The sequence below is a fragment of the Adiantum capillus-veneris genome, unplaced genomic scaffold (genome assembly GCF_014529385.1).
Source record: "Adiantum capillus-veneris isolate H3 unplaced genomic scaffold, ASM1452938v2 Hic_scaffold_325, whole genome shotgun sequence".
Lineage (NCBI taxonomy): Eukaryota > Viridiplantae > Streptophyta > Polypodiopsida > Polypodiales > Pteridaceae > Adiantum > Adiantum capillus-veneris.
The window spans coordinates 5,784,729-5,856,817 of record NW_028221436.1 but is presented as its reverse complement, the minus strand read 5'-3'; the positions used below and the strand labels follow the sequence as shown (position 1 = coordinate 5,856,817).

The window sequence follows — 72,089 nt, the reverse complement described above, 5'->3', positions numbered from 1 at the left end:
TTGGAAAAGGATTGTCAACACTAGGTCCCACGGTCTTGAAAATGAAATTCTTTTTGTGAAAATCGATGACAGTAATGAAGCTAGACACAAAAGTCTAGGGGCCAACAGCAAGGCAAGGACCAAAACTAGGACAACATTAAATAAAATCTAAATTGTCTTCAAAATATCTGGGATTAATGATGGGAATGGCCTTTGGAATGAGGACACCTTGAGATGAGTTATCTTTTCACATCAATTTTATTCAAAACCATTAATTCTAATGCAATACTAAATTTTACCAATTTTAATTTTTGTCTATTGCCTCGTTTACTTAAATATCGTTACATTGGCCCCTTTACCCTAATTAGAGTGGCCTTGTTAGAGTTCACTTTTGGAGGTCAAGAGAGTGGTTCAAATGGCAAGGGGCCTTACCTTGGAGGCCCTTGCCATGTGGCATAAGGAGAGGGAGTGCAGAGGGGCATGGAGGCCAAGGCAAACAAAGAAAGATAGGGTGGCCCTTATGGGAGTGGATTGGGTGCCAAGAAAAGTCTCTCTCTCTCTCTCTCTCTCTCTCTCTCTCTCCCCACAAGGAGAGCTCCCTCCCTCTCCTCGTCCATAGAACGGGCCACATACTCGTATGTATTTAAAGGCTTGAAAGGCACAAAGCACTTTAAAAAGGGCCTCATCTTATAGCTTCTACAGGCTTGGAGCGTCCTAAACCACTTTCAATTAGCTTCAACGTGGAAGGTGATATGCCTAAACCATTTGTGTGTGAAATGACCTAACTACTTATGCTCAGACAATGTAATGTACGTTGTAGGATATTTTATTGAAATTTTACAAGGAATTCTTGAAACCGGTGAAAAGATTCCTGTGAAAAAAAAACACCAAAGATTCGTTGCCCTAGCAATGGGCCAAATGGGAGTATGTTGCTAGACTCAAGGAGCAAGGGTGTTGGGATCCTCAACCCTGCAATACATGTAGAGGTTCAATGTGCCAAATATATGATCTCTATTGGAAAACAAGACCATGCATGGGCCATTATGACACGGTACATGATTGACAAGGTCAAGTTCTTCTCCCAAGGTTGTCCACGAAAGGAGTTAGGGATTCACGACAAACTATTGGCACCTCAGTGGACAAACCTGAGATTAGGTGGCACCATGGTACGAAAATATACCAGAGAAATAGAGACGCTACAATGGGGGGAGGCAACCAGATATTTCCAAAACTCCGTAACACGCTAGTTCCCTTAGCTCTCTAAAGTGGGAAGTGAATTATTGACTCCATTTTGGAGAGAAAGCCAAAAAGGTCAATAATAAAGATTTTCTTTTGGTCCAATTTTGTGACAACAACAGCATGAGATGGAAAGAAGCAGACCAATTGGCTATCTAGTTTCACCTCAATGGAGCTAAAATACTATCAATCCACGCAATCCAAGCCATCACGATCACAACTTGATATCATTAAAAAAGGAATCTTTTGTATCAATCTAGGGATGTGTAGTTCCTATATGTATCTTGTGGCCCATCAAGGTTCATCCCGTGCTTTAGGGTTATTGTACAGTCCTTTCTAGTGAATTCAATACATCCACTCACATTTGTAAGTATGGCAAAGATTTTTTATTGAAATTTCAAAATCCTAGCTATTATCTCATTGGACCCTAATTGTTAGTTCAAATGAGAGCTATATAGATTTAAATACTGCTATGTCTAAATCTCAATAAAAATTATATTCTTTTTGCAAAAAAAATGGTTTTCAACATAGTTTTCCTTGATTTTTTTCTTTTTAACGTTGTTGATTTGACTGTTTTAAATATTAATATGTGAGATTAAAGCAGCCATCCTCCAATGGATCCCACAATCATGGGTTTATAAAGGAGTTATTGTCGAGATGAAAAATTACCCCAAAAAAATCAAAACTCACAATAGTGAGTATAATAAAAATTACATATCCAATCCATGCTCGAACCAAGCCATGACATCACACAGAGCTGCCATGAGAATTATACATACATTTGTCTAACAAGGTGCCACCCTCGAGTGAGCATATAACATCAAAAGGTAGATCTGACTAGTATGAGAGCCACCCATAGATCATCCAGAGCAAGGAAGAACCGCCACATCAGAAAGCAAAACTAGACACCACCATGGGCTTGGCCATTTGGGTGGGCCACCCACCTACAAAGGGAGGAGAGAGGCCCAAGGCTACCATGAGGGGGGCTGAGCTGTCACCAGCAACCCCAATCTCCACAAACCAAACTCCCGTAGGTAGCTGAAGAAACATGAGCCGCTGTCTCTACTCTGAGTCTACGAGGGGTGGCCTCCACCCGCTCCAACAAAGAGGGTCGGTAATGGAAAGCCACAGGCAGGTAAGGAGGATGCACTTGATAGCCCACCCCAGGGCAAACCACCCTATAGATCCTCCTGTGCCACAGCATCCAACAGCTCCGCCTCGCCTCTGCCGTGCCACAACACCATCTCCTAAGACACTTTTTCATAACTATGCAAGAAATAATGTTGAGAAAAAATGCAAAAGAAGCTTTTACAAGCTTCTCTTTCTCCACCACCATTGCCAACAAAAGCCAATGGTCCTTTTAATGTCATTTCAAACAACAGGACAGAAGCCCATAATGTCTAAAAGTGAAAGTGCACACATAAATTAAGTTCTTCAAATGCTTTCATAGTTGTGGACCACCTACTAAACATTATACATCTTTCCCTGTCAACCCTATAGATAACGTTGAAAAAGAGGATGTGCACTGTGCGCACCTATTTGTGTTGGTTGTATATCGACTATGAGTGTCCATGCTTGACAATGACTTGAGATCTTCTGAGGCTCAAATTGCAAGAGCACAAGTTTGAATTGAAATTGAAGTTTTAGTGCAAGCCAATCATGGTAATGTAAGCCAATCCTATCAATGTGTTGGGAGACAAGTCCTTTTCGCACATGCTTCAAGAACAAACCCTTTGGTTTCCATTAAAGGCGAGGGAAGTTAGAACTTTATGTGAAGAAAAGAGAAATTTATTGATTTGAACTTGGAATTAGGTCTCCCCAATCTCGCAAAAAAAAAAAGTTTCTCAAAATATATTAAGTGCATTAAACAAGGGTGCTTTTAGGCCGTGAAATATGAAAGTGGAAAGTCAAAAGATCTTTTGTGTCCATATAAAGAGGTGGTTTACTTCACATTGTATATTTATGTTTCTTTCCTTCTTTATTTTTTCTTTGATGTTTTCTTATCTTTAAAGTGTTCTCTCTCTCTCTCTCTCTCTCTCTCTCTCTCTCACACACACACACACACGTGTGTGCGCAACGTTGTATGTGATCTTCTTAAATCTAGTTGATACTGTTGCAAATCTATGTGTTTTGTCATTGCCCCTTACTACGTGCTATAGACTAGCGCATCATTTTTTGTTGTTATTGAGAGATTCTTTGAATTAGAAATACCTTTTAATTTTTTTGAAGCCATTAGGAAGAGAGACCAAGAGGTAACACCAAAAAGTGCCTTCAGACATTGCTTGAGCCTTGGGACAAAAACTGATCAGGGACTTTCAACAACAATAATAGTCTTTTGAAATCCGGTCTCCATGTCAAGATTTGAAGTTTGATCTTTGCCTTTTCTGAGGTCAGTACTAAGCAAATAAGGGAATGTAAACCCTGTTCGTTGCACTTTTTTTTTTTTACCAAATACGCGTTTTGAATTTATAAGGGAGAAGCAAAATTACAACTTAACACCCATGTAGGGGGTTTTGAGTTAGAAAACACTAGGGACAGGCCCAAAGGCCAAGTTTTAGACTTTACAAAAAGTGATCTACTAATTTTCGAGGGATACAACTGGCAATAAACAGTTAGAAGTTAATCATTTTCCTTCACAGCCAGTCTATCTCTTCCTGAATCTTGTTGGCAAAGTTCAGGGCTTCCTCATATTTACCAGCTAGCTCAAGCACTTCATCCTTCATCTCCTGTACCCAATTATAGATAACATCTAGAGAGCCATTCTCGGCGAGCAATCCCTGCAGGTCTTCAGCCCTTCTTGCATCCAGAGAGTCTTTGAGGATGGAGACTCTGTGTCTGTAGATGCTCATTTGTTCCAGCTTGAGGTTAGCATCCTGCACAAAGCATCCAACAAATAAGATCTTCAAACTAGGAGCTTGAAAATTGGGAACAAAAAGAAAAGCATTTCTCAGCTTCCAAGGGTTGGTAGTACTAAGGGGGAAAGGATGGGGGTGTTGGTTTGGTAGTTGAGGTAGGCAAAATTACCAGCGGCTTACCTCGAGGATTGACTCCTGTGTTGACAGCAGCCACTCCCGGGCTGTGTCGGTGGAGAACGCTAAGGGTACCATCGGGGGAGGACCAAGGGGAGACCTCATCAGGAGGGCCCGGATGCGGTCCTGCTGGCGCTGCGGGAGTGTCCCTTGGAAAGGCATCACCACTTTTCCAAGCTTCCTATAGTTGCTCTGCGAAACCTTGAGGGAGGTTCTGAAAAAACTGCTGGTTAAATAGACTAGATGGACATGCCTGAAAAGCAGGGCCTAGGTTCTGGCTGATGAGTGGTCTATGAGGTGGTGGGTTGGAGTACTGCCATGCGTTTTCATGAGAGGTAGACGTGGGAGGGAGAAGCAATGGTACCACCCCCTAGATTAGGGGAGGTGATGGGAGGGCACGACATGACAATTAGGTCAGCATGGACTTAAACGTCTCCTTCACATTGGTATTTTGTTGCACCTATTCGCTTGCTATTACACTTTTCTGAGGTCAGTACCAAGCAAATAAGGGAACGCAAACTCTGTTCGATGCACCTATTCGCTTGGTACTGACCTCAACAAATTTAAACGATATCTGCTATTACACTTTTCTGAGGTCAGTACCAAGCGAATAAGGGAAGGCAAACTCTGTTCGATGCACCTGTTCGCTTGGTACTGACCTCAAAAAATATAAACGATGTTTGCTATTACACTTTTCTGAGGTCAGTACCAAGCGAATAAGGGAAGGCAAACTTTTTTCGATGCACCTGTTTGCTTGGTATTGACCTCAAAAAATATAAGTGATGTCTGCTATTACACTTTTCTGAGGTTAGTACCAAGCGAATAAGGGAAGGCAAACTCTGTTCGATGCACCTGTTTGCTTGGTACTGACCTTTTTTGAAATCGTAAGTCCCTTGTACTGACAAATGAAATGTCGTTTTCTGTTATGCTATTTGTAGAGATGCCTCGGTGCAAAGGCCACGCCTAGAAGGGCAACAAGTGACTCTTTGAATGCTCAAGCAAGAGGACGCCAATATGAGGCACACAGAGGTGTACTGCAAGAGCTGCAAAGGATCGAACGACACGTTCAACTGGCTATTCCACGTCTTCCTTCCAGTGAGTAGTACAAGAGATTTGCAAGCAGTGGAGAGTCGGCATGTGATGGGCCAGCAGTGCACTTCTCTGCCTTCAAGAAATTGCAAAAGACTACTTCGTTGAATTCTTCAGTGATGGATATATACTGGCTGCCCATGCACACCGCGTTACTATCATGCCACGGGATTTTGACACTCTTCAGAGGCTACGCTTCCGCTATGATGGGTTGCTTTAGCCAGTACCTATCCGGGATATGAGAACAATGGATATTCTTAACATCCCCCCTCTCCATCCTCGTGCACGACAGACAGAGCCGTCTAGGGCTGAATTAAACAGCAGAAGGACACGATCACGGGTCGAGAGAAACGACATAGATGGGCAGGTTGAGCTAGCCACAAAGGGGCATGAGCAAGCCAGGGTGGACCCCAAGGCAATCATGGAAGAAACAGAGATAGTTATGGAGGAGCCAGCTAGACCCCAAAATGAGCAAGTCATGGAGGTTCGGAGCTAGTAAGGGCTGATGAGGGGCATGAGCAGGCCACGGTGGACCCCGAGGCATTTATGGAGGAACCAATATTGAAGGATAATGAGCAATGCATGGAGGATCCGGAGCCTGTGCCTGTAAGGGAGGACCCTATGTCTATTAGGGAGGACCCTGTGCCTGTTAGGGAGGACCCTGTGCCTATTAGGGAGGAGCCTAAGGCAGCCACGGATAAAGCTCAAGAAAGGCAAGGTAAAGGCTCTCCTTCACAAGGGCCATCCAACGAGGAGCCTTTATCCGATGAGTCAATTATTTTAGAGCAAATGAACGAAGAGAACAAAGAGGAGTTGCAAGTTCTGCTCAGCGCAACGCCTCTGCATGCACAGATACTGCTGCCTGGAAGCTCAAAGGAGGCTTGCATTTTCAACCTTGATCAACAAGACTTCCTATGCATGCGCACTTTCACCAACTCCAACGCAATGGATGGGGTCGTCAACATTGCTTTGTGGTAATTCTCATGCTCTTTAAAAGTCACGGTTGGTTCATTAAATGGCTCACTACCAAGACATGGGTCAATACCAAGCGAGTCGGTGGCTTATGGAATTGGATAGTGATGCTACTCGCTCAGTATTGACCCATGTCTTCGCGACAGTCGTCAAGTTTTTCTTTATAAGTCACGCTTGGTTCATTAGATGGCTCACTACCGCTAAGACATGGGTCAATACCAAGCGAGTCAGTGGCTTATGGAATTCGATAGATGCCCCAGTCGCTCGGTATTGACTCATGGGTTTGTGGCAGTGACAGCCCGCCGAAATATCTTAAGTCTAATCTCTGTCATTGATTCATGTTAGGCACGCTGTCTCACTTCTGTCCCCTGGGGTTCAAAATAAAATATACGTAATAGATCCAGTGATATCGCCTATGCTGCAGAACAGCAGAGTTTCCTTTTTGGCTCTGATGGGCTGTTTTAGCAGAGTCAATTTTGATCTAGCGCGCTTCCTAATCACTGCATACAATCAATCGTGAGTTTTTACTTGCCTTGTAAAAACCATGCTGCATTTAGAATCTTTCTCCTCATCTTTGATGGTTTTGGTGTAGTGATCATTGGAGTCTGTTGTTATTTGCATTGAAGATAAGATTGTTTACTACGCAAACTCTCAGGGTGTTTCACGGTCGTGTAAAAACGTAAGGCACATCTGGGTACATTTGGAAGTAGTGTCTCTTTGTAATGTGTTGCTGACTCAAGTGGTTATGTATGTAGTGCCGCGAAAAAACTCGTATGTTGTGTAGAGCATGTTTTGTTAGAACATGATCTAGGCAATACCATCCGGAACGAATGGGTAACCCTGGCCACGTAAGTTGATGACTATAGATGTGGCTGGCGAACTTGTTTGAATGCCTTGTTGCTCCTCAGTCAAATTTTGGATGTACCGAACGTAAGTAATCATGCTGTTTCATTGTTTGCTACAACGTTTGTATTAAAAGAAGCAACATCTTTACTTACTTTCCTATTATCACGCTTCTACAGGAACTTCAATTACATAACTACCCCCAACGATGTGCGACATTTTTCTGTAATGTTCATCCAGCATATTATAATCTCGATAAACAGACGTACAAGAGAGGAAGGGGCGAGAGTTGAGGAGTTCGAACAGGCTCGCGTTAACAAAATGACGCAACACTACAATCAGACTCTAGAAGATGTTCGAAATATGCAAGAATCAATAAATCAATATTATGTGGAAGCCACAGAAGTAGAGGAATGGGCTACACATCGACAACAAGAGAAAGAACAGAGGGAAGCTTCACAGGTGCAAGATGCATGGGAAGCCATGGAAGAGGCCCATGATTTCGAACGACACAAAAGGATGCTCAAGACCAGCGTCCCCAGAGGTAAAAGTAGCAACAACCGGAGCATAGGACAGGGGAGCGGTGGCAGCAACCGGGGAGAGGGCAAGGGACCAGTGGCAGCAACCAGGGGAGAGGACAGGGGACCAGTGGCACAAATCGGGGAGAGGACAATAGCAAGGAAAGGGAGCAATAACTTGTATAAATCTTGACAGAAACAACACAATTTGTAAAGTTTTGGGACAATGAAAAGTGTACATTTTTGAAACATTGTTTGACCGCCACAAAATGTCTCTGTATTAGTCATTTTGAAGAGTACTTCATGGTTTGCATGGCATCAAAGCTCATTGCATGCACAAGGTATGTGACCTAGCTTCCGATGGAAGCAATTAAGTGAAGTGTATTTGTCAGTGACTACTTGCACAATCTTGCGTCTTGGAATCTGAAAAGAAGAAAAAGTTAGATTATATGTCTTAATGTATCAAAGACAATCAAAATTTATCCATTTAGTAAGCACCTTTCTGTTGTTGAGACTGGATGCATACAATTCCGGCAAAAGTGGAAGTTCTTCACATGTAAGATCTAACTTGAGCTGTGCAAGAGTTGTGCTTGACATTGTCTCCATCACAGTAAGTAGATGTCTCGAAAGTAGAGCTCTATTGATAAAGGTTTGTTCTCGAGGCTAGACTCTGTATCTTGGTCAACTGGAATAAGCTACCCACTAAGAAGATGATATCTAAAATAGTAAAACGACACTATGAAATTTTGAGAGCTTATAATGAACTTGCAAATTATGGACTTCTTTTGCAAAATACAGATTTTTCTCTGTGATTGTTTCCTATCCCAATTATCATCTAAAAAGTCCAAACAGCTCTCAGACTTGCAAATGAACATAGTTGCGGTAGTTCTTATTGGCTCATTGAAGAAAAAATCTACAAACACTTCAAGAGGCATAAATAGTGCGAGCCGAACTATTTTTGTGGCAATTGAATACTTGAGGGACTTTTGTATATCCTGAAACAACTTATTCCTAAAGCTTTCACTAGTTTGCGAAGCTGGGAAAGACCAATCCTTGTTGTCAAAGGATGGAAGTGACAAAAGAGCTACACGACCCCAACCAATGGAAGTTCTCGGTTCCACATATGACATATTATAAAAGAATATTCCATTATCTGCAAGTTCCTTGTGTTGTCTTCCTCGGTACATTTGCTCACCAATAAATGCATGGAAAGCATCAAAAATCCCAACTATGCTCGCAGCTGGTTGCCAATCTGTCATATTCGATGGATAAATATCTGAAACATACCAAAGATGATATCCACCACTTAACCTTCGAATATAATCATGCACTAAGTGAGATGCTCAAAATAACTTACAGTTGGGTCAATGCCTTGGAAAACTTGGAGGAGATGTTTGCAACCTTAAGTTGCATGCTGAAAAGCATGTTGTATGAGGACCTCTTTCACCCGCTTGCTTTGTGCACACACTTTAAACTCTTTAACTTGTCCCTTGAAAGCCTCCACAAAATCATTGCGTTGCCTCCTCTTTCTCCTCCTAGTTTGCAATAGAACCCAACTTCCGATAGTAATGCGAGATGGTATCCATGCTTGATCATCTGTAGTATAACTGTTAAAAATGCTAACAGAGTCAATGGTAGTACTAAGCCTTCGAGAAGTAGTTATGGTGTGCACTAGAATACACAAAAAGGTTAGCGCAAATATGAAAAAGGGAAGAAGCTTTGAGAGGGAAGTAGAGCTACTCAAAGTCATATTTGGGCGAGAACATAAATACTAGATAGAGTCTTCAATGAAAGTTCTGAAATTCCTCGGTACAGAGTTAGTACGACTTATGGCATTTATTCCTTGAAAGCGTGAAATTGTGCAATTTGATGAACAAAAATAATATTTTCTCCCTTTTTTCTAAAAGAGCTTGGCTCCAAAATGTCGATTTTCAACATAACATTAACCTCTTCCTCATTGGCCGAGCGCCACTCTCTCTCTAGAACTGAAAGGCCCAAAAGTGAGTCCAGCTTTCTCCTAATACCTATTTTAGACTCACATGATATCATATGGTAACCCTTAGTGAATACCCCATAAATGAGCATAAGAGACCATATTCATTTTTTGAGCCTCCGGCTAGCTACAAATGATATTACAGTCATTCAAATGAGAAGCAATAAAAGTACCTTCTTTCATCCTAAAATCAAAGGGTTTGCTCATAAGGTAGACCTTATCCATTGCAATTTCTCTCATAAGTACTGCACAACTAAAAGCCCCGATACGCGGACACGCTCCAATTGAAGGACAAACTTTAAGTACAAACAAGGCCACACTTCAAGTCACATTCGAACGAGTGGTGGGACGGTTTACATGGCGTGTTCAAATTTCATTGGCAGGGATGCGGTTTCAACACTCACGCAGCACTGTCCTTTTTCCAACTGAGGGGTCTGTCCAGCTTTCGAGACACAATTTTTTTACACATGCAACTAAAAACCTGTGTCGCGCTAACTGTATGCATTGTCGAAAGTGATAACGTCGATTTCTTCTAATAGCAGGTGTTCTCAGCTACACATTGCGGTTCAAATCAGCAAGATTGATGCAACGTACACAATTTGCGATCGGATATCATTTGAGTGTCCTTAATATGGCGCTTTTACCCTAGTTCTTTTGGACAAGAACATCTTGAGTATTCTCTTTCCATGAAGAAAAGTTGCTACCATTAAGCTAATGTTTATTGTAAAACTCTTTGTCTCACACAAAAACTACCATTATCAAGCAGGATACTATGGTGAGCTTACATCTAGATTTTGATAGATTTTTTATAGTAATTTGAAAATGTGTGAATCAAAACACTTGTGAACCAAAGATGCATAAATTGAGTCAAAACCATGACAAAAGATATCACCAAATTATAGTAGAAGTTCGTAGTATATAGGATGTATACTCAATGCATTAGTATCAAAAGCTAACTAAGCTCTAGTGAGCACCTATAATTGCTATCGTATATGGCATATGACAAGGTGACATATAATGGGGAGCTCCAAACTTGTATCATCAAAACCCTCTCATACAAACGGGAAGCCCCCGCTTAACTCAAAGAAAACCGCATGCAAGGCCCTCAAAAAGGTTACATAGACTTAACGATCAAGGCAATTTTTGTCGTTGCCAAAATTGACCGTCACATAAGCATACCCCAAACTTTGTACGTTAAGTGTCAGAAATAGACCAAAATTTGCCAACAATAATATGTGCAAACAAGCATCAAATTGAGTAAGCAACTCAAAAGAACTTTCAATGAGTCCCACTTAAACAAAATTTGCATCAATCAACATGAAAGGCGTCAGAGTCTTTGCTAGAAATTTGGAGCCAAAAGACCTTAAACAATTGGCAACAAGACCATAAACTGGCATACTCAGCTCAAAGTACTAAGATCGGCATAACCATATATATTGATGGCAACCAAAAATTGGTAACAATTGCCACAAACCTATATTGATGCACAATGCATAAATGACACAAGGAATCATCAAGCAACTCTATGTGCTTAGACCAATGCACCGCATCAGGCATACATCGGGAACTCAATTCCCAAGCAAGAAAGGAGGGCATACATTGGACATACTCTACAATCAATGCTCCTCAAGAGACCATCATGCCTATAGTTTTTTCATGAATACACCACATGAAGTGTACACATCATAAAGCATTCCAAGGAGACGGCAGATTATTGTTGCTTTAATTTGGCACTACCCAATGATGCTTTTTTAGTAGATACAAAACCTGCACAATTTATTTTCCCTACATACCTTTAGCACACATAGTGTGTTAAGAGCTTTTGAGCTCCTCATTTTCTCTCAATTCTACACAGTGACTAAAGCTTTGTAAAAAAATCTTTGTGTGAGCTTTCAAGCTCCCAGGACTTGCAAAGCTCCAAAAAGTCGAGCTCAATCTGTGACAAGTTCTATATATGCACTCTAATACCACTTGAAGCAGGTTTGATGCACTAATACAAGGAGAGTGAGAGCAAGAGAGAAGAAAATACACATACTCTCTATAGGTGGAGATCTTGTATCAAGGAACTTGTAGCTCCCTTATTTCTTGGTTTATATATCAGATAACAAATGAAGATTTGTGAGTAAGGGGTTAGTCGGTGGCTAGACATAGTCCACTGGGCATAATGGCCATTTAGACTTAAAAGGCCTCAGAGGCATGTTACTTGTGGTGCTTGCTTTTTGGCTTCGATCCTCGCACGTCACTAATTTCAGCTATGTGGCTCCCACGCCTCTTCTTTTCACTCAATCCACTTCATCTTTTCCCTACTTCTAGCTGCAAATCAACCTTGTCCTATCTTTTTCTTGAGTTCTTTTCTCCTAGATTTTCGAGAGCTACAAAAATCCATGCCTACTATCCTAAAACTAGGGATTCCCAAAGCCTTCCCATTTTCCTAAGGTCTAAATCATAAAAGCAACATAATAATTTTTACATATGGTGTCTGATTTCCAACTGTTTGTTTTGGACTAAGCCCCAACCATTAACACTTAATTTTTTTCTAAACTTTTAAAAAAGAAAAAATTCTAGAGTGGATGCAAGATTTATTGAAAAAAATAATTTGAGGTACATTACAGAGGGTAACTCATCTTGTCATGGGGCTTCACCTTTGCAACATCCTTCTCCTTTGATTCTCTTCTCTTCTCTCTTCTCTTTTGGCTTGCCCTTCTTCACTACTCTTCTTTCTCAACCCTCTTCTCTTTTGCCTTGCTCTTCCCTCCCATTCTTCTCTTCTTTCTCACCACTCATCACTCTTAGAGCTTATTCACTCTCTCATAACTCAAATAGCCTCATGACATTCAACTCTCAACTCTCTCTCTCTCTCTCTCTCTCTCTCTCTCTCTCTCTCTCTCTCTCTCTCTCGCACGCACACACACACAACTCTGTCAAATCTCACAAGGAGTTGGAAAATTTGAAGGAAGCATTATTCCATAAAATGGGTACCACTAAAGTTTGTGAAAGAGTTCACTCCAAATGGCACGGATTCTTGTGCAAAATGAGTCATAGGAGGGCAAAGATATAATGGTGAAGGAGCTCGCTCCAAATGGCCTTTAATTTGAACCTCCATTCTATTATTTAAAAGTAAACCGCACTTGGAATTAAGGGTGACATGAGGGAGGAAGGGGGGACAGTGGTGAAATGCATTATCTTGGCACGAGTGCTCAAAAAAAAAAAAAAAACTTTTTTCCAAAAACTTGGCAAACCTACATATGTGAAATAACAAAGGTGAATTGACAAAATTTGAAGGTTTTCACACCAAATTACACTAATTTTTTCAAAATTTTGTAGGTTTTCTCACCTTTTAATATAAAATTTAGAGGTAAATTTCAAAATTTGTAGGTGGGAATTCACTAAACCTAGGTTTTTTTCAAGCGCTTCTTGGCACTTTTGTGCCACCCAAAGGATTTGGATGATTGTCTTGTTTTCATAAACTTAATGTACTTTTATAAAAATAAAAATAAAAAACGTTAGTTGAAGTTAAAACTTTTTTTTGCCCTATAAATATATATAAAATAGAGAGAGAGAGAAAAAATAGCCTAATTGCTTCTCTATATTGGTCTTTTTTGGCCTCTAAAGGCCTTAGTACCCAAGGGGCCAAGGTCGTTCAAATTTGTTTGTTTGACAAGTGTACTATGGAGCTTCTAAAGTGTACTATGGAGCTTAGAAGCTCATGAATGAATAGAAAGACATCCTAGCCTTTTTTTTCCAAAAGTACAATGGTGCACTCATTTTTTGACAAAGGCTTTCAAAGAACAAATTGATATGAGATATTGATAAAGGTCCTTTCCTTTAAGAAATCCAAAAAAAAACTATTTTATAGATTGTCTTATTATTTTTTATGTTTATCAATTCTACTCTTTTCAATAAAAAATATCAAATTTTTTTTTTTTTTTTTAAAGAAACTTATTGAAAAGATTAACATAAAATTATAGAGTATCTTTTTTTTTCTAGACTGACAATTGTGAGTACATGTATTGTATTAAACATCAAAAAATGTATAGTAGCCTCAAGCTCATATCGAGGCTTGAGGAGCCGTTTAAAACATTAGAAGGCTTACACAATGCCAAATAATGGTAAGCCACTACCCATGTACCCTTATTCGTTGCAAGAGGTCATGACCGCTAGACATGCCTCGCTCCACTCATCTGAATTCTTCTTTTTTTCCATGACAATAATCAGTTCAATGCTTTCGTGGATAATGTCCTTGAAACTAGCTACCATGGTGTCATTCTCAAAAATTCGATAGTTCTGGGTTCTCCATAGGTGCTAAAAATAGTAAAATCTAACAGTTGCAAGTGAGGCTCTGAGTTTTTACCTTTTAAAAATAGATTTTTTAACTCTCATGACTCCTCAATAGTTTTGTTTTGGCCTTTTGAAGGGCCCCCTGAAGACTTCAGCTTGTTTTTCAAGTGTATGTCTAAATAGGTCAATGTGCACAAGGCACTTCGAATATATACTTTGAATCAGTGGAAAATTCATTGCACATGAAACAACACGAAGCTTCTCTCATTATTTGAGTAGATGATTGTGATAATTGTGGTGGCATCTCTTTATTCTTGAATAAAGTAGGAATATGATGCAACAACACTTTACAACAACCATAAAGTTGACAATCACCGAAAAGGCCAGTAACTAGTTGTATCTTAAAAATCGTTTTTGAAAAATCGTTTTCCGACAATGCTACCAACCTTTGAATTTTTACCTTTGAAGCACATAAAAAAGACGATAAATGAGAGGAACTTAAATGAAGTATCTTAGAGCCATTCATCGACATGGTTATGAGCAAGGTTCCTACACAAGGAGTAGTCAAGAGGTGAAGCAAGGAGCGCATAGCATGCTTCGGAAGTTTTAAAGAGGCAGCTTGCTTGCATGGTTATGAGCACACAGGGTGTCTTTGCACCATTATGTGTCTGGCTTGCTTGCATGGTTATGAGCACACACGGTATCTTTGCACCATTCGGAAATTGAATACCTCAATCCAAAGCCTAGAAAACAAACCATTGGAGATCAATGTTATCATGGTATATGCTTTGAAACTTGCATTTGTTATATAATTGTCAACCTCTTTTTTTAAAATGTTTTTTTGAAATTGCTGCCATGTAGCTAAATTCTTGCTCACTTATTATGATCTTTCACATTTAACACATTTTGTAACCTCTCTCTCTCTCTCTCTCTCTCTCCTCTCTCTCACACACACACACACACACACACACATATGCACACATACACACACACACATACTTATGCATCCTCAAATCCACTTACACATGGAGAAAGATGAACCAATGGAAGAGATACAGAACTTCATTAATATATGGAATTAGTTTCTCTAAGATCAATGCCGAAGGCTATTTTTTGTTAGTTTCAAAGCCTAGTTCTCTAATACAATCTACTTAATTAGTCATTGTTGTTCTACTTGAACTACGTCAAAGGCAAGGTCATATGGTAGCATGGTCACATTGGAGAGGGGGAATGGGGGAACACACCCAACACACATCAGAAGGCCTCTCTATAGCTTAAAGCATTCACAACACCCCTATCCTCTCAAAAAACACATTCAAAAGAATTTGCACTAGAAGACCTCGTCCGCACACTCACCATATGACATACACTCTTACCTCGAGCAAACCCGCACTCAGTCATACACCGTCGACACCACACACTCACAGTTGCTGAGACCAGCTACCCACACACATTTCATAGCTCATTTCAATCCATAGACCACTGTCACACACAACACCTCTCTCTCACTCTCATTTCGCACACCAAAAATATGGCATGGGGAGCACACTTGCTCACACACATCGGCACCACGACATTAAAGCAGAAGAAGTAGAGAAGGGGGATATGGGGAAATGACATGAGAAGCGGCTACGAAAGCTTGATCACACTCTGAAAACACACACATAGGCTCTCTTATAGCAGACACCACACCCACTTGGTTGTCGGGTGAAAACACTCTAGCACTCTACTTGGGCTCTACAGGCACACACCTCTGCACAAAGAAGCCCCATGCTCACTACAAGCAAATCAACACTCAGTCGCACATCGTCAACGCCACACACTCACACTTGCCAATACTAGCTACCCACACACATTTCATGGCTCATTTCAGACCACGCACCGCTCCCGCACACAACACCTCTCTCTCAATCTCATTTCGCACACCTACTCACACACGCTATCACCACGACACAAAAGCAGAAGAAGTGGATAAGGGGGCAAGGGAAATGACACTCAAGAAACAACTATGGAAGCTCGATCACACTCAAAAAACATCACACATAGGGTCTCTTACAAAACAAACGGCACACCCACTTGGTTGCTTGGCAAAAACACTCTAACTCACTCTCATGGGGCTCTGTAGAGGCACACACCTTTGCACAAAGAAGCCCCACAAAAACACACTCTTGGCTCCCTGCAAACGCAGACAAAAATTCATGGGCAAAAGCCCCTAAATTTTACAAAAAATGCTCCTTATGGGGGGGTTCATCCACCTTTGGTATCTATTCTTTCATTGGTCCATGGGGCAGCCGACTTTGGAACCTTTGAGAGCTTAGCTTGACCTTTCTCCAATTGCCCGCTCTCTTGAGCCAGGGGGAGCATTAGCGATGTCGCTAATGCCCCTTGGCATTTTACAAGTTTGATTTTCATTTTCTCTTTCTCTCTGTGAACCTCTTTGGGACTCACCCTCAAAGTGACTTCCCCTCTCCCTTGCACTAGCAAGGTCGCTTGTGAAAGAGGGGGCGGGGGGGGGGGGGTCTTCAAAAAACTTTGGACCCTTAGGGTGTGGGAACCGGCCCTCATGGGTGTGTATGCCATGTCATCACTATCATCAGTAGGCGCGTTGCCCTTGGCCACCGCAATGCCAAATCCAACCAAAACTATAGCATGCCGCCACCCAGAGCAGCATTGCACACTAGCTCCATAGCTCTCCAAGCAAGAGAGCTCTCTCTCTTCCACTCCTTGTGTACAATGGAAGGGCCATGCCCTAGGCTTTATACTATAGGCTCTTGGCCCTTGATTTTGCATATGGGTTTATTGCCCGCCATGCGGCGGCACCAAGTGTCCTCACCCTTTATGGGAGTTAAAAACCACTCATTAAATTTTATAAAAATAATTTTTTTCTTCCTATACCTCTAAGGCCTTGCCCTTTTATAGCTCAAGGATCAGATGCCCAAGCTGTAAAACCTGGCCAAAGGCTCATCTTGTTGCCTTTAGGCCCCAAGGATCCCTTCCGCACTTTGACTCTACCGGGTTTGCAAATTGACACCTTAAAAACATGGAAAATCATTCGACACCACACCTCTGGCAGCTGCACCCAAATTTGTTCGGGCATTTTTCTATAATCGTGGCTCCAATTGATGATCTATCAATTTTGATTGATACCACACATTTCACACTCCTCTAAAACCTTGGAAAACCCAAAAAGACTCCACATCGCACACCTACCAAGATGGTCAAAGTACCCCATAATTGGCCCTCCATAAAATTTCAATTGGCCATAACTTGCCCATCCAAGCTCCGATTGATTATCCAAAAAACTGACATGCACCATAGCTTGAGCACTTCAATCCTATATGCTCACATCAGCTCTAACCATCCACCTACACTTGCCCAACCAATCCGTCGAGGTTCTGCAAAGCATTCCAAATTTGAGATGCCATATCTTTCATCTTGTAGCTCCATTTAAGGAGCCATCTATACTGATTTGTAGAGAATCTTGGAGACCACTTTGTGCCACATACCTCTACCACTCAGGACATATCTACTTGCCAACCTGATTGGCCCCGATTGGAGCCATTCTGGCCAGCATACATTTCAGCAACCACTTGCATGCATTGGGCCCTCATGCATGCTTCAGCACTTTAGCTTGCACCTATGGACACCCATAGTACAGCACTATCCACTTTCCATCATTGACCAACTTTGGTTGCACCAACGTTGCCAAAGGTTGTCACTAGCATTTTGCCACAAACACAAATCCTCGATAAATTCCTATGAAAATTCTTACCTCTTGAAGCAGATTTGGATAAGATTCCAGTGGCATTCTAAAGTAGATCAGTATCTAAAATGTCTAAGTCCCTTGTGCACTTCTCCATAGTTGTAGCCAAACCATCTGTACAATGGGACATTCCTCATTCTAAACCATATCATATAGGCATAAGAACTTGTTTAAACTTATAGAATCTATTGTCTCTCTTCACAATTGATTTCTTGCATCTATCTTGTCCGATACTTAAATGCATTTCATTAAGCTCACTAAGATCCTTCAACATGATACAATGGAATCCATCAAGAAAAGATATCATTTTGTCACCCGAGATGGGTACAGATAGGAGTAAATCCTCTCTTTAGAGAAGGATTAATAGTTTATTTCTTATAATTATTTTGAACACAAGACATAGAAACTTGTAGGATCAATTCTTTGAAGGGATTCAATGTAACCTTGCAGACAGTATATTCTGTACCTACAAGCCAGGTCAAACTGCAATGTATGAAGTCATTGAAGAAGAGAATTTTTTACAAAGTAAGAATAGCATCCAAAACATGAATATGCTTTTTTTTTAAAATTCTTTTGGATAGAAAAAGATCCTCATGATCATTATATGATGTTTTTCATAATGTGGTCCGTAGTCACATAGTGGACCACATTATGAAAGCCTACAGTCTTTCAATACATACATTGTGATTTCTTATATCTCTTTCAATAAATACATTGTAACTTCTCATATCCATGGCTCTTAATTTCCCAACAAGCAAAATAGTAAGCAATAATACATAAGTTGACACCACCCATCCTTAGACCTAATTTTTCTACAAGCCAATTGGTGGGCAATTGAGTACATTGGATGGCTCGTAAATAAAGAAGCACAAAAAAAGCTCTTTGTTTTTGGGCATGGAGTAGTATTGAGATAAATTGGTCAAGAGGATGATTATATTATAGCCATATGTGCAACACTTGAACTTTGCATGATTTTTATGTTGTGCACCCTTGCCTTATATATGTGTGTGTGTGTTTTGTAAGTTTGTGTACTAGCTACAACCAAACACACTTTCTTAGACGCTGGCATCCAAAAAAATAAATTTATAAGCTCACAATGTCATTGAAGAGTGCGTGGAGCGTGCGGTGCAACAGAGTGTGTGTGTGCAGATATGTGGGAGAAGTAGACACGCGGGCGGCTTGGTGGAGCTTAGAGTGTGGATAATCATCCATATACCCTTATTCTTTACGTTATGTAATGAATAAGGATAAAGTTAGTAATGGGTGATGTTCGGCTAGTGTGGCCTGCATCCTTACAATCTCCCACGCGAAGGCCATAGTGGCCCAAGTTGCCTATGTTAGTACAAACTTGTACAAATGTGAAGCATCATGAAACTTCACCCTACGTCCATCATCTCAGTGAAACGTGCGAGCAGTTATGTGACTAAGCTCTTCTTAAGAGCATTTGGAGGGTTGTCATTCATGTGAACTTTGGCTAACTCAATGCATTTGCTAGCCAAAATATCCCGTATCACATGATACCTGACCTTTATGTGTTTCAATTTAGAATGAAATGTGGGGTTCTTTGCTAATGCAATATCACTTTGGCTATTACAATGTAACACTAGAGTTAGTATATACCAAGGTCTCGTACTAGACAAGATAACCGTACAGCTGGCACTGGAAATTGCAACATACTTTGCCTCAATGAAGGAAGACGAAGTGCAACTTTGGAGACATGATCTCCAAGAGACTGTCGCTCCAGCAAACAAGAAATTTAGCTAGATGTGGAGCTCCTAGTGTCCACACAACCCGCATAATCTGAATCATGTATCCAGCTATGGATGCATCACTGTTCCCAAAGCGTAAGCACTTGCTGGCTTGATGTATCTCAACATAAGCTTCATTGCTTCAATGATTGTTGCTTGGATTTGTCGTATACCTTCTGACCACTCCCATTGCAAATGAAATATCCGATCGTGTGCTAACCATGGCAAACATGAGACTGCCAACTGTTGAAGAATATGGCACCTTCCATCTCTGCCTTTTCAGCATCGGATTTGGGGCAATCATTCTTGCTAGCTTTTACATATGCAGCCACTAAGGTACTCAATGTTTTTCCACCTTGCATGTTAAAATGTTGCAAGACCTTGTGTTATTCTTCTATATAGTTCAAGTATTGCATGCTTATGATCTCTCTTGATACACATACCAAGAAAATGATGTGTATCAGCCAAATCTTGCATGGTAAATTTCTTTCTTATGGAATCCTTGAGAAGTGCAATCTCATCTTTGGACTTCCCAGCTATATGCATATCATCTATATGATGAGGGAACCATCATTCAACCTCTTTGTGTATAAGCAGTGATCCTCTTGGCTCCGTACATAACCTTGGGATTGAATGTATTTATCAAACGTGATGTACCATTGCCTTGAACCTTTCTTTAGTCCACACAAAGATTTCTTGAGTCTACACACGAGTTCTACCCTCGTTGGCTTCTTAGGCTTGATCTCAAAACCTTCTAGATACTTCATGTAGACATCTTCTTTAAGATCCCCACGAAGAAACGCCATCTTCACATCCATTTGGACCAATTTCATGTCTTCAATGGCTACTAAACCAAGCACACGATGTAGTGCAGTCATCTTGACTACTACAGAAAAAATCTCGTTGAAATCTTTGCTTGAAGCCTTTAGCAATCAATCTAGCCTTATACTTAGGCTTGGGATCTTATGTCGTGTACTTCTTCTTGTACAACCATTTGCAAGGCAGGCCTATTTACCCTTTGGTAACGCTGTCAATTCCCAAGTCTCATTGGCTAAAATCGAGTTATACTCACATTGCATAGCTTGCTCCTACTTCATGCTATCTTCCATTTGAATATAGCTTCTTTATAACAAGTGGGTTCATCCCAATCAGTAAGTAACACATATTCCAATCCTGGCTCAAAACACTCAGGTGCTCAAGATATCGCGTAGATCTCCTCACTGTTGGATTTCACTCTCTCTGGAGTACTACTAGTGGTAGGAACATCACCAATAGACTGAGTTGGTTCTCCCAAATTTGAGGAGGCTACATCCTCAAATCTGACTTTTCGATATTCGGCCTCTTTAACAGGTTGTGTATGCATTTTAGACTCATTGAATATTACTTGTGACCTACAACTAACATTTCTAGATTTTGGGTGCTAGAGACAATATCCCATTTCTCCATCTACATCCATAACCAATGAAAATGCACTTGTGTGACTTGGGATCTAGCTTCTTGCAAAGTTATTTGGGAACGTGTGAGAATGCTTCACACCCAAACACACATAATCTATCATAATTTGTCTTCTTTCCGGTTCATATCTCCTGCGAAATTTGGAACTTCAACGAAGTACTAGGTGATCCATTGATGATGTGTACCACTGTCATAACAGCCTCTCCCCAAAACTCGGGAGGTAAATTTGCCACAGATAACATGGTTGTGACTCTTTCTTGAATTATGCAATTCATACGCTCAACAATGAGATTTTGAGTAGGTATGTACAGCATAGTAAATTGTTGTTGAATCCCTCGTTTGCTATAGAAATTCTTAAACTCTGTGGAGACATACTCTCCACCATTGTCAATTCGAAAATCTTTTGTCTTTCTACCACATTGGTTCTCAACCATGGCTAAGAATTTGTAAAAGGTAGCAAACACTTTGTCTATCCCCTTCAAGAGGTAGACTCGCACCTTCTGAGTAGAGTTATCTATGAATGTCAAGAAATATAGTGCTCCCCCTAGAGATTGTGTGGCGTAGGGCCACATATATTGCTATGAACCAAATCTAGAGGGTTTCTCAACTCTCGATGTAATGGAAAGGAAGTTTGCCTAGTTTTCTTGCCATAGATGCAATGCTCACATAGATTGAGATCGAAAAAGATTAGCACAGGTAAGTAGCTCAAACGTTGAAGGATTAGGATTTTCATTCCTTTCTGGCTCATATGGCCTAGCCATCTATGCCACAACTCAATAGAAGGTTGCTCGGCTACACAAATAGAAATCTCTTTGACTGAAGAGACATATAAAGAGTGTAATGGGCCCAATTTTTGACCTTTTATGACAACCAAATTTGCTTTTCGCACCATCCAAGAACCATTTCCAAAAACACTAGTATAGCCTAGAGTATCAAGCTGACCAATTGACACAAATGCTTAGTCAGTTTAGGAACATGTATGAGTCCACAAAGCATAAATGTAGTGCCATTTGTCATGCATAACTTAGCACATCCCATATAGCATATGTCAAGCTGCTATACTGATAGGAATCTCCAAGCTTGACTGACACCTGAATCAATGATCCAATTTTGTGCATAACACTTGTTGAGAGCCAATAACGCATCTAGACTCAAATCAGCAGTGTAAACAAGCACATCTACACGTCAAGAAAAACCTTTGGAGGTGGAAAATCAACCACATTGATCTCTTCTATCTTTACACCGCTCTTTGGAGCATCTGACATCAAAATATCTTTTCCCTTTTCACGTTGGAAAACACGGCAATCTTTCTTTAAATGGCCTTTCTTACTGCAATGATAGCATTCTAAATTTCTCAAGTCGCAGCCTTGACTCTTGCTATGATTCTAGCAATCCTTATGATCCTATGAACGACCGTGACTACGACTACGTCCACATTTGTGCTTATGGCGATTATAACCACTTGCCATATATGCATCTTCATGCCCACCGCTATCGAGAGACTGACATCTTATCTGCTCAGTGAGCAATACACTAGGAACATCACTGACGTTTATCACCTGGTGCGGAGCTACTAATTACACTATTGCACGTATCCCAAGAAGAATTCCGTGCACAATTCACTTGTGTAGATCTGCAAATTCAGCTCTAAAGAGCTGCAAATAACTTGATGTAGAAGCACCAAGATGTGCCCAAAACAATTTCCTGGTATTCACCTAACACATGGCCACAATGGGTTGCCCCGTGGGTGAGCAACAAATATCTGCAAGAAGCTCCTGCAGCAGCAGCAGGAAGCGCTTCTAATGCGCTACACACGGAACACCCATCACCTTTGACGAACGCCTTATCTCCTTATTTGAGTCATGGATCGGGCTTGTCGGTCCTATAGGTGTGTAGGTGATCGCCGATGAGAGGTGCACCACTTATCTTATTCTTACAGTATTTTTGCAGCGACCCGGCCACTGTGGACGCCCACGTGTGAATGGGTCAGATTCTTATAAAAGGTCCTTTAACATAAAATCCTCATTCTTGGAGGTGCATGCTAAGAAGTGCTCTTGCTCTACCTCTATCTTCTCCTCAGTCGTGTGCTCACGTGTGTGTGTGTGTGTGTGTGTGTGTATGCTTGATTGAGAGAGAGAGAGAGAGAGAGAGAGAGAGAGTGTGTGTGTGATCAAGCATTGCGGCAGCATCGAGTGTGGCAAGGCGGTTGAGCGCGGCGAGAAGGACTCCCTCTTCTGCGCAGCATAGGATCCTCCACGATGAAAAGCGTTGAGCAGTTAGTGACACATCATTTCCCCTTTGAACTTACTAGGATCGTCTATTTGTGTCCTTGCAGCCATTCATGGCTCGCACACAGTATTTGGCAAGTTCCCAGCCTTCGACACGTGCGGTAAAAGCGCACATTTTTGGCACCATTGTCGGGAACTGTCTTGCACTAAGTTTGAGGAGCACTCGGTGCTACTTCTTGAAGCCATTGTTTCATCTGTTTTCAGCTTTTGTTTGAATTTGTGTTAGATCTGTTATTGGCTGTAATGTGCAAGTTTAGCAGGTTCTGTTAGAATCTGTTAGTGTTGCAATGTGCGGGTTTTTGTTAGATCTGCTAAGTTTTGTAATGCGAAGGTGTTAGCAGGTCAGTTAGTGTTGCAGTTTTGTAATGTGCAGTAGACAGTGAGCAGTTTACAGTGTGCAGTGTGTTGTGTTATGAAGTGTGTGTACAATGCTAGTTAGTGTTGATTAGTAATGTTAGTTGTAGGTAACTTAGACAGAGCTACTAGGTGCAGTTGTGCGCACACATGAGCTCGGTGCCCACGCGCAACATTATCCACAAAATAAAGTTTTTTTTTAAAGTTCAAATAAAAAGCTCAAAAAATTTGAGACCAAAAAGAAAATTAAAAAACAAAAGGAAAAAAGAAAAGATCTTATTTTAAAAGGAAGGGATCAAGATCTTCCCCAAGCCCAAGCCCAAGCCCAAGCCCAAGCCCAAGCCCAAGCCCAAGCCTCAGTCCTCAGTCTTATGATATAGTATAGACACTATTATATATATAAAGACTAGCACCTCAAGTGAGGGGAGGGCACGTGGGACAAGTCCTTCAAGTCCTCCACCCTTCCCTTCACACTTACCCGTTGAACTTACTAATTTTAGCCTTCTTTCCAACTAGAAAAAGACAGTTTTTAGGATTTCGAGGGCTTTAAGTAACCGAATTGAGGGTTGTAAAGCACGACACGTCCCTCTAAACAAGACGCTCATTTTGAGCTATCACATGGCCTTCACGAGCGCTTGCCAACACTTTTAGAGTGTTGAGGTCACATGTACCTACGCTCTGATCATGTGCTACAGGAAAATCACATAGAGAGTGTCTCCGTTTAGGGGAGGATCCATTATTCTTCCACATTAGGCTCTAGGCCCTCAGTGAAAACCCAAGATAGTACCACTCAGGGCCTACATATTACATCTAGTGACTCTTCCTCTGACTACAACATCATGGAAGGTTATCCAATGCCCAATCCCGATAGTTCAAGCCAAGACATGCATGCCGTGGGTCCATGGACCGGAGCGAGAGTGCTTAGCCGCTTGAAAGAGACTTTTAGTAGAGCCACTCTCTTCGAACATGGCGCTAGCGATGTAAATGAAGGGGGTGGGGAAGTAAATTCACCATTCATGACCAACGTAGACCCCATCCTCCTGGAGACTGTGCATGTGAATACTCCATTCACTGCACCCCCTGACTCTTCAGAACTATTCCTCTCCGAGGTTATATTACCTAATGGTAGAAGTCTTGCCGAAGTGCAAGAGGTTGAGCGATATATCATTGAAACTAGGGAAAAGGAAAATGAGAACCTACGCAAGGCAGAGCAACAAAGAGAGCTAAAAGCGAAGGGTCAACCCATAGAGCTCCACATTGCATTGAGTTCAAAGGACACCACTAGCACCTCAATCATAGATGGAGCATTTCTAAATGAAAACTGGGAGTATGAACTACAAACGGAGACTTTAACCGACCTATACACAGGTCACACCTATCACGTGGGTTTGTTAGATGTCCTACAATCCACATTGGGTGCTACTAGCATAGAGGAGCAACAACAAAGAGTTTGTGACGTCATCCGTAGGGTTTTTGAGCTACAGAGGCAGAACAAAGGGATCCACATGCCTTCAACGGGTCTCATGAGATTCTTGGATACATGGAAGGCTCAGTAACCAACTTTATCACAAATGGAGACTCCCTCGATAAGTCCGATGGATCCTCCATGTGTTGTTTCGCTAGGGGTCTCAGTACAATCTGAGCCCACAAGAGATAGCTTTACCTTTCCAAGTTTAGCTTGTATTTCTCTTGATGCCACCACGGCTACCATGCCTACCCCAGTGATGGGCATGACAAAAAACACACCATGGACCTCATTTATTAGTAAAGCACCGCTACATGGTAGCCCAATGCCTACAACAATACCTACAAAGTGTGTATCAGTCATATTCACCTATGGACCCTGGTGCTCATGTAGCTCCGACCCATCCCATTGTTTCAACCACTAATGCTCCACGATCACAACGTACAAGCCCTTATTTTAGTGAGACCATACAAGCTATCATTAGCATGTCACATCCCATGTTTGATATGCCAAGGGCCACACATATGAACTTTGGGCCACCATATGGCACAACATTGTACACAACTTTGAACCCAAGGGCTTCCTATACGCCAAACCCGATGCCAACCCCCATTCCACATGTAGTATTGAGAGCACATGTCTCCAGTATACCTGCTCACTTGGGTGACTTGACAACATTTGCTCAAGCTATTGGTCAATCCATTGTTGAAAATATGCATAACACGCCTAATAGAGAGCCTAGAAATAAGGCAGTACAAATAGCCAAGCTCACACAAAAATTTAGTGGAGATGGGGATGTGAGAAAGCATATAAAATTATTTGAACAAATATGGGGTTCCTTAGTAGAACAGAATGACCTGCATAAGAGTAATGCTTTAAGCATGAGCTTGAGTGGAAGGCTGGGGATTGGTATAGAACCCTAAGGGTGGAAGAGAAAACGATTTACCCTACTCTAAGGAGACTGTTATTGAAAGAGTACATACCAGAGGGAGTGCTTTGGGGTGTAGCCTCTCAGCTCCAAAAAGCCCAACGAGAGAAAGAAGAGTCCTCGAGAGACTTTATTAGTTGCTTGAAGCATTTGAATTCTTGTTGTAATCCAAATGAGTGCTTCAATAATAACCAATTGCTTGATAGATTCACTAGGGGACTATGACATGAGGATATCTACAATGGCCTAGCCATTAGAGGTATCACCACTTGGGAAGTAGTCACCACCTATGTGATTTAATTGGAGGACAACTTAATGATTCAAGGAGAGAGGTGTCTGTTGAGCCTAAATCTACTAGCTCGCAAGCATCGGAGCATGACCCAATGACCATAAAACCTATTGCTAAAGAGCCAAAGATATCTAAGATGACTTTAGTAAATTTCACCAAGGCCATTCAAGAAAGTTTTAAAGACAATTGTGCTCCCCAAAACAATCATATGTATCCAAGAAGGGAGCAACAATGGTGCTCAGTTTTCTATGGTCCACATAGTACAAGTGAATGTCCTACATTTAGAGTAGAATTTAATGGGAATTGCAATGCATGTGGGAGGTATGGTCATCAAGCCAAGGACTGTATATTTAAACATGTGATGGCCAATAGACCAACCTTAGCATGGACGGACACACCTCGAGTGTTTGCATTGATGATCTCCCCACCTCTTCAACAACTGTCACAACACATGGTCCCTAGGGCCCAAAATGGTTTTAAAACAACACCATTACCACCTCCAGTGCTAGGACTATAACCCCCTAATCCAAGAATCACTTCTATAAATCAAGTGGGTTGTGAGTCATCTATTGCTTGTGTGGATTGCGAGGACGAGTTAGACCCTAATATTGCCTATGGGATTGATGCACTTGAAGAAAGTCCACAATACTATATGAAGAACTATTGGGACAAGTCAAACATGTCTATCAAGTAGATGCTCTTGCAGCAAGAGGCAAAAATATCAATTTTACTGTCAAGAGACCACCTCTTCAATGCTACGAGTGTGGGGGTCCACATCGTGTAGTTGAGTGTCCCATTAGACTACAAAAGAATGCCACACTAATGCAAATCAATCAAGCGAGCACATCTACAATGCTGATACTCATGTGTAATCAATGTGGCATAGATCATTGGATTGCCCAATGTCCTAATAATCTTAATGCACCAAAGATCACACCATAGAACTTAATTGAGGTTACCGAGGAGCCATCACAAAGTACACCTATGGTACCAGTAAATGTACTCACACGATCGATGCTCCAAAACAAAATTAGATTCTTGAAGAAAGAGACACAGTATCAATTACCCAATCTTAGAAGACGAAGAAGACACAAAGGAAGAGATTGCAAAAAGCAGTGAAGTCAGACCCCATTTCAAAGACCAACATAGGGACACGTGATGACCCCGTGTATATGAATGACGTTGAAGCAGATTCTGATTCGGGTGAGACCATGGAGACTATAACGACCATTAAAAAAGAAACAAACAAGGAAGATCATCATGAGCCACAATGGCCAGGACCCAAGAACCTAAGAAAAAGATAGGAGATTACCCAAACCTTACAGAGGAGATCAAGTGAGTCAAGCAATTAATCTGTTTGGTAGAAGAGACCCAAAGGGATCTAGAGCCAGCACCTAAGTAGATCAATTACCGACACAGTGTTCCCTACACAAAATCAACCTCACAAAGTCCAAGACCACTAGCCATACCTAGTGTTATATAAGAAGAAAGTGACTTTAAGTCATTGGGAAGTGGACGTACTCCCTTCTTGTTGGAGAGAATGTTTACAGAGGGATTACCTGACCCTATCAAAGAAATGGAGATTCCATCTTCCCCATGCCAAGGGACTGAACTCCAAAAAGTGTCGTTAAATATTGCCAAATTGATGGATTTCATGGCTTCAGAAGTCAAAACCACCATCATGTCTAAACTATATGGAGACCCCAAGCTATTCTTGGCTTTTTGAGCTTTCCTCAACGGAAAACTGAAAGTCGGCAGGCTACCACAATTTGCACAGATGGATGGATCTAGGGAGGTGCCAATAGAGGAGGAACACTTAGATCCACAACCCAACCTAGATCAGAACTTTGTTGTTGAAATACATGGTAACAAGTTGGGACAATACTTTGAAGGCCATGAATCCAATGCAACCATATCAATAAGTACCAAGGGATTAACTCTAAAGGAAATCCTTGATTATGGCGTTGGGGTTAGCATTCTAACTAAAAGTTGATGGAAAACTATGGGAAGTCCTCACCTTGGACAACAAACATAGTAGTAAAGATGGCCAATGGGACTATTGTTAAACCTATTGGGATGCTATAAGATCTCAAGATCAAGGTCTTTTGACACAAAATAAGGCATATCTTCAGGATTTTTACAAGCACACTATGTCATCTGAGATGATCTTAGGACGTCCTTTCATGAGGGAAGAAAAAATGGTGCATGACTAGTCTAAAAACCATGTCTACTTACAGTTTCAAGACTCGTTCATTCGAGTTTATCTTGTAAATGGTCAAGCACATCCTCTAGGAAACAGATTTATAATTGATCATACATCTCACACCACATTTCACTCAGCCCCATTGCAGTATTGTTACACGTGTAGAAAGGACACAGATATTGCGGAAGATTCCCCGTATATGGATGTTCTACCTAGGATGGTTGAGTCTGACAATGTGGATTGGGTCCACATAGCAACAACCATAGACACTTGGGGAAATAGGGAGACAATAGCATAATATTCAGCAAATTTGCTTAGTATTAAACATTCATTTCAATATAAATTTATGTCATAGTCCCTTGTCTAGGTTTATGAATCAAGCGGTCTGACTAAGCTAGTTTGACCAAGATAGGTGTTAGAGATCTTCCCTTAATACCATAGGAAATGCCTTCCTAATTGTCAATGGTTACTTTAGGTTCTTAATCCAATTTAGGCAGCATTGTGTGCAATGTACTAATGCTTTCTAGTGGGCTTGATCCCTCTTGACCTTTAGTTTAAGTATTATAAAGAGAGTTTAATGTGTGATGAGCCTGGGGAGGGTAACAGTGTCAATATGACCCCCCAAAGTTACAAAATTGAAATGCAGTAAAAAAACAAACAAAAAAACAAAAGTACCAAGAATGTAAAATCTTAATTTGGTACTTCACTCACATGTATTGCCTATGGTACTAGAGCCCTAGAGGCGCTTTTCCTTGAAAAGCAAAAAGCCCAAGGCATACAAAATAAGCACACACATCAAAAATTGAATCAATGTGAAAAAACTTTTGGGGGTCAAAGAAAAGGAATAATTCAGGTGATGATTTCATATGAAATTCCTTTTATCGTAGCTTAACTACAATGTCTTCTATGTATAACCTCTAGTCAACCCTCGGACATGAAATACTTTGCTCTTGTGATTAAACAGCTTAATTGACCAGAGAGATTTGAGAAGCTTTCCCATGGTATTATTAGTTGACCTCTAGTGCCTCTCGAGTGTTAAATTAGCAACCCCACATTGGTTTATTTTTTGACCTTTGCAAGTGCTTATGTGTTTGATTATATAATAGTTTAATGTTTACTATTGAGAAATTTTTAATATTCTGTAACCAATCAATCTGTGTGCCTATTCATTGCATATGCTTTTTAATTATATATGTTCTATGCGAATCCAATTATTGTGCCTTTTTTGGTTGATTTTGTAGTGTTTGGAGAAAGCTAAAGACTACGAACTCAAATGCTCCTTCACCTCAACGAACGGACTTCACTTCACCAGGTCCAAGGACACAATCTACATTGATCAGAAAGGGGAACATGTTAACCACTTACGGACACCCATCACCTTTGATGGACACCTTATCTCCTTATTTGAGTCATGGACTGGGCTTGTCGGTCCTATAGGTGTGTAGGTGATTGCCGATGAGAGGCGCACCACTTATCTTATTTTTATAGTATTTTTGCAACGATCGGCCACTATGGGCGTCCATGTGCGAATGGGTCAGATTCTTATAAAAGGTCCATTTTGACCTAAAATCCTCATTCTTGGAGGTGCATGCTAAGAAATTCTCTTGCTCTACCTCTATCTTCTCCTCCATCGTGTGCTCGCTTGTGTATGTGTGAGTGTGTATGCTTGAGAGAGAGAGAGAGAGAGAGAGAGAGAGAGAGAGAGAGAGAGAGAGAGCATTGCAGCGGCAAGGCGTTTGAGCGCGGTGACGGCATCTCCCTCTTCTTCGTGGCACAGGATCCTTCACGACGGAAAGCATTGAGTGGTGAGTGACACACCATTGCCCCTTTGAGCTTGCTAGGATCGTCTAGTTGTGTGCTTGCAGCCATTCGTGGCTTGCACATGGGGTTTGGCAAGTTCCCAGCCTTTGACATGTGCGGTAAAAGCACATAGGCTGCCTCCTATGTGGGGAATGAGCACCTAGGATGTGCCCAAGCAAGGCGCATCTGCTGATGTGGGTAGGTGTAGGTGTAGTAGGTGCTGGTAGTGGGGATTTGATGCCCAACACAAGGGCTGATCTGAGGGGTTTCCATGGGCTGATCTATAATGAGAGAGGGCTAATCTGTGTGGGAACTAAGACCTCACCATGAGCACTCACCCAAGCCTACGAATGGCTTGTTGGGGTATAAAAAGCCAATGTGGTTGCCCAGGTAAGTGGGCGGGCCGCCAGGTATGTACACATATTCTTTTGTAAAAACCTAATAAGAACTCAATATGCTCTACATATTACAGTAGAGCGAGTTCACCATATCGTCGTGCTCTTCTTCTCTCACTCTCTCTCGCGTCGCACTTCCACTCGTACTCCTTCAACTGGTATCAGAGCTCAGATCGAGGCTCGGGATAGCACTGCAGGAGGCTAGAGTCACCAGATGAGATTGGAGTGAAATTCGACAGGCAAAGACACGGCCCCAAATCTCGTGGGTGGGCCCAAAGGGCTCGGTGTTGGCAGAATTTCATTCTGAGGTCATCTCGGCCACCATTCGGCTTCGACAAAGGTCTGCGCAGGCCATTTTCGACTACGTGGTCTCGGCGGGTGTAGATCCGACTCTGCAAATTTGGGGTTTTCGGCCTACGACTGCAAGTGCTGAGGATATCGACACTCTCAGAGTGTTGATTTTTGGCTGTCTACACATCGAAGGACGGCTCACAGTTCTTGGAGGCGTGTCACATACGACACGGGCGCATCTACACACAGACTGTAGGCAACATCCACTAGTTCATCAGGTAGCTTGTGTTTGCTGCTTGATATTCCAGATTTCATCTTGACATTGCAGGTACTTCCACATGGGATGTATTGTCAGAGATGATGTATGTTTGTTGAGGGTTTGCTGGCTGTGAGTCACGTAGCAAACAACCGCCGCAGCGGTTACAGCATATAGTGGGAAATTTGTGATGTATGACTTGTGGGATGTCTATGTACTGTCAGATTTACTGCAGCCTTTGTTGAGGGTCGAGTGAGGTTTTATTGAGCTGGGGGATTCTCGAATGTTGAGATCCTTTCGGTGATACAGGTCTTGGAGCGATCCCTCGAGCACCCTTAGATAGGCAGCTAGGATGTATTGACTATGAGTTAGACAGTTGGGATTGCATCTTTGCTTTACTGCCGTTGAGGCATTGTCGCAGTCTATGCTTATAGGACAGTGACAGGACAGTGAGAGACAGTACAGTTGCAGGACAGTTTACCCGCAGCTTACAGTGTCAGAGAGACAGTGTTTTTTGAGCTGTTTTTTGGTCTGTTTTTGAGTATACCAGAGCCATTTTACAAAGGAGACTCTGCCGAAATTTATGCAGAATCTGAAGCTTTCTTGGTTCATTTGACAGGTTGATATTGGTTCAAAGGTCAGTTTACAGGGAAACTCTGCCGAATTTTTCCCAGGAAAGTAAACCACTGTGAAGCGTAGCTATGGCTAGATCACAGGACACTGCTCTTTACAATATCAAGAAGCTGGATGGAACCAATTTCCCATTGTGGAAGAAGAAGATTTGGCACGTGTTGGTACAAAAGAAGCAGATAAAACCTATAAATCTCAAGGGGATAAAACCAGAAGATATGGACGAAGATGAATGGAGCGAAATGGATGAATTGGCACTTTCTACCATTATGCTGACTTTGGCAGAAAACGTTTACTTCAATGTAGCAGACGAGGTCGGCTTATCAAGCATGGTTAAATCTGAGTGATCTTTATGAGAAGCAGAGTGCAGCTTCACAGGTATATTGGCTTAAGAAGCTTGTTGACTTGAAGATGAAAGAAGGGACACCTATGTCCAATCATCTGAATGAATTCAACACAATCTATAGTCAGTTGTCAGCTCAAGGTGTCAAGTTTGATGAACCTGTTAGAGCTATGTTCCTGTTGATCACATTGCCGGAAAGTTGGGACACTTTTCGCACAGCTTTGAGTAATTATGCACCTCCAGATGGTTTGAACATAGCAGGTGTAGAAGGAAGTCTGCTTACTGAAGAAACCAATAGAAAGACAATGGACAAAGGCAAAGGAACAGCCTTAGTTGTCAGGGAAGGACCAAGAAAAGTACTAAGGTGGAAAGAGCAATCAGTCTCGTAGCAAGTCCCGCAGTGCTAAAGGCAAGAGTGACATAGAATGCTACCATTGTGGCAAGAAGGGTCACATGAAAAGAGGCTATAGAGAATGGAAAGCAGAAAAAGGCAAAGAGAAAGCTGAAGACCATAGTGAGAAGAACAAGTCCTCAGTGAAGATTCAAGAAATAAATGTGACAAACACTGTTGCAGAGGATGACAGTCTAGTGTCAGAGACATCTACTTCTTGAAGAATACAATGGACTCAGCTCTTCTTATTACAGCATCTGATGGAAATGCACTGAGTGACTGGATTATAGACTCAGGGGCATCACTTCATGTGTCTCCAAACAAGAGTGGTTTACCTTCTATGTGACCACTAAAGATCATGTTCGGCAGTAGGCAAATGGGCAGACATGTGAGATCTTAGGTGTTGAGATTTCAATTGAAGTTTCAGAATGGCTCTTCTTTCACGATGAAGAATGTCGACATTGTTCTCGGCAATTACAAAGAGCTTTAATCAGCACAGGTTTACTTGAAGATGCGGCTACTATCAAAACTTTTGCATCAGAACTTTGGTCAGATATCCAAGGGTTCTATGACAGACCTCTGGGAATTTGTTCCACGTAGCTTGGCAGGGCAACTTTGAAACATGGGTACAGGACCCATTACATGTCAGGCCGATTGCCCATGCCATTTGGGATCCTCATTTTGGTCAACCGGCGGTCGAAGCCTATACCCGGGGGGGGTCCGCGGGCCCGGTCAATATTGCCTATTCCGGCGTATATCAGTGGTGGTACACTATTGGTTTACGCAATAACGAAGATCTCTACACCGGAGCCATTTTTCTGCTAGCTGTTGCTGCTTTGTTCCTACTAGCTAGCTGGTTACACCTCCAACCCAAATGGAAACCAAGCATCTCCTGGTTCAAAAATGCTGAATCTCGTCTTAATCATCACCTATCAGGATTATTTGGAGTGAGTTCCCTAGCTTGGACAGGCCACTTGATTCATGTAGCTATTCCCGAAGCAAGGGGCGGGCATGTCAGATGGAACGATTTATTGACTACTGCCCCGCATCCCCAGGGGTTGGGACCTTTTTTTTCGGGTCAATGGAGCGTTTACTCGCAAAATCCTGACTCTAACACCCATTTGTTCAATAGCAACCAAGGAGCAGGAACAGCTATTCCAACTTTTCTGGGGGGATTCCATCCACAAACTCAAAGTTTGTGGCTAACTGATATGGCTCATCACCACCTAGCAATAGCCGTCGTGTTTATAATTGCCGGCCATATGTACAGAACTAACTTTGGTATTGGACACAGCATGAAAGAAATTTTGGATGCTCACATTCCCCCGGGAGGTAAGCTGGGACGTGGACACCGGGGACTTTATGATACGGTGAATAATTCTCTCCACTTCCAATTAGGACTTGCTTTAGCTGCTTTGGGAGTCATCACCTCCCTTGTTGCACAACATATGTATTCCTTACCCGCCTATGCTTTTCTAGCGCAGGATTATACGACCCAAGCAGCACTATATACTCACCACCAATACATTGCCGGGTTTATCATGGCAGGAGCTTTTGCACATGGAGCCATCTTCTTTCTTAGAGATTATGATCCCGAGCAGAATAGAGATAATGTGTTGGCAAGAATGTTAGAGCACAAAGAAGCAATTATATCTCACCTAAGTTGGGCTAGTTTATTTCTGGGTTTTCATACGTTAGGTCTTTATGTTCATAACGATGTAATGCTAGCCTTCGGGACTCCGGAAAAACAGATTCTTATTGAACCCGTATTTGCTCAGTGGATTCAATCTGCTCATGGTAAAGTTTCATACGGTTTTGACGTGCTTCTATCTTCAGTAGATAGTCCGGCAAGTAATGCTGGTCGGGGCTTGTGGTTACCTGGCTGGTTAGACGCTGTTAACAGTAGCAATAATTCGTTATTTTTAACGATTGGTCCCGGGATTTTCTCGTTCACCACGCCATTGCTTTAGGTTTACACACCACTACACTAATTTTGGTGAAAGGTGCTTTAGATGCACGCGGGTCCAAGTTGATGCCGGATAAGAAAGAATTTGGTTATAGTTTTCCTTGCGATGGCCCCGCCGAGGGGGAACTTGCGACATTTCTGCCTGGGATGCTTTCTACTTAGCTGTCTTTTGGATGCTGAACACAATTGGATGGGTTACCTTCTATTGGCACTGGAAACACATCACTTTATGGCAGGGCAATGCTGCTCAATTCAACGAATCTTCTACGTATCTAATGGGATGGCTAAGAGATTATTTATGGCTAAATTCCTCGCAGCTTATTAATGGCTATAACCCCTTTGGTATGAACAGCTTATCTGTGTGGGCATGGATGTTTTTGTTTGGGCATCTCGTGTGGGCTACCGGTTTATGTTTTTGATTTCGTGGCGCGGTTACTGGCAAGAACTCATCGAAACTTTAGCTTGGGCTCATGAAAGAACGCCTCTTGCAAATATGATACGGTGGAAAGATAAACCGGTTGCCCTTTCTATCGTTCAAGCGCGACTGGTTGGATTAGCGCACTTCTCCGTGGGTTATATATTTACCTACGCAGCTTTCTTGATAGCATCTACATCAGGTAAATTTGGCTAGTCTTCATCTTTGTTCAACTACAAAATTGCTTGTTCCCGCGTCAGATTTACCCTCACTATCCTTTCTACTCGGCACACCGACTGCCTACTTGTTTCGTAGTAATAATACAACTCTGCTCACCTACCTACCAATTATGGCAAAAAAAAGTCTTATTGAAAAGGAGAATAGTAAGAAAAAATTGGTGAAAAAATATAATCTTCTTCGCCAATTTTTGAGACGAGAGATTAAGAATAGTTTGCGGATCCAGGATAAACTAATTATTTCCGAAAAATTGCAATCTCTACCACGCAACAGTGCACGCGTTCGTCTCCGTAACCGGTGCTCCCTAACCGGACGACCCAGATCCAATTATCGAGATTTTGGTTTTTCCAGACACGTACCCCGCGAGATGGCACACACCTGTGTCTTGCCTGGAGTGTTGAAATCGAGTTGGTAGAAAAACTACTTACCCCCCCGCCTTATCTACCGCTTGTTTAGAGAATTGAAATCTTATCTATTTATCGATAGATAAATAGATAAGATAGGATGGATAGATAAAATACTGCAATTTACTCATCTTCATCATTTTTGTTTATGCATTATTTATGTCCAATGTAATTCTTTAAGAGATGTATAATACTTACGTTAGAGGCATTAACTACGCGGGGTGGAGCAGCTTGGTAGCTCGCGAGGCTCATAACCTCGAGGTCACGGGTTCAAATCCCGTCTCCGCAAAGTCAATTGTCAATTCTTTTTCCAATTTACCGGAAGTTCCTACCGGGGATTAAAGAGAATCAGTTTTTCCTTTCCGTTCTACTGACTTCCCCATGGATGCAGCTTAATTAGTTCAATCGAGGAAATAAAAATTGGGATTCTACCCCATTTTTATCGCCAGTCTATATTTATTCACAGTACATAGGCCCCTTTAACTCAGCGGTAGAGTAACGCCATGGTAAGGCGTAAGCCGTCGGTTCAAATCCGACAAAGGGCTAAAATAGTCATGTAAGATGCTAATAGAGAGAGTAGTTATCCAAAATTTAGATATCCAGTACCATTGGCTAGGAAAAAAAGATACTGGAGTCAACACGAACCCTGTTCGTGGGGGGGGGGGATCTTAATGTAACTAAGTCATCATGCAAAAAGAATATTGTATTGTCTCCCGCGGTATCGGTAAATCAGTTGGATATACTTTTTTGTACCAGAGACATTTTGGTTATTCTTACCTCGGGAATTAAATGCAAATCTGACGAAAAGACAAACAATAAATAGATTTATCTATTTATTGTTTTATAGATATATATCTTTACATCTGCAGTTGCGAAAGAAGATACAAAAGAAGAATTGTAATTTGGGAAATAGTTTTTCCCTATTCACTGTATTACAAAACAAATTTCAATTACTGAAAAGATTCTTACAAGTCTCTGGTACTCTCCCTTTTCCACATCTTTCAAACAATTGGAAACCGTTTACACTGCTAGGAGTCTAGATGGAGACATAATTATCCTGTTCGATGCATAAATTTCCGACACACCCTCTGGTTGCTACCTATTTTTGTTAGTCGAGACAAAATATTTTTTTAAGGTTTCCTAGGCATTGGTAGAATAAGTCCCTAAATATCCTCGAAGTAGAGATAGATGCAATAAAAAGCATAAGTTCCGCGTATTCCTATGCATAACATGTGTAAACTCCTTATACTATACTACAAAATTTCGTATTTACCTACCCCGGATTCTCGGAAACAACTCGACTTTCCGTTGGATCAGGTTCGTTGTTGTGTTAAAATGGTTAGCGAAGTCCTGGAAGAAAAGGGGGGCTTACCTACTAAATATCTGACGTGGCAGAAGGGATCTCCCAGAGACAAGAAGGGATGATATATTGGAACGACAAGCAGGGAGGAGAAAGAATTGGGCAAAAATGATGAATAGAATAAATTGAAAGAAAAGTGAAAAAAAAATGGAAAAGGGCAAGAAGGCCTTGTGAAAATATTACGATTTTTGATCTCGCACGACAAATTCTGATAAAATGACTTATCAACAATCTGGTAATCTCATATTCAAGAGAACTATACCAACTCCTGGAATATAGAAATAGGAATGAGGGACCTAAAAGTGGTTTGGGTAGCTTAGTGGGAACAGATATGACAATTGCCATTGGAAAATCTTCCAAAGAACCGAAAGACTTATTCGACAGTATGGATGACTGGCTCAGGAGAGATCGTTTTGTATTTGTGGGTTGGTCCGGCTTACTACTATTTCCCACCGCTTACTTCGCCCTGGGGGGGTTCACGGGTACGACCTTTGTGACTTCGTGGTATACTCACGGATTAGCAAGTTCTTACTTGGAGGGATGCAATTTCTTGACTGCCGCGGTATCTACCCCTGCTAATAGTTTGGCCCACTCTTTGCTTCTTTTGTGGGGTCCTGAAGCACAGGGGGACTTCACTCGTTGGTGCCAATTGGGGGGTTTATGGACTTTTGTCGCCCTTCATGGTTCTTTCGCCTTAATAGGTTTTATGTTACGCCAATTTGAACTGGCTAGGTCCGTACAATTACGCCCCTACAACGCAGTAGCTTTCTCTGGTCCGATTGCGGTTTTTGTCTCCGTATTTTTGATTTACCCTTTAGGACAATCCGGTTGGTTCTTCGCACCTAGTTTCGGTGTAGCGGCTATCTTCCGATTCATTTTGTTTTTTCAAGGTTTTCATAATTGGACTCTGAATCCATTTCATATGATGGGGGTTGCAGGAGTTCTGGGCGCTGCTCTCCTATGTGCCATTCATGGTGCTACAGTTGAAAATACTCTCTTTGAAGACGGCGACGGTGCAAACACATTTCGGGCGTTCAATCCAACTCAGTCTGAAGAGACTTATTCGATGGTAACTGCAAATCGCTTCTGGTCCCAAATATTTGGTGTCGCTTTTTCCAACAAACGCTGGTTACATTTTTTCATGTTATTTGTGCCAGTGACGGGTTTATGGATGAGTGCTATCGGAGTAGTTGGTCTCGCCTTAAATTTGCGCGCGTATGACTTTGTCTCCCAAGAAATTCGTGCAGCAGAAGATCCCGAGTTCGAGACTTTCTACACAAAGAATATCTTACTAAACGAAGGGATCCGTGCCTGGATGGCAGCTCAGGATCAGCCTCACGAAAATCTTGTATTCCCCGAGGAGGTTTTACCCCGTGGAAACGCTCTTTAATGGAACTCTCTCGCTGGGTGGTCGCGATCAGGAAACCACGGGTTTTGCTTGGTGGGCGGGGAACGCCCGGTTGATTAATTTGTCTGGTAAATTGCTTGGTGCCCACGTAGCTCATGCTGGTCTGATTGTATTTTGGGCTGGAGCTATGAATTTATTTGAAGTAGCTCACTTCGTATCAGAGAAGCCTATGTATGAGCAGGGATTAATTCTACTTCCCCACTTGGCAACCCTGGGTTGGGGGGTAGGTCCTGGCGGGGAAGTGGCCGATACCTTCCCTTACTTTGTTTCCGGAGTGCTACATTTGATTTCTTCCGCAGTTTTGGGTTTTGGAGGCATATATCATGCTTTGATTGGTCCCGAAACTCTGGAAGAATCTTTTCCTTTCTTTGGTTACACTTGGAAGGATAAAAATAAGATGACTACAATTCTCGGTATTCATCTAATATTACTAGGTTTCGGCGCTTTCCTACTGGTTTTCAAAGCACTCTATTTCGGAGGGTTGTATGATACATGGGCACCCGGTGGCGGAGATGTAAGAGAAATTACGAATCTTACTCTAAACCCCAATATTATCTTTGGTTACCTACTAAAGTCTCCGTTTGGCGGAGAGGGATGGATTGCGAGTGTAGATAATCTAGAAGATATTATCGGGGGACATGTGTGGCTCGGATCCATCTGTATTTTCGGCGGGATTTGGCACATATTAACAAAACCGTTTGCCTGGGCTCGTCGAGCTTTTGTGTGGTCCGGGGAGGCTTATTTATCCTACAGCTTGGGAGCTCTAGCCATATTTGGCTTCACTGCCTGCTGTTTCGTCTGGTTCAACAACACAGCATATCCTAGTGAATTTTATGGTCCCACCGGTCCAGAAGCTTCTCAAGCTCAAGCTTTTACCTTCCTCGTTAGAGACCAACGTCTCGGCGCCAACATAGGTTCTGCCCAGGGACCTACTGGGTTAGGAAAATACCTAATGCGTTCCCCCACCGGAGAAATTATTTTTGGGGGCGAAACAATGCGCTTCTGGGATCTTCGTGCTCCTTGGTTAGAACCTCTAAGAGGTCCAAATGGTTTAGATCTTGGTAAGTTGAAAAGGGATATACAGCCATGGCAGGAGCGACGATCTGCGGAATATATGACTCATGCACCCTTAGGCTCCTTAAACTCTGTAGGCGGGGTAGCTACCGAGATTAATGCTGTAAACTATGTATCTCCCCGAAGTTGGTTAGCAACTTCTCACTTTGTTTTGGGATTCTTTTTCTTTGTGGGCCATCTATGGCACGCAGGTAGGGCTCGTGCAGCCGCAGCCGGCTTTGAAAAAGGAATTGACCGCGATACCGAACCCGTTCTTTCTATGACACCCCTTAATTAAAATCCGAAGAATTTGTTTAGATGATGAAAGGGTGATGGCAGAAAAGTAAAATAGGTAAATAATTTCCCACGCGCTAACAAGTGAGGACTTAATAAATTTGCCTCCTCTTCTTTTAATTCATCACATTTATTTAAGATCTATCTATCCAACTGGATAGGTAGATTCCAACTCATCATCTAGTCATATGTTATACACACACAAATAATGGTTTTTTGCAACGTATTGGAGGAGAACCTCTTCGGATCGGAGTAGATCTCAGCTATCACTCTTGCCTCCTTTATGGCTGATCCAAATGTTAGGAGAGAGAGGGATTCGAACCCTCGATGGCATCGAGGTGCCATGCCAGTTTTCAAGACTGGAGCCTTAAACCGCTCGACCATCTCTCCCAAATAGGCGAATTCTTCCTTTGAGATTCGGAGGATAAAAAGTGTAACCCAAGTCTACCAGATGATTGGGGAAGACAATCGAGTTGCGAATGAACCGCAAAAGTTTTTGATTCTAAGATCTATTTGTATAGAGAGAGATTTTTTTTCTACCCTTGCTACGATACAACAGATACGGGGTGAAAATATCGCTACATGAGATAAACATCTTCAATAGCGGGCGGGGTTGAGCTAACTTTTCTAGTTGAGAGGTGTCGTAGGGATTTGATAAATTAGTCTTAGAAATAGACGTTTGTTCCCTACAAATGAAAACTTCGCAGCAGCTCCGTCGGATGCGGATTAAGTGGTACAGAAAATCAATTCCTCATGCGAAAGGAATCGGAATTATGACTACTGCTTTTCAATTTGCTTTATTTGCATTAATTGCTACCTCATTTTTACTAGTTGTTGGTGTGCCTGTGGCGTTTGCGTCTCCCGGAGGATGGTCTGACAACAAAAATATTGTTTTTTCAGGGGCCTCATTATGGATTGGATTAGTTTTTTTGGTAGGTATACCCAATTCCTTCATCTCCTAAAAGTCTGTTTTGGTTCTTCCCCTCGTAACTTACCGTTACGGGTGGGGAATTCAAATGTGAGACGAGATAAATAGATTTTCCACCGCCAGAAAGAAGGATTTGCAATTTGCAATACATAACTCAGTTTAAGTTGATTTCGTAAGAAAAGAAATGAAGTTATGTAGGTAAATTTAATCTTTTCTTATATTAAAAGAAGTGTGTATTAAGGATCTCATTGGCAAAAGATGCAATTTGGTGCGTAAAATAAAATGATGGATTGCGCGGATATAGTTGAGTGGTAAAATTTCTCCTTGCCAAGGAGGTGACGCGGGTTCGATTCCCGCTATCCGCCTACTTTGGGGACAATAAAGAGGTTTGACCCCAAATGAAGAAACATACAAAACTCTTACCTATAGAATAGAAATTTCAAGTTTTTGCAATTCACAATTTCGTTCGAAATTTCGGGGCGAATAACTAGGTTGCAGGTTGTCATTTTCGAAGTGGATGCATATGAAACTAGAAATTTTCATCGGGAGCATAGGGGAAACTACTTGTCAGTTTCTAATCTCAGCACTATACTCACTGGTGAGACATTTCGTCTGACCGGCTGAACGTCCTCGATGGTCTTTTCAAGTCGGCATTAGAATAGAATCTTTGAAACGGGGCGATATAGTCAAGCGGTAAGACGTAGGACTGCAAATCCTCAATTCCCCAGTTCGAATCTGGGTATCGCCTGGAAGAAGAAATGGAAAATAACAATTTGGAAGATTAAATTCATCTAATTTTACTCACCCATCTAGGTAGGGTTTTCCGGGGATTGCTTGGTGCGCCGAAATCGGATACAGGTTGAGTTGCTCTATAGCTTGTTATAGCCTAACACATTCCACGTATCTCGACAAATCACGCATCGACAATCCCGAATAAGTATACTACTACTTAGTCAGTAGCAAGTAGGAATTGACAAATCCTACAAAATTATAAAAACTACCCAGTAACATTGGAAAAGACGACTTGGATTTATACATACTCGTTGTTTCTCGCTACTAGGGGGGTATCCTGCAGAAGAAGATATCTGATTCTTATTACGTACTTTGACGCTTCCAAAGATTTAATATGCATCTGAGCTCGAGGCTAGTTAGTTATCGGTAAAATTTGGGGAGTGAAAAGATAGGAATTATAATTACGGATTCAGTCACTATAGCTTGGGCTGCCTTGACGGCAATTTCTACGTTTTCCCTCTCGCTTGTAGTTCGGGGAAGAAGTGGGTTGTGACTTGTGTCGAGTAGCTAATTGATCCTTCGTTAAACGGATCCTTTATCTAGTTAATTTAGGATTAATTTAGGAATTAAATTACACTGCATAGATTTTTTTTTTTTTTTTTTGCCTATAAGATTTCTTCTCGTATCAAAATCTGGAAATTGAACAAAAAAAGTAAATAGATATATCTATATTATTTGATTCCGGGGAGAAGAAATTCTATGAGGGGTTTTAACAAACCCAAGATCATTATTTTAACCCTTTACTTCATAAATTGGTATAATGGGGTAATCGGTATTTTACTCCACTGGTGGTTCAAGTTGTAGATATTTCTCTGGGTTTATGACTGCACCCGAGGCAAAAAATTAGTTTTTTTTTTTCTTGTATTTTCAGTTGATATGCAGCTAAGCTTATAGTTACGAATGTTTCGCTTGATACCGTTTTAGTGACTATCTCTTTCTTTTAGAATAGAAATGTAAGTAGAACAGATTGAGTTTTCAACCCATGGCTGCTCAGTGAGTGGATCTCATTTCCGGGGGATTTGGTAGAATTGCTAGAATTTGATAGATCGATAACTCTATCAATTTCTAGCAATTCAATCTGGAATTACGGGCAAACAACATAGGCAGAAAAATTCTAAAGAAGCGGGGAGGGGGGAGCAATCATTACGATTAGCAGGAGTAAACTTAACCAGGAAACATCGTTGGGCAGTAACAATTTGGTGATGTGGTAGTATAGTAGCAGCCATATAGGTCCGCGATTTACCCCGGAATACCAAATCTTGTTTCACCGCATTTGCTTTGTGAAAACAAAAAAAAAATTAATATTTTTTCATCTCCCCCCCCCAGCTACCCCCATAAATTACTATACTATTAACTTTACTAACTTACCAAGAAATCTACTAAGTTACCAATCAGAGTAATTGATAACTACCCATTATTTTGGGCGGCCGTCTGAATGTAAAGAATGAGTAGAAAAGCTGTCGGAATTAGAATGAAAAGTGCAGTGGCTACAAACGCAAGAATGTTTACTTCCGTATTAGTAGTTCAAATCATTAATTGGGAAATAAATTGAGCGGTCCTATCGAGAGGAACTCTCGGATTCCGTTATGAACCTTCGATTTTTAGTTAGTCGGGTTGACCGAATCAAATATTATTAGTTAATAATAAGGCGTTGAAACCAAATTTCTAATATCGATTATGTAGTATATCACACGATTAGGTATGCAATACAAATAGATACCGGGAATACCTATCTCTAACTTCTACAAGCAGTTTAGATCCGCCGCTTCCGCTTCTAGCTAATCGGTCAGCTGCTACAGGGGAAAGTGATATGTTGATAAATTATTTTCCTTATTAGTTTAATGTCGTTAATAAAAACTATTTCTATGGCATCCTTAATCCCTCCATATTGACAACTCGAGGGAAATAACCTAAGCTTCTAGCAGATAATCTGGCCCCCATCGTCTAGAGGCCCAGGACACCTCTCTTTCACAGAGGCGACGGGGATTCGAATTCCCCTGGGGGTATTCGAGTTTCAATAACTTCTTTGCGCACATAACAAGTCTATTGTTACCCCTCCCGGTAAATTTCGGGACAACTGAAAAGAATCGAATGGAAGCTTTTAAATGAAATTGATTAATCGAGCAACAATTCATGTAATAGAATAGAACCAAAATTCCTTTCCTACGGGTCGATGCCCGAGCGGTTAATGGGGACGGACTGTAAATCCGCTGGCGGTGCCTACGCTGGTTCGAATCCAGCTCGACCCAAGAAGTAAAATAGGAAAATCTAAATCTGGGCATATTCTTTATAAGTGGTATCTTTTAGCATCTATGTAAGATGGGTAATAGAACTCCGATTTGTTTCGTTGCAATTTCCCGTATCGGGATTGACGGGTCTCGAACCCGCAGCTTCCGCCTTGACAGGGCGGTGCTCTAACCAATTGAACTACAACCCCGAGTAGCAATTAGCTCAGTTGGAGTGTACGTAGTAATTGTCCCAGAGTCAATGATTCATAATCTAATTTTTGTTAAAACTCCTGTATGAGGGGGAAAAAATCTTTTTTTTTTTTTTTTTTTTTTGACTTTGCTAGGGAATAAAAGAAAAGAAATCGGTTAGAAAATCTTCAGGTTGTAGGAGGTCTTCAATCTGATCTATTTTTCAGAGGCGTTGGCAATAAATTATCCTAACCCTAAGGCAATCTTTTTACAATCTATCTATATCTATCTACCTATCTACAGATAGAATTTTTTATTTGACAAGTACCTCTATTCATGTTGCCCAGAGTTGGAGACGTCACGGATTGGTGTTGGCAAAATCAGTGGGAAGACATCCTACTTTTCCTTCCACTAGATTTTCTTGACAATTAAAATTGCTGATGTGATATAATTACAAAGGACTTCTTTTCTAGATTCCACGTCTACGCGTCAATCGCTGTTTCGCCCCGGATACTACTAAGTTTTCCCGGCAAAAAATTTATCACAGAAGTGATTTTAAGTTTGTAAAATCTGGATTTTGCTTAGGTTCCCATCTCGTGGATCGTCAAAAAGATTTTTTTTTTTTCGGTGCATAAATCCTCTAAATTCTTTTTGAAATATCAAAATATGTGAATAAGATTTCCTGCAGCTTTCTACCTGCTTTAACGAATTTGTTAGAGGAGGAATAAAGAAAGATAATTCAGTGAAAAAAAAAAGTCTACTCATATCTATTTACTCACACCCACTCATATATTTAGATCTATCTAGATTAGATATTCCTCCACCTTTATATCTATATGTATATATAAATCTTTGTCAAAGGAAGGGGGAATTTGCAAATTATATTATTAGAACGATCAGACTGGTCTGTGAAATTTAATTCAGAGGTAGGTCTAGATGTATCACTTCGTTAGGAGGAAGTGGAGGTATGCCCGTACTGCCAGAACTTGCACAAATTCAATTTAAAGGTTTTAGTCGTTTCGTTCATCAAAAATTGCTTAAGGAACTTGAAAATTTCCCAAAAATTGAAGATACAGATAAGGAAGTAGAATTCTGATCTATTGGAAATCAGTACCAATTGACAGAACCTTCTCTCGAAGAGAGAGATGCCGCGTATCAATGTATTACGTATTCCGCTGACCCATATGTACCAGCTTAATTGATTTGTAAGGAAGACCAAATAGTGCAAGAGGAAGATGTACGACTCGGATCTATTCCTTGGATGAATTCCGGAGGAACATTTATTATTAATGGGATCGCTAGAGTTTTAGTCAGTCAAATATTGAGGAGTCCTGGTATTTACTACAATCGGGAGTCGGATCAGAGAGGGATTCTCGCGTATACCAGCACCGCAATTTCAGATCAGGGAGGGAGATTTAAGCTAGAGATAGACGGGAGGAATAGAATATGGGTTCGTATAAGCAAGAAAAAAAAAATATCTATTTTTATTCTACTAGTAGCTATGGGGTTATGCAAAAGAGATATTCTACAAAACTCCCGTTACCCAAGGATTTTTTCAAATATGTTCAAAAGGCAAAAAGAAAGTATTGAATCTCCAGAGGATGCCATAGCAGAGCTGTACAAACACCTATACTCTGCTACAGACGCAGATGTATTCTTTTCGGAATCCATATTTAGGGAATTATAGAAGAGGTTTTTCCAACATAGATGCGAATTAGGACGAATTGGTAGACGAAACCTAAACATCAAGCTAACTCTTGATGTACCCGAAACGGAGTCTTTTTTGCTACCCCAAGACATATTAGCAGCTGCAGATCACTCAGTAGAAATAAGTTACGGAGAGGGCAAACTCGACGATATAGATCATTTGAAAAATCGACGTGTTCGATCCGTTGCAGATTTGCTTCAGGAACAATTGAAATTAGCTCCAAACCGTTTGGAGAATTTGATTCGATAAAATTTATCTAGAGCCGTTAGGCGCAAACGCGCAATCACTCCCCGGGGGTTGGTGACACCCGTGCCAGTAATAGCAGCTTTCAAGGAGTTTTTTGGTTCACACCCCCTTTCGCAATTTTTGGACCAAACAAATCCATTATCTGAAATGGTTCATAAACGAAGATTAAGCTCTGTAGGTCCCGGCGGGTTAACACGTCGAACCGCTAGTTTTCAAGCTAGAGATATTCATTTCAGTCATTATGGTCGCATCTGCCCAATCGAAACATCGGAAGGTATGAATGCTGGCCTGATTTCCTCATTAGCTATTCAGGCAGGAGTTAACACTTCGGGATCTTTGGGGAGCCCTTACCTCGAAATGTCAGATTCGTCTGGGGAGGAGCAGTTAGTCAATTTATCACCCGCAGAAGATGATTATTACCGAGTAGCAAGTGAGAATTTACTATTATCCGAATGGAGAGGTTCGGAGAAGGAAATTATACCAGTGCGATATCAACAAGAGTTTCTCAGCGTTCTCTGGGAACAAGTTGATTTTCGAAGTATTCATCCTCTCCATCATTTTTCCATCGGAGCTTCTCTCATTCCATTCATTGAACATAATGATGCAAACCGTGCTTTGATGGGTTCTACCACGCAACGTCAAGCTGTTCCATTAATTAAGCCCGAAAGATGCATTGTAGGAACTGGGTTGGAAAGTCAAGTAGCTTTGGATTCGGGAAGTGTAGCTATATCCGAACAGGATGGTAAAGTTTGCTATATTGATGGTAATAGAATTGAGCTATCTCTTATCCACGAAGCGAAAAAGAACAAATTGGCTCAACCTACTACAATTGAGGAATTAAAAATATTTGAGCGTTCCAATAATAACACCTGCATGCACCAAAAACCCGCGGTTTCGCTGGGAGAACTCCTGAGAGGCGGAGAAATCGTAGCGGATGGAGCAGCGACTGTCAGGGGGGAACTAGCTCTGGGTAAAAATATATTAGTAGCCTACATGCCGTGGGAAGGATACAACTTCGAAGATGCGGTCTTGATTAGTGAACGCCTTATCTATGAAGATATTTTCACATCTCTTCACATCGAAAAACATGAGGTTGAAATTTGTGCAACAAATCAAGGACCTGAGCGGGTTACCAAGCAAATATCTCAATTGGATGGTTATTTACTTCGACACCTCGACGACGATGGGCTCGTAGAATCAGGATCTTGGGTGGAGGCCGGAGACGTTTTGGTAGGTAAACTGACGCCTCAGGAGGGGGCAAGCTCATCACGTGTTCCAGAAGGAAGATCATTACAAGCTATTTTTGGTATACAACTGGTTAATGCAAGAGAAAGTTGTCTAAGAGTACCTATTGGTGGGAGAGGTCGAGTCACTGATGTGAGGTGGGTATACCCCGAAGATGATGCTACAAATGATTTGGAAGTAATTCATATATATATATTGCAAAGACGTAAGATACAAGTGGGTGACAAGATAGCCGGTAGGCATGGAAATAAAGGTATTGTATCAAAGATAGTACCCAGGCAAGATATGCCCTATTTGCAAAATGGTACGCCGGTTGATATGATACTAAGTCCCTTGGGAGTACCTTCACGAATGAATGTGGGACAGATTTTCGAATGCTTGCTTGGGTTAGCCGGGGAGTTTTCAGAAACTCATTACCGTGTAGTACCCTTTGATGAAAGATATGAACGGGAAGCTTCCAGAAAACTAGTATTTGCCGAACCTCACGAAGCGGGTGCGCGGACCAATAATCCGTGGCTATTCGAACCCAGCCACCCTGGAAAGAGTCGATTGATCGATGGACGAACGGGTGATCCCTTTGGACAATCTATTACAACTGGGAAAGCTTATATAATGAAACTTATTCATCAGGTTGATGATAAGATTCACGCACGATCTAGTGGTCCCTACGCGCTCGTTACACAGCAACCTCTCAAGGGGAAATCGAGACGGGGGGGACAACGAATTGGAGAAATGGAAGTCTGGGCTTCGGAGGGGTTTGGGGTGTCCTACACCTTGCAGGAAATGCTTACAACTAAATCAGATCATATTCAGGCTCGCTACAAAGCACTTAGTGCAATTATGACCGGAAAACCAGTTTGCAAACCTAAAACCGTTCCAGAGTCTTTCCGATTGCTAGTTCGGGAGTTACGACGTATGGGCCTAAATTTGGAACGCAATTTCATACCTGAAGAAGATTTGGGAAGGGAATTTGAAAACATTTGATATTTCCTTGAAATTTCTCTCGTGAAAATTAATTGAGAGTTTATTATGATTCATCGAACTAATTATCAACAACTTCGGATTGGACTAGCTTCTCCCGAACAGATTCGCAGTTGGGCCGAAAGGGAGTTACCTAATGGAGATGTCATTGGACAAGTCGATTAACCTTACACATCGCACTATAAGACTCACAAACCAGAGAGAGATGGGTCATCTTGCGAAAGAATATTTGGGCCTACAAAAAGTGGAGTCTGTGCTTGCGGAAACTGCCGATCTGTCAATGACGAAGGAGAGTCTTCCAGATTTTGCAAGCATTGCGGAGTCGAGTTTACTGACTCTCGAGTTCGTAGATATCGGATGGGATACATCAAACTCGCGTGTCCAGTAACTCACGTATGGTTTCTTAAACGAATCCCTAGTTATATTGCAAACCTACTAGCCAAACCTCTTAAAGAATTGGAAAGCCCAGTCTATTGCGATGCGTGACTCGACTTCACATGTTGATCGGCATAGATTTGATACAATCTGTCATTCCATGTAGGAATTGGAGGCCTCTAACCGACGCGTCCCTCAATCAAAATTAAAGATGAGGAAGTCTCGCGCAACTCGGGAGAAAATACGCAATCTATTGCGTAGAAACTGAAGAATCCTCCCCATGGTTAGTTTTTGGTAGAAAGAGAGAGAGAATCTACCAAACTAATTAAATCAGGCTTCGTGAAAAAAAGAATAAGATATTTGTTTCAGTTAGTAGACAAATATTAAATGCTTCCTAACATAACCCCGATCCTTTGATTTTCTTTTTCGCCGTTAGGAAAGACTTTGGGTATGGTTAGGGGAAGCTAATCATCGCATGTACTTCTCAAATCAACTGATAGCCATCGAAGTGGATTGAAAACCCAAAGGGGGGAAATGATCACATTAGGAACAAGAAAAAAATTTCCGACTTATGATAGGAAGGCAAAGAACCTACTTCCTCCTGTACAGGATCATCCATGATGGAAAAATTGAGACTACTCGAAAAATACTATTTGGAACTCGAGTACTGAACAGCTATTTTCGACGGGGCGATACTTTATTAGATTATTCTAGATTCTATTATTGTGTTTTGAAAACATTAATTAGTCGGGTTGTAAATCTGGTACTAGTTATTTGAGCCGGATGAGGGGAAACGCTCTTGTCCGATTCTGGGGGGGGGTCGGCCAACCTATCCCAATCTTTTTCTAGCTAGGCCCGTGGCTGAAAGGCCCGCTCTATTAAGACTGCGGGGGCTGTTCAATTATGAGGATCGAGCCTGGAGAAACATACTTCCCACTTTTTTTTCTACCCAAAATTACGAGATGCTTCGAAAAAATGAAATTGTTACTGGGGGAGATGCTATCAGAGAAGGATTAGCTAGCTTAGATTTGCAAAGTTTTCTTAATTGCGCGTATTTAGAGTGGCAGGCGTCAGTAAAACAGAAGCCAGTTGGAATCGAATGGGAAGATCGAACAATTCGAAGAAGAAAAGATCTTCTGATCAGGAGGATTAAACTAGCCAAGGATTTTTTACGGACGAATATGAAACCCGAATGGATGGTTTTATATTTTATACCGGTTCTCCCCGCCTGAATTAAGACCAATAGTGGAATTGTATGAAGGTGAATTGATTACCTCTGATCTTAACGAACTTTATAGGAAGATTATTTACCGAAATAATACTCTCAGAGAATTCCTATCGGGTAGTGAATTTACACCGGAAGGATTAATTGTTTGCCAAAAACGACTTGTTCAAGAAGCTGTAGATGCTCTCATCGGTAGTGGTATACGTGGGCAACCAATGAGGGATATTCATAATAGACCCTACAAGTCATTTTCAGAGGTTATTGAGGGCAAGGAGGGTCGATTTAGAGAAAATCTACTCGGCAAGCGGGTCGATTACTCAGGTCGCTCCGTAATTGTTGTCGGCCCATCTCTTTCATTACACCAATGTGGATTACCTCGAGAAATGGCAATTGAGCTTTTCCAAGCTTTTGTAATTCGCAATTTGATTGGATGACACCTTGCCTGTAATTTACGAGCTGCTAAGTGCATGATACGGAAGGGGAATCCCATAATATGGGAAGTTCTTCGGGAAGTTATGCGAGGCCATCCTGTACTGCTGAATCGGGCACCTACTTTGCACAGATTAGGCATACAGGCGTTTCAGCCCCTCTTGATAGAGGGACGCGCCATTCGTCTGCATCCATTGGTTCGTGGGGGGTCTAACGCAGATCTTGACGGGGATCAGATGGCCGTTCATGTCCCTTTATCTGTCGAAGCTCAAATCGAGGCTCGTCTTCTGATGTTTTCGCATCTCAATTTATTATCTCCCGCTACGGGCGATCCCGTATCTGTACCGAGTCAGGACATGCTTCTTGGTCTTTATGCGCTAACAATTGAAAGTAGGCAAGGAATCTATAGAAATAGACATCTTGGTTTTATAGACAGGGTTAACGTATATTCCACCAAACTACTTCATTTCAGCAGTTACTGTGACTTACTTCGGGCCAAGGAATCGAGACAAGTGGATTCCCACAGTCTATTGTGGCTTCGATGGAAAATCGATCTGCAAATTATTAGTTCGAAAATTCGTGAATTATCTTCCGAATCTCATTATGAATCGTCAGGAACTTCTTTTCACTTCTACGAAAATTGCCGAATTAGAAAATGTAGGGATGGATCTATCTCTAGTATGTATGTACTTACAACAGCCGGTCGCATTTTATTCAATCAACAATTGAAGGAAGCAATGCAAGGTGTATCAAAGAATTCTTTTTCATACACCACCTCATCTACGCTGAGTACATCAACAATCGATAGGTGTAATACTAATAGTAATAATGAGGAATGATAAAGCTTTTTATTATAGGCAATGGGTGAGGGTGAATAAATAAAATGAATCAGTTTAATGAAATTGAGAAGTTAATAACAGAGAGCTTGCTAAATACTGCGATATAAAACAACATATATATATATGAAGTTGAGGTCTTCATAATGATGGATCGAAATGAATTACCTTTCTGCAACAAGACGATCGATAGGGCTGCGATGAAGAGACTCATCGGCAAGTTAGTTGTTTGTTTCGGAATTGCGTCTACAACAAATATCTCAGATCAAGTGAAAGTTTTGGGTTTTCAGCAAGCTACAGAAGCATCTATCTCATCGGGTATTGACGACCTTTCAGCAGTACCAACCAGAGGTTGGCTTGTACGAGACGCGGAGAAATAAGGTTACGTCTCGGAGGGGCATTACCGCTGCGGAAGTCTGCATGCCATAGAAAAGTTGCGTCAATCAATTGAAGCCTGGTATGCCACAAGTGAATGTTTGAAACGAGAAATGAGTCCAAGTTTCAAGATGATTGATCCTTTGAATCCCGTTCACATGATGTCTGTTTCAGGAGCCCGAGGGACCATCTCCCAGGTCCACCAATTGCTTGGCATGAGGGGATTAATGGCAGATCCTCGAGGTCAGGTAATTGACCTACCTATCCGAAGAAATCTGCGCGAAGGTTTATCCCTGACAGAATATATTATTTCTCGCTACGGTGCTCGCAAAGGGGTTGTGGATACCGCCGTGCGAACTTCAGATGCCGGATACCTAACACGTAGACTTGTCGAAGTTGTTCAACATATTGCTGTACGAAGAAGGGATTGTGAAACTCCTAGAAGTCTCGCTTTTTTGACTTCAAATACTGGCGAACGAAGACGAGGATTTCTTGGCACGATGCCGCATCAGGGATTGGTTGGACGTGTGTTGGCGGATCATGTTTACTGGGATGTTAGATGTATTGCCACCCGTAACCAAGATATTAGCGACGGATTGGCTAGTAACTTGATGGCGTCCTCGCAGCCAATACATGTGAGATCTCCTTTGACATGCAAAAGCATTTTCCGGATTTGTCAGTTCTGCTACGGTTGGAGCCTTGCCCATTGCAATTTAGTAGAATTGGGTGAAGCCGTTGGTATCATTGCGGGTCAATCAATTGGAGAACCGGGAACTCAATTGACATCGAGGACTTTTCATACAGGTGGGGTATTTACAGGGGATATTGCGGAGTACGTACGAATTCCATTCAATGGACTTATTAAATTTGACGAAAGATTACTTCATCCGACGCGTACGAGGCACGGGCATCCTGCTTGGATGTGCCGAAACGATTTACCCCTCTTTATTGGCAATTCCGTCGGTACACAAAATTCTCTTATTCCAGCCCAGAGTCTGCTTATGATTCGAACTGGTCAATATGTTGAGTCGCAACAAGTTATCGCGGAAGTACGAGCCAAGGAGTTTCCTCCCAAAGAATGTATTAGAAAACCTATTTATCCAAACTCGAGGGGAGAAATTCACTGGAGTAAATTTGTTTGGCATGTCCGTGATTCCATCTGCAATATCGCTCGTCTCGTACGAGAGGCGAGCCATATATGGATTCTTTCGGGATCTCCATCCAAATTTGATGGGAACTCTTTTTTTCATAAAGATCAAGATAGAGTTAGGATAAAACCCCACCCTATCAAAAGGATACGCAGTCACTCGGAGGGAATTTTTGAAGCACAAGCCAGTGCTAGTAACTGCGTAGATCGTCGAAAAGGGATTCAAGAATTTGGAACCGATTCAAAATATTTTTCAAATTGGTCAAAACGTCCGAGATCCAATTACATCCTTTCAAATGTCTGGTTGGAGCGGGCCGAGCTAGAAAACTCGGTTTCTTTGCTGATGGAACGATGCCAAAAAAATATCAAAAAATTAGATTTTGTAAGTATCAATGTTCAATTAAACAATGGTTCGGATCAGGATCACATTTTTGCCACCTATGAAAACTTCGAGTATCAAACCATCGTTTCAGGGATCATAAAGTATGGCACTGTAGAAATTAAACCGGTCAATCCGAAGAGACTCCAGTTAGATGGTGGGACAGGGAATAAAAGTTCTCGTCCTTGGTGCAGGGTAGTTAGAAAAGGAAATTTCTTCCCGATTCCAGAAGAGGTTTATCTTACGCACGAACCCTCGTCGTCTATTTTGGTGACAAATAATGCTATTGTTAAAAAAGGTGCGCAAATCACTAACAATATTATTACCAAATCAGGTGGATTGATTCGGATGAGAAAGAGATCAAGAGATGCTACTACAATAAGAATTCTCCCTGGATATATTTATAATCCAGAGAAGCAAATTAATATATCCAAACGGGGTAATACATTACTAGCGCCGGGTAATAGGATTTCGGATGACATTGAAGTCAAAAATTGGATTTACCTACAACCATTTACATTTCGCAGAAAAGGAAAAACCTTTGTCCCGATGACACCAGTTAGCGAGTATAACTTATCCAGCGATTCTCTGGCACAAGTAGCATCTCGATTTGACAAACCAAAAACACAGAGACGCGCAAAAGCCAAGACCCTTTCGTTCATTTGTTGCAAAAATGGGGAAAAAATTGAAGTAATTAACGATGTGCCTACTCAATTAGTTCGGCTTTGTTTGATAATTGAATGGCAGAAATATTTGCACGAAACCCTTCCTAGAAAAAGAAACTATTTCTCTCTTATCAGTGTGAAAATAAGTTATTTGTTCAAAACTTTTCTTCAAGTAAATCCGATGGTATCTCCCCCTACACAAAGAGGAGTCAGGGTTGATGAAATCTTTCGAACATCAACGCCTCTTGGCAAACCATCTCCTCCTCAACTTGATCTGGCTAACAGTTGTTGTAAATCAGCTGTCAACTGTCAGGGTATCATTCATTTGACTTTGGAACCAGCCACATCATTCCTGATCTTGTCGCCATTTAATTTGTCCCGTAATAATTCAGTTACTGATACGAGGGATGGTGGTTGCGGAGGAGAAATTGGGAAATACTTCTACGGGTCAGAAGATGGTTTCTTCTGCATCGGCGAGAATAAAAAAAAGATCTCACTGAGTTCTAAATGTATTTCAGAAAATTATGCAAATCCAAATGTTGAAGAGGGATGGATTAAAGCTAGAAGAGCAAGTTCCAATCTCGGCCAGAGGAAAGCTGAGGAGGTAGGTCTAGTGGGGACTTTGTCCCCTATTTCTTGTTCATCGATTCCCCATCATCTATCACTCGGCGGCAAAAACCTTTCTACCAGAAAAGGTTTCGTTGATTATTCGATAGATAAGTCGGAACATCAAGATTTCTATCTGATTGATGAAAGTAAATTACTACTGAAATGCCCCATAAATTTTTATGTTAAAAAGGGTTTCTTGGACAAACCTTCTTATTTACCGACAAGAGTGTTTAGTCGAGAAATCATGTTAATTAGTCTAGGACTACCGATCAGTGAAAGTCGATATCTACATCGAGATCGGACATGTTTCCAATCTGGCCAGGTCATGGCCATTCACCAAGATTATTCATTAGTGAGAACGGGTAAAACCTTTTTGGCAACCCGGGAGCAAATCCCCATAAGAGTTCCGGGGATATCCTTGAGGAAGGAGATACGTTAATAACATTGCCGTATGACAGATTGAAATCTGGAGACATTACTCAAGGTCTCCCAAAGGTTGAGCAACTCCTGGAGTCCCGTTCCATTGCTTCTATTTCAGCAGGAATTGGAGATCTTTTTGAGAAATGGTGTCAAAATATTACTAAATTAATTGGGAATCCCTGGAGTCACTTGCTAGGTGCTGGAAGAAGTATGGAGCATTGCCAATTGATTCTAATTGATCAAATTCGAAAAGTTTATGAGTCTCAAGGAGTACGGATATGCGACAAGCATCTAGAAATTATTGTCTGCCAATTGACATCTAGGGTCGTAGCGTCTGAAGATGGGGTAACTAATGTATTCCTTCCTGGGGAGCTTGTTGAGTTATCACAGGCGGAACGTATAAATCGTGTTTTAAAGAAATCAATTTTTTACGAGCCTATTGTATTGGGTATGACGAGGGCTTCTCTTAGTACTACTAGTTTTTTGGCGGAAGCAAGTTTTCAAGAAACCACTCGAGTATTGGCTAAAGCTGCCCTTCGCGGCCGAATTGATTGGCTGAAGGGGTTGAAAGAAAATGTTGTTATTGGCGACTCCGTTCCCGTCGGAACAGGTAGTCCAGAAATCTATTGTCAATTAAATATAAATAAAGAGAAAGAATCTCGTTTGGCAAGTGGGGGTAGTAAGAAGTTGACAAAATGGGAGACTGGAAGTAGTCTAAGTGGTTACCATAAAAAAACGGATTTCAATCCCAGTTTTTTTCATTCGTAAAGAATTGGATAGATCTTTCACTCGTCTTCATCTTGATATGTGGTAAAAAGTGGCAGACAATTTCTTCGCGCATTTCAAACCGCGAAATGATTCACTGGATTGTAACAATTTACCAAATTTAGTTAAAATGAGACAAATTCACATCCGTTTTCATAAAAGAGGGGAAGATGCAACAGAAAAATCGGACTATCGACTTGGAAGGAATGATGGCAGCAGGAATTCACTTTGGACATCAAACCCAGAGATGGAATCCAAAGATGTCTCCTTATATATTTACAGAACGTAAGGGTGTTCATATTCTCGACTTAACTCAGACCGCTCGTCTCCTATCTGAAGCTTGTGACTCGGTATTTGATGCAGCAGTAGAGGGAAAGGAGTTCCCGATGGTGGGTACGAAGAATCAAGTAACTGATTTAATAGTATCAGCTGCATTGAAATCTCAATGCCATTATGTAAACGAGAAATGGTTAGCTGGTACGTTAACGAATTGGGTCACTACAGAGACACGTCTCCGCAGGTTTCAACACTTACAAACTGGGGGCGATTTGGGAGAATTCGACCGACTTCCGAAACGGGAGGCCGCGATTTTGAAGGGATAATTGGTTAGATTAAAAAAGTGTCTAGGTGGAATTCAATATATGTCAGATTCACCCGATATTGCGATAATTACCGATCAACACGAATAATCTATTGCCCTCAAAGAATGCAGTATTCCGGGTATTCCCACAATCTGTATCGTTGATACAGATTGTGACCCAGATCTTGTAGATGTTCCAATTCCTGGTAATGATGATGCTAGATCCTCGATCCGATGGATATTGGATAAACCTGCATTAGCTATTAGCGAGGGTCGTTCAAACATAAAGGTAACTTAATGGGCCGAAAGGCGGTTAACTATACACCGACCTTGTTGATTTGCAACGAAATACCCAAAGGCATTATTATTATTTGGGAAAATGGATTGATTTGATAAATCGTATAGTTTGATGGAAAAGGAACTTGCCTCTTCCTACTCAGAACATTTATGTAATGAAAAATAGTTTAGATAATTTTGCTCCTCATTGTGAGGGGGGGGGTATTATGCAAATTGAACAATTGCAAATTAATGAAATTGATAATCCGCATCAAGTATCAAGTGTAGAAGTAGGTTAACATCTCTATTGGCAAATAGGAAACTTTCAAGTTCATGCACAGGTTCTTATAACTTCTTGGGTTGTCGTCGCCATATTGGTAGCTTTACCCGCTACAACTACCGGCAATTTGCAATCGATACCAACTGGTACACAAAATTTTATCGAGTATGTTCTTGAATCTATTCGAGATTCAACCAGGACCCAGATGGGGGAAGAGGGATATCGACCCTGGGTCCCATTTATTGGAACAATGTTTCCATTTATTTTTGCTTCTAACTGGTCAGGTGCTTTGCTACCCTGGCGAGTCATTCAGTTACCTCATGGGGAGTTGGCTGCACCTACGAACGATATTAACACCACCGTCGCATTAGCCTTGCTTACATCAGTAGCACATTTTTACGCGGGTTTGTACAAGAGAGGGTTTAGCTATTCCGGCAAATACATACAGCCAACTCCGATACTCCTACCTATCAATATTTTGGAAGACTCCACCAAACCCCTATCGCTTAGTTTCCGATTGTTTGGAAACATTTTGGCTGACGAGTTGGTAGTAGCTGTTCCCGTCTCCCTAGTACCCCTAATTGTCCCTGTACCTACGATGCTTTTGGGATTGTTTACAAGTGGTATCCAAGCTTTAATCTTTGCCACTTTAGCTGCAGCTTATATCGGGGAATCTATGGAAGGTCATCATTAGTGGGATGAGGAAACGTAACTCTAATTTAGTTGCGGGAAATCTCTTTTCCTTTTGGGTACAATTACAATCTGGCGGGTCACTATAGCGAGAAAAAGCCGTTTATGTGGTATCATAAAACTACATTATAAAATTATACCCGCGTTTTTCCCTTCTTCTCTTTCGTCACTTTTAGTATCCCCCAAAAAAAAAAGGGATGGTTCTCTCCCTCACACATATCCACCGCCTACATACAGATTAAATCAAATTGTTTTAAGTATTCAATGAATAAATAAGTAAATAAAAAAGAGGTAATGAGTTTCGGTGCCGGTCGCAAATGTTTTGCGAGAGAATTTTGAGCGCGCGGGGGGGGGGGGGGGGGGAAATATACATTGTTTTTCCATTTCTCGTTCAAGCCGTTAATGCTAAATCCTAATTGTGTTTATCCCATGATATATTTTATCAGGTAAAGCTATTCCATTTTACTGTCGTTGGGTATAGGGGAGACGTGCTTTGACAAGTGATTGTTATTAATACCGAATATCCAAAAATATTTTTTCCAGCTTTTACCTAAATTTAAAAGTCAAATTAGTCGAGAAATGTTCCCGATCGACGTCTAGGTAGAAGTGAAGTAGATATTTCTTTCCTAAACCGTTGCTTCCAGTTAACATAGACTAAATATGCGGAAACTGGAGTACATTATTGGTCCCAACTATATTTACGTGGAATTAATTTACTAATTTTTTTTTTTTAACCTTTACCAAATTCAATTTTCTTCATATTCGACGGAATAAGCAAAATCGACTAAAGTTCCTAGATTAAATAGGAGGAGACTAATATGAATCCATTGATTTCTGCCGCTTCCGTCATCGCCGCTGGGTTAGCTGTAGGCCTTGCTTCAATCGGACCCGGTGTTGGTCAAGGCACTGCCGCGGGTCAGGCGGTCGAGGGTATAGCAAGACAGCCAGAAGCAGAAGGTAAAATACGAGGCACTTTATTGTTAAGTTCGGCTTTCATGGAAGCTTTGACAATTTATGGATCAGTTGTAGCTCCAGCCCCGTCATTTGCAAATCCGCCTGTCTAAACCATCTCGACGAATAAGAAATAATTATAAAAAAAAAATCAATTGGATATATTGTCTGCCCTCCCCTCGGGGGGGGGGCAAATTGTCTCTTCATTTATTTGACCAAGCTTTTGACTCGCCTTTTTATCTCCCGCCTCCTACCAAATAAAAAATTTTCAGTAAATTTTGTTAGACAGACCACGAGTCATTTCCAAAATGTATGATTTGAAAAGAAAATCCCGCTTCTTCCGTGATTGTCTCCCTTCGCTCCCCAATTAATAATTAATGTGTCAATTCTTGCTAGGCTGGATCAGAAATTGCCCAAAACGTAAAACCTTCGAGGAGGGAAAAGAATACGAGAAGTCTAAGTGAGATCATCGCTCCCTCGAGTTATTGGACCCTCGCTGGAACTATTGGGCTAAATACTAATATATTTGAGATAAACCTAATTAACTTAATCCTGGTACTAGGTATATTATTTTATTACGGAAAGGGGGTGTGTGCGAGTCGTCTATCTAAGTAAAAGAACTGATTTCCCCAGTTGCACCTGAATTGATAATTTATATTAGAGGAGGTGCAAAACTCCAACGAATTACCTGCAAGTGAATGTTATGCAGGAACCAGAGCATTCCGCACAATCGGTGAAACCGCAATTCTCACTGATCAATTTCCAGAAATTCGTTAATATGGTTAAAGTGGAATGTCTTGAAGTCTTGGCAAATCCGGGTTTTCTTTTCCCTGTCGCGTAACTCAAGTCGCGGGAGAGAATGCACAATTAATCTCGTTACATAACGCCCGTATCGGGAATGCTTCAACTTATCCTTTTCCCTTATCGGAGACATTATAGGTGGATATGGGAGTTGATTTATTCCAATCTTGCTTAATTTGCCGAAGAGACAACCCATATGAAACAAAAAATACTTAGAGGAAACGGCTTCCAAAAAAGAAATTAAATAAATTTTGGAGAGCTACCAATTTACAACTTCTCGAAGAAATCTCAGTTATTCTATCCGAACTCATTTGGTGTGAATCCTGATAGTCGAGACGGAAAGGCGGAAGCAGGCCCGGGTAGGATGATCACCTTTTAGATTTCCTAACTTAACTCGTCATGATAAGCGGGCACGAAAGCCGAATGGATTGAAAGATCCATGTTCGGTTTGGGAAGAGATCGTGAATCTTTGAGAATTGAAGATTTATAATCTACTTTCATTGATCAATTTATTAGAAAATCGTGAAAGGACAATTTTGAACACGATTCAAGATGCGGAAGAGCGCCACAAAGAAGCGACTGAAAAACTTCAGAGAGCTCGTCTTCGATTGCAACAAGCGGAAATGAAAGCGGACGAGATTCGCATTATTGGACTTACGAAAATGGATAGGGAACGGCGAGATCTCGTTGATGCAGCTGACAATGATTTAAGGGAACTTGAAGAGAGTAAAAATTATGCAATTCGTTTTGAGAAGCAACGAGCAATTGAGCAGGTTCGACAGCAAGTTTCTCGACTAGCCTCCGAAAGGGCTTTCGAAAGCTTGAACGGTCGTCTAACTAATGAATTTCAGCTACGAATGATTGATTACCACATCGGCTTGCTCAGAGCCATGGCTAACAAATCCACGTAATCACAGCTTTCAGCCTCCATCTTATCATGAAAAAGGTTTCATTTTTACCTCTCCTTTTCGCAGTAATACTTTTTGGCAAAAATGGTAATAAACATTCAACCTGACGAGATTGGCAGCATCATTCGCAAGCAAATCAAAGGGTATGTTCCGGAAATGAAAGTTGTTAACATCGGTACTGTGCTTCAAGTGGGAGACGGAATCGCCCGTATTCACGGACTTGATGAAGTAATGGCTGGCGAATTGGTGGAATCCGAAGACGGTACAGTTGGCATTGCTTCGAATCCGGAATCTGATAATGTTGGGGCTGTGCTGACGGGTGATGGTCTAACTATACGAGAAGGGGGTTCAGTACGGGCAACGGGTAAGATTGCTCAAATACCAGTCAGTGACTCGTTTTTAGGCCGCGTTGTAAATGCATTGGCGCAACCTATCGATGGAAAAGGACAAATCCCAGCTTCTGAGTTCAGATCGATAGAATCTTCCGCTCCGGGGATTATTTCAAGACGCTCCGTGTACGAACCCCTACAAACAGGTCTGATTGCTATTGATTCTATGATTCCCATCGGTCGTGGCCAGCGAGAGTTAATTATTGGGGATAGACAGACTGGCAAAACGGCAGTAGCTACAGATACGATTCCAAATCAGAAAGGTCAAAATGTCATATGTGTTTATGTAGCTATTGGCCAAAAGGCTTCATCTGTGGCTCAAGTAGTTGACACCTTTCGGGAACGTGGCGCCCTGGAATACACCATCGTAGTCTCGGAAACTGCAAACTCTCCAGCCACTTTGCAATACCTCGCGCCTTACACAGGGGCAGCTCTAGCCGAATACTTCATGTATCGCAAACAGCATACTTTGATTATCTACGACGATCTCTCTAAACAAGCTCAAGCTTATCGACAGATGTCTTTATTATTGAAACGCCCGCCCGGGCGAGAAGCGTATCCGGGAGATGTTTTTCACTTACATTCCCGCCTCTTGGAGAGGGCCGCTAAATTGAGTACCCAATTAGGGGAGGGCAGTATGACAGCTTTACCCATCGTTGAGACACAGGCAGGAGATGTCTCGGCTTACATTCCTACCAATGTTATTTCTATTACCGATGGATAAACATTTCTATCAGCAGATTTATTTAACGCCGGGATTCGACCGGCAATTAATGTGGGTATCTCTGTATCTAGGGTAGGCTCTGCAGCTCAAATTAAAGCAATGAAACAAGTAGCCGGTAAATTGAAATTGGAATTGGCACAATCTGCAGAATTGGAGGCTTTCGCGCAATTTGCTTCCGATCTCGATAAAACTACTCAAAATCAATTAGCTAGAGGACAACGCTTGCGCGAGCTTCTCAAACAATCTCAGTCAGCCCCATTAGCGGTGGAAGAACAAGTAGCTACCATTTACACCGGAGTTAACGGATATTTAGATGTTTTAGATGTTGAACAAGTAAAACGGTTCCTGGTTCAGCTACGGGAATATGTAGCAACGAGTAAACCTAGTTTTGGGGAAATTATTCGTTCTACAAAGGTGTTTACGGAACAAGCGGAAGCCCTTTTGAAAGAAGCAATTAAGGAATCAACGGAACTTTTTTTACTGCAAGAGAGATGAGTATGACTGATTAAGCCCCACATAGCATAGCACAGAATCAGTTCGACACATCAGCCGAACACTCCCTCCTGCATTAGGGTTATTATCACGAAATTACGTCCAATAGGATTTGAACCTATACCCAAGGTTTAGAAGACCTCTGCCCTATCCATTAGACGATGGACGTATCCCCCCCCCCCTTCTTTCGTTCCCCCCTTTCCGATTTTCAATGTTGGTTTGACACATTCACGTATAGGGTACGCCCAGTCGGGAAGGGGCTTAACTTCTGTTTGCTCAAGATTCAGTTGTCAGGTGGAATATAAGGTTTGGCTCGAATGAACCGGGGATGGGATGCACTAGTAAATAGGAGAAGTGGTGTTGTGGCATAATTAGCAGCGGGTAGCGGGAATCGAACCCGCATCAGTAGCTTGGAAGGCTAAAGGTTATAGTCGACACTAACAAATAGTTGTGTTGCCGCTAATTCAAAACCGAACTTGGACGTTTCGGTCCATTCGGCTCCTTCATGGGAAAAATCTGGTTCAAGATTAGCATGGATTTGCCTAAAACGTTTAATTGATCGTACGAGCCTACGCTGCGAAAAACGGAAGGTAGCTGCCCCCTTCCGTCATTTCACTTGACGAGGACAAGTAACTTGGATTGGCTACCCCAATCTTGAGGAAGACACGACCTTCCCAGACTCCACGTTTTTTATAAGAACTCTTTCTCTTTTATCCCATCGCTAAAGGAATAAAACTAGATGCCTTTTAAGGCGCCAAATACATTTCTAGCATAGCACCTACGTCGGTTTCGGATGCATCCCGTCCCGGTCGTATGTGCAGACCAGGGGGTATACTTACTAACTTCTCAGATGATCCTTTGGAAAAAAAAAAAGATTGTGTTACTGATTTTTTCTTTTATTTCGTTCTTTATTTTTTTTTTTTTTCAGGAAAAAACCCTTAGGGAAATATATCTCACCGAGTTGTTGAAACGAGGGATCCCGTTCAACCAAATAGATGTTCAATAATCTTGACAAACCCGGATTTATTTATTCCAACTTTCTTTCCCAGATTTATTCTCTGAGGTTTAGTGACGATGAGTCAGCTATCTTAGACGTCTACCCATAGATTTTTTTCTTTATTTATCTCCCCGGAAGTAGAAATTAAACCAAGTATTTCTTGGGGTACCAAAACAATTCTGCTTCGTCACTATCTTCCCTAGTTCTTGAAATGAATGAGTGACGAGATTGATTAATCTACCTCTAATTTTGGAGAAATAATAAGAAAACACATATTTTCTGCGAAGATAAAGTTTTTTCTTTCAGTTAATTTAGCCGAGATACGATCCCTCAACTATCAAAATCACTGCGAGACGAGTCACACTTTTACCACTAAACTATACCCGCTACGATACAAACTTATTGTAATATATAAATAGATAGATGTAAATAGAGAGATTAATTGCACAATGTTTGTTGAGACTTGCACAAATCAACATATCTGCATTGGTATAGAGGGAGCCCCCTCCCCCCCCCCCTTTCCCATTTCTTATGAATTGAATGAATCCCTGTAAAATACAAAATTAATTGCGGAACAATCTCATAAATTACCTTTACGGATAGCCAATAGTGCAATTACTAACGGTCCCGATGCAGCTACAAGTGTGAGTACGACGAGTTGTGTGATTATTTCTAGATTCATTACTTCTCCTTAATTTAATAGATAGATATTTTTTCTCTATCTTATCTATCTATTTTGACAAATATATTTAAGTTAAGTGTCGAAAAGATTCTCTGCCTGTTTTTGAAATGGTATGGTATATATAAATAGCTCTCGTTTCAATCAATTGATGTGAAACTATTTGTCAAAATCAGCATCAGATAGTACGTATTTAGCGACGATCGCTGAATGTAAGTTCCTACAAACTGAAGCGAGGCTGGTAATCAATCAAATCTATTTATTTATCCTTTATTTATCTATCCTTACTGAGTGAAGAAGGGGAACAGAGAAAGAAAAAAAAAAAGTATGATATCAACTCCATGTGACAAGGTAGCTATTCAACCACTCCCAAAGTCTACCCGTATCTCAGGTAAAATATTTAGCAATAATTATTGCTATTCAATTCAATTTGATTTGGAAAAAGGAGAAGTGGCTTAGACAACTCAAATCCGGTTGGGATGGGAAACATTGATTTCCAGCAAAAATCCCTATTTGGGAAGATATTCTCAAAAATCTACTTTTTATTACCACTTTTACGTTGCATCCGTAAATAGATAAGCAAGAGGGGGGTCCGACATCTTTTCACAACTTTGTTGTGAAAGAAAAGTTTTTTTTCTTCTCTTCTTTCAAAGATTGTACAAAATTTGACTCCGATGTTTAATTAAGTTTATATTCCTACATTAATACTTTGTTATTATAGACTTACACACTAAATTAGTGTTAAAATTGAGTGAGGCCGCAGGCACCCTAAGTATTTAGGAGAGATGGCCGAGGGGTTTAAAGTGTCGGATTGCTAATCCGTTGTACAATTTTTATGTACCGAGGGTTCGAATCCCTCTCTCTCCCTTATTACTCAATTGGCTAAATTGATGTAGTATCTAATTTTTGCCATCGATAAAAATGAAGTGAAACACTACTTCTCCTTCAATCTTTACGACCGGGGTTTCGTCCGGGATCATTTGATAAAAATCCAAATACAAAAAGCGAGACAAAAAATATGACCACTGCATAGACAAATAGTTTGAGGGTAAGCATGATGTAACTCCATGTCTACAACTAAAGGTGATAAAATAAAAGGAAAGAAAAATTTTTACTCGCTCAAAATCTACATTTTCTTTCTTTTCATGCATCTCTATATGCATTAATCTTCTATGTGAAATCCAAACCCCTCTTCCCCACACTTTCTTCTTTCCAACCTATACCCCGTTTGTGAGAGCTATTGGAGAAGTGTTGAGAATCAACAGAATCTGGATTCAACCGATCTTTTGGGTATTATCGAAAACTAACTGCGGCTTGCCAAACAAAAGCTAGGAGGAGAAAGAACACCGGGATTACCGGCATTACGTCTACAATTGGATCGAAAATGGCATAAGCTTCGGGTAACTTGGCCAAAAGGGCATCGCCAAAGTGAAGAGAATTTTCTAGATAAATACTGTACGAGACTGTCATGTCTACTCTCCAGTTATGGAACATGTGATTTTCTATTAACATGTCTATGTTTTTATACTTTATTGTTTGATTGGGCAACTTGTCGGACATCTAGATTTTTTTGTTCACGTACATAAATAGGATTACGTATTATCATAGATTTCTGCATCTGAATGAGGTAAGTATCAGGAGATTCAATTCTTAGTTAAACCAAATCTCTCCTAAATAGGCTTCCAATTAGTTTTCTTTCGCCAAATACCGGCAATTCCTATCAAATTCAATTCACCTATTCAGTTGCTTTTTCCTAGGAGGTTGAGTCGTTAAGTTGGGGGAAGCGGTTGACAGTAAAGCCGATGTGTGAGATATTGGTTGCAATAATCATTTGTGGGGCGTGGCCAAGCGGTAAGGCAGCGGGTTTTGGTCCCGTCACTCGGAGGTTCGAATCCTTCCGTCCCAGTTTTGAGAAGAAGAAGAGGGTGTTGAATTGCGCTTCCACGTACCGAGAAGTAACGAAATGAAAAGTAACTCCTTTGATTAATCTTCCAGTTCATATTATGATGATAAGCCACATGTAGCAATAGATTTTTTTGGGATACGAAGCAACGAAATAGTGAAAGTAAACTATGAAATTAGCTCATCGGATGTACGCGGGACCCGCTCACATCGGTACCCTACGGGTAGCCAGTTCCTTCAGAAACGTACATGCTATAATGCATGCCCCTTTAGGAGATGATTACTTTAACGTAATGCGTTCCATGCCGGAAAGGGAAAGAGATTTTACCCCAGTAACTGCTAGTGTAGTGGATCGCCACGTGTTAGCACGTGGATCCCGGGATAAGGTTGTAAGTAATATAAGCCGAAAAGGTGAGGAATAACGCCCTGACTTAATTGTATTGACACCTACGTGTACCTCTAGTATCCTACAAGAAGATTTACAAAATTTTGTGGATAGAGCTTCCCTGTATTCTGAGTCCGACGTAATTCTCGCCGATGTCAATCACTACCGAGTTAACGAGCTTCAAGCTTCGGATAAAACTTTGGAACAAATAGTTCGATATTATTTAGATAGGGCCCGCAAGGAAGGTATTTTTAACCGGTCCCTGACAGATGTTCCTTCAGCCAATATTATAGGAATTCTCACCCTAGGTTTTCACAATCAACATGACTGTCGCGAGTTGAAACGTCTACCTGGAGAATCGGGGGTTTCAATTAATCAAATAATCCCAGAAGGAGAGTTTCTTAATAATCTCAAGGATTTGCCAAGAGCTTGGTTTAATATAGTCCCTTACCGGGAGATAGGTTTGATGGCAGCAAGTTTCTTGGAGAAAGAATATGGAATGCCTTATATATCAACAACTCCGATAGGTATTTCAAATACAGCCGACTTCGTAATGCAGGTGGAAAAACTTATGAATTTCTGGGCTACTGTATTACTGGGAAAGAAACTTCATTACGATCAATATGTTGAAAATCAAACTAAATTTGTTTCTCAAGCAGCTTGGTTTTCCAAATCTATCGATTGCCAAAATTTAGCTGGAAAAGAAGCAGTGGTTTCCGGCGATGCAACTCACGCCGCCTCGATTACCAAGATACTCTCCGGAGAGATGGGAATTCGTGTAAGTTGTTCAGGCACGTATTGCAAGCATGACGCGGGACGGTTTAATGAGCAGGTTCAGGGTTTGTGTGATGAAGTAATAATTACAGAAGATCATACTGAAGTTGGGGATACGATAGCTCGTATTGAGCCCTCTGCTATATTTGGAACTCAAATGGAGCGTCATATCGGCAAACGTATTGACATCCCGTGTGGGGTTATTTCTTCACCAGTTCATATTCAGAATTTTCCTTCAGGATATCGACCCTTTATGGGTTACGAGGGAACGAATCAAATATCAGATCTAATATACAATTCATTCAATCTGGGTATGGAAGATCACTCATCAGACGTGTTTGGAGGACACGACACCAAGGGGATAAGCACCAAGTCCCTATCTACAGGTGGAAAATCTATTGATTGGACCCCCGAAGCTGAGTCGGAACCAAAGAGAATCCCTGGTTTTGTGAGGGGAAAAGTAAAAAAAAATACCGAGGTTTTTGCAAGACAAAACAATATTTTGAAAATTACAGTTGATGTAATGTATGCGGCTAAAGAAAGAAGATCGATTGAGTCCTTAGCTTAGTTCGAGGAACTAGTCCGCTAATTACTCGAGATAAGTTTTAGTCCATTTAACTCAATCCCATTTTGAGAATGCACTGAACGGGTGGCATCATAAATTGATGATGCCTAATCGGGAGGTATTTAACAATGAGAAATTGTCGGTCCTTAGATTAGATCTTATGGTGAAATTACGCCCGAAGCAATGTGGTAGGAAGCAACGGGTGACTCGAGTACCAGAATTGCTTTTGCGGAATTCAGTAACCGCCGGTTCTTTCTGAAGGACGAAACGTTTCTACTTCGACATTTATTAAGACTAATTACTCAATGAAACTTGAGGCATACACATTTATTCCGGTGTATTTGTACATACATCTTGGGAGAAGCGGTATCTATGGTTATCCTTACAAAATACAGCAGTAAACTCCTATCAGGCTACCACCTTTTTTGTTTGAAACAAAAAAAAAATATCTTCCACGTCGGATGTTACAAGTGATAAGTTTTTTGGATCCCAATTGTTTTCTTTTCCCTTTCCTGGGGGTAAAGATAGTAATCCACTCAATCCGAGTTACAATTCAAGCCGCGCGAACTTAAACTTTCATGTGCGGTTTTGCGGGGGGGTTCATGCCAATGCACCTATCTTGATAAACGACTTACCGAATAGTTGCAATTGAATCCCAATCCCGGCAAGAAGGGAAAGTAATTAAAGAGGTTGAGTTTTATAACCCTCGGAGGGAGGAAACCCAGCTAGATATTTTGGCTATCACTACCTTGTGCGGAAGCGGCGTCAAATTAACAGAAACTGTTTGCAATATTTTCAGACGGGCAACTTTTAAAATTACTTGAACGCAGTAAAGACAAATTTCCGAAATAAGAGTTAAAATTTGAAACGCTCTGATAATTGGGGAGAATCTAACGGATTTAGTTTGCAGATATTTTCAGATGTTTTTGTATTATCCCTCTCTTTTTCCTGTACTATACCTTTATGTGGTATTCGTTATCCCGTCGAGAAGCAGAATATTTAGGACAAATTATTGGTTTTTCCTCAAAACCTATTTAAATGGAAACTTCCTTGGGAAGATTTTTCGGAATGCAGTGGAAGGGTGGAACGGGGAAGGCAAAAGTGGAAGATAATTAATCCCGTCGAATTGAAAAATTAATCTAGAAACAAATTCTCTCTCTCTCTTTCCTTTCCGTAACTAAAATTGGATTTGGGAATTTGCAAATATATTCCTATTTAATTATTAATAAGTGCGCCTGTTTTAGGCAAGGAATCTGTTTGACAATTTGTCAAACAAAAAAAAAAAAAAATCCTTCCTAAATTGAATTTCAACAGATGTTTTCCTAGCCAGATTAGTAAGTATGCCCCATATTGAAAGATACTTACTAATCTCACCTCTCATCTTGCGTAATACCAATTTTACTTTTGGTAAAAATGATACTAACAAATACAAGTAACTTGAATTGTAAGGAAATTCCGACTACAAATGATTTGTAGATATTATAGACGGAATTGCTTTCTTTCTTTTTTTTTTTTTGAGGAATTTTTGCATCAGACATACCAATGCTTGGGAGTTATCGCGACGAAAGTCAATTACGGATCTCCTGCTAAATCTGGTCCTTTACATAAGAACGGGGAGTTTTATATTAACAAGAATTGTTTTTTACACCCACTTCTTTTTTTGTCTGAGGAGAATTTTTATTTGACAGATGGCAAACGCCGATCACATGGTGCAGACGCCAACTTGGTTTTTGGGGCCTGGAGTACGGTGGCAGTCAAACGTTTAATTGGTAGCGTACGTGACCCTAATCTAAATTTTTTGAAAATTTACGATTCAGTGTCTGTTCGAAACTTAACCGACGGATTAGACGTGGATTTGTATCTTCACCCGCTTTTGAAAATGACATATCTCATATTAGGCATAGCCCTTTTTCCTAAAATCAGAGCTGAAACAAGTAGTAAGTCAAAGATGTTGCAGTCTATTCATTCGATGTTTTTATTTCTGGAAGATAGATTTTCAAAATCTAATCATATTTTAGAAGCGGATTTGCCACATAATCTTCATCTAGAAACTTCAATTCGATTGTTCCGACGACAAATTAAAGATGTTTCATTTCTGCATCTGCTAAGAATAGTTTTTCGTAAAAGAAAAATATTTTGCGGAAAAACTTTTTATTCCCCTGGGGGGGGGCAAGACGGAAGTGTTGACATCCCAGTTCGAAATTTCTACATCTTCGAGATCGATTCACTTCTACTGATCCCCTGGAAACAGGTATATAAATTCCGAGTCAATTATTTATCCCCTATAGATAGTTGTAATATCATTCGGAAAGAGATATATGCTTCTGCATATAAATTCAAATGGAACAAAGCGAGTATTGATTACTCCTTTAGCCGAAGTTTGTGGATTCATTACGGAAGATGGAGAAACAAATTTCTTATAGCCTCCGAGGGAACTCACTATTTTGTGAAAAAAATGCTTTACTATCTTTGGATACTTCTAAAATATCATTTTCACTATCGGATCAAATCTAATGAACCCTGGATAAGAAAATTATTACCCACTAGCTGCGTCTCATCCCCGGGTTATACACTACTAGCGCAACTGGTATCAAAAAATGTTCGTATTGAAACCGTGACAGATTTGTATATCAGTATTTTGGGTGGAAAAAAGTTTTATCCTAAAATTCCAAATTCAATAATAATTACTACCTTGGCAAAACAAAGATTTTGTGACTTCACTGGACGTCCGATTGGTAAATCGGCCTGGGTTACTTCTACAGATGATAAAATAATTGATGGATATGTCCAACTTTGGCAAGTTTTTTCCTTGTATTATGGTGCCTCGATGAATCAGTATAGATTGCGCAGATTGATATTTCTATTGCAGATGTCATGTGATAGTACGTTAGCTGGTAAACATAGAAGTACAATACGTCTCTTGAGATGTAAATCTAATGTAGAGGCGCTCAATCAAATTCTGGCATCTAGAAAGTTTGAATTGTCTAGTAGTCGGAGGGTTTGGCGTTCATCTTCGATACGGTCTGTCTTAGTACAATTCACCGTATTAGATATCGGGCTCTGAGAGATTTAGGAATTGCTACTTGTTGCAAATTTTTAAAATTGCTGCCAAATAAATTCATTAGTTAGAAATTTTTATTCCATTGCTTTCGTTTCTACGAATGAGTACGTAGATATGTAAGTATCCAACTTGTTTTTTAATTACTTCCCAAGAGAAAAAGATGGGGAAGGAAAGAGAAAAAAAAATCCAACGTCAAATATTACTTCGATTTTTATCACGAATGATATTAACTTATTTTTAGCAAAATTAACTTATACCTCCGCCAAATTGACAATTTTACCAGAAATTATCTTGATTCTAGGCTTAGCCGCAGTAGTTGTAATTGACTTATTGAGTAAAGGAAAAAACACATTTTTGCTTTACAAAATCTCCATGGTAACCCTTTTAGCTAGTGCAGTTATCTTGTTATGGCAGTGGGGATTTTTTACCGCTTATGAACGTTCTCACGCCAGAGATTTTGGGAATATTTTCAGATTTTTTTTACTCATTTGCTCGTCATTATCTATTTCTTCGTCGGTTGATTATATACTTTGTTCAAAAATGTCTTTAGCTGAATTTTTATTGTTTAAATTAGCTGCAGGTTTGGGGGGTATGGTTCTCAGTTGTGCAAATGATTTGGTAACTATTTACGTGTCCCTGGAATTCTTAGCCTTATCTTCCTGCTTTTTATCTGGATATACCAAACGGGACATGAGATCGAATGAAGCAACTACGAAATTCCTGTCGATGAGTGGAGCGAGTTCCTCCCCCCTATTATATGGTTTCTCTTCGTTATATGGACCTTCCGGCGGACAGCTTCAGCTTGACAAAATAGTTGACGGAATTATATTCAATCGATATGGTTCTATAATTTATCTATCTGCTGCGTTTACTACAGCCGGAACAGCATTCAAATTGTCTCTCTTTCCATTTCACCAGTGGACACCTGATGTATATGAAGGAGCGTGATTCGTTCAGATCCGGGAAGTTCTATATTTGTTATAGGTAACTAAAAATTAACAAATTAACTCCCTCTGCATCCCGCGAGCATGCGGGAACATCTATCAATTCCCCAAATTTGGTTATTGTGTGAACAATTGGCTCCTGCTACATCATAAATCCTAATAGTTTGACAAATATCGTGTAGCAAAACGGAGCTAGTTCGCGGATTTTGATAAATCGGTGGCCCAATTTATATTCCTCCGTATGTATCAAATAGACTTCTTTTTTCTGCGAAGTTCGTTCATCAGGGGTAGATTCTTTTCAAATAAATGTCAAATTAAAAATTCATACAATGCCTTTATTTTTTTTTTTTTTATTTTTATAAAGTCCCCTACTATTCCTGACGTGGCGGGATTTAGCCTTTTTTCTTGTTTTCAACAAACGTTGATCTGAAAATTTACCCTAAGATAGGTTTTTGTCTTTTTGGCGGGAACGGAGAAAGTCGCAATTTGTCTCTTCCGCCTGTTGCATGTGCCTATCAACCAATAGTTGTTGAAAGGATTTCGTTGCAAAAGGGAAAAGGACAAATAACCAAGAAGGAATTTGAGACGAAACCCTTGGCGGGAGATGAAAACAAATGATGAGGGATTCCTCGAGAAGTTAACAACTATTCTTTGCATCGAGTGATTCTGGATTTTTTGAGGAAAAATGGATTTGAGACATACACGAGGAAGGTTCTGGGAGCAATACCAGTTATGACTCCCCTCCGAACCAGGAGCCGTGTGAGGTGAGAATCTCACGCACGGTTCTGAATGAGCGAAAAGATCGAAAATCTTCTTTTCGACTCTGACTCCCCTACACCAGTCGTTGCTTTTTTCTCCGTTACCTCCAAAGTAGCAGCTCCAGCTTCATTTACAAGACTCTTCGGTCTAATTTTCCCATACTTCTCTAATGAGTGGCATGTCGCGGTGGGATTATTAGCTACCTTTAGCATGATATTGGGAAATTTAATTGCCGTTACTCAGAGAAGCGTAAAACGTATGCTAGCTTATCCTTCTATAAGCCAAATTGGATATATCATGATTGGGGTACTTTCTGCAGACTCAGGGAACGGTTACGCAAGTATGATAACTTATACGTTTATCTATATACTCATGAATTTGGGAACTTTTGCTCGTATCACCCCATTTGGTTTACGAACCGGAACTGATAATATCAGGGATTATGCGGGATTATACATGAAGGATCCTGTTCTAACATTTTCTTCGGTTTTACGTTCACCATCCCTAGGGGGTATGCCTCCACCATCCGGTTTTTTTGGTAAACTCTATCTCTTTTGGCATGGATGGAAAGCTGGTTTGTACTCATCAGTTCCGGTGGCGCTCGTCACAAGTGTCATTTCCATCTATTACTATCTAAAAATAATTAAATCAATGTTCACCGGAAGAGTGGGAGGAGCGATACACCCCTAAATTCTAGACAAAATTCATTAGTTTCTC

At 41.0% G+C, this 72,089-nt stretch overlaps 1 protein-coding gene and 5 non-coding genes across 6 annotated transcripts; 5 read left to right on the top strand and 1 right to left on the bottom strand.

The window, feature by feature from the left end:
* Window positions 1-35,773: 35,773 nt before the first annotated feature.
* On the top strand, window positions 35,774-35,847 carry TRNAM-CAU (transfer RNA methionine (anticodon CAU)). The gene has a single exon. It is a non-coding gene; the product is annotated as a tRNA-Met (tRNA).
* An 808-nt stretch (window positions 35,848-36,655) lies between these two features.
* On the top strand, window positions 36,656-40,641 carry LOC147417178 (photosystem II CP43 reaction center protein-like). Its single transcript, XM_086507847.1, has 2 exons — window positions 36,656-38,291; window positions 38,341-40,641. The coding sequence occupies exons 1-2, from the start codon at window positions 37,250-37,252 to the stop codon at window positions 39,675-39,677; spliced, it is 2,379 nt and encodes a 792-aa protein (XP_086363973.1). The 5' UTR covers window positions 36,656-37,249; the 3' UTR covers window positions 39,678-40,641.
* Window positions 39,975-40,063, bottom strand: TRNAS-UGA (transfer RNA serine (anticodon UGA)). The gene has a single exon. It is a non-coding gene; the product is annotated as a tRNA-Ser (tRNA).
* Window positions 40,642-40,895: 254 nt separating the features above from the next.
* Window positions 40,896-40,966, top strand: TRNAG-GCC (transfer RNA glycine (anticodon GCC)). Its single transcript has one exon. It is a non-coding gene; the product is annotated as a tRNA-Gly (tRNA).
* A 311-nt stretch (window positions 40,967-41,277) lies between these two features.
* Window positions 41,278-41,349, top strand: TRNAC-GCA (transfer RNA cysteine (anticodon GCA)). The gene has a single exon. It is a non-coding gene; the product is annotated as a tRNA-Cys (tRNA).
* Window positions 41,350-43,560: 2,211 nt separating this feature from the next.
* On the top strand, window positions 43,561-43,642 carry TRNAY-GUA (transfer RNA tyrosine (anticodon GUA)). Its single transcript has one exon. It is a non-coding gene; the product is annotated as a tRNA-Tyr (tRNA).
* Window positions 43,643-72,089: the final 28,447 nt, after the last annotated feature.

Excerpts from the sequence above, each read along its gene's own strand:
- LOC147417178 (XM_086507847.1), top strand. The coding sequence starts at position 37,250 with ATGACAATTGCCATTGGAAAATCTTCCAAAGAACCGAAAGACTTATTC. Across the intron at positions 38,292-38,340 it reads CCCCGAGGAGGTTTTACCCC|AAACCACGGGTTTTGCTTGG; the intron begins GTGGAAACGCTC and ends GTCGCGATCAGG.